Consider the following 72,089-nt stretch of genomic DNA (forward strand, 5'->3'; position numbering starts at 1 on the left):
GAATAAATATTTTGAAATATAAGCAGTGTGTCTGTGTTTTCGTGCTTTAGTATAGTTATTGCGCTGCACGTTGGCAACTAAGCGTTTGCGACTGGTCCAGACTTCCACTTAACAAATTAGATCAAAATATACACACGGGTCCATGAACGACGAATGAAACATATATGGCCACAAATTGCTGCGTCTACGTTTCTTTCACGACCGATGAGGTTTGCGTCCTTCGCGCAATAATGGCGACCATTGCATTGGCCATTCCAACTCTGTCAAATCACTATCACGGTACACTGCACTAGCCATGCTGAACGCCCAGTAATTAAGGCCTCGCAGACACGTTTATTATCTCGATATTTCGCGAGGCCGGGAATCGCAATATTTCGAAGGAAGAATTTTTGCGCGCAACGTGTTCACCAATGGCCGCCGCGCTCAGGGGTTCTTCTTCAGGTCTTGTCGTTGTGCCTGAGAAGGTGCTTCCTGACGGAATCCTTGCGGGCGAACTGCTTCCCGCATTCGGGGCACACGTGCGGTTTCGGACCGTCGCGGTGTTGCGCCTGGCGGTGGCGGTACATCGACGACGGCCAGGCGAACCGCTTGCCGCAGGCTGGACAGTCGAAGGTCTTCCCATTCGCGTGGCTCGCAGAGTGAGCGCGCAGGTCCCTAATCCGAGGAAAGTTCCTGTGGCAGACGTCGCAGGCGAACGGTCTCTCGCCCATGTGGAGCTTCTCGTGCTCGGTCATGTTGAACCTGTCAGTCGAAGGCACGAAAACTCTTGGTTTATTCGCTGCGCAAAGCGACGCGCATGTCTCGGGACGTCAGAAATGAACTTTCGCGGGGAATCGCGAGGGTGTTCGTCACCATCAGCTTGTTTTTATGTCCACTGCAGGACGAAGGCCTCTCCTTGCGATCTCCGATTACCCCTGCCCTGCGCCAACCGACTCCAACCCATAGCGCCGCGAATTTCTCAGTTTCATCGCCCCACCTACTCTTCTGCCGTCCTCGACTGCGCTTCCCTTCTCTTGGCACCCAATCTGTAACCCTAATGGTCCACCGGTTATCTAACCTATGCATTACATGACCTGTCCAGCTCCATTTCTTTCTCTTATTGTCTATTGTCTATTGTAATTGTTATTGTTAATGTCTTATCTCTTGTTTGCTATTTGATCCACACTACGCTTTTCCTGTCTCCTAACGTTACGCAACATTCTTCGTTCCATCGCTCTTTGCGCGTTATTCAACTTGTTATGGAGCTTCTTTGTCAGTGTCCAAGTATCTGTCTGTTAGAACCGGTAGAATGCACTGATTGTACACCTTTATTTTAATGATAATGTTAGGCTTCCAGTAGGGATGTGATAAGGTCTGCCGTACGCGCTTCAACCCACTTTTATTCTGCAAGTTTCCTTCTCATGATCAGGGTCCCCTGTGAGTAATTGACCTAGGTAAACGTACTTCTTCACAGACTCTAGAGTCTGACTGGAGATCCTGAACTCTTGTTCCCTTGCCAGGCTATTGATCATTATCTTTGTTTTCTTCATATTAATCTTCAACCCCATTCTTACATTCCCTCTGATATGGTCCTCAGTCATTTGTTGTAACACTTCCCCAGACTTGCTGAGCAGGACAATGTCATCTGCAGACCGAAGGTTGCTGAGATATTCGCATTTCATCCTTACTCCTGAGCCTTCCCAGTTTAATAGCGTGAGTACTTCTTCCAAGCATGCAGCAAATAGGATTGAAGAGATTGTTTCTCCTTGTCTGACCCTTTTCTATATAGGTATCTTTCTACTTTTCTTGTGGAGAATTAAGGTAGCTGTGGAAGATCTAGATATTTTCCAAGATATTCAAGTGTTCCTCCTGTACTCCTTGATTACGTAATTCCTCTGTGACTGTTGGTATCTCTACTGAATCAAGTGCCTTTTCGTAATCTATGAAATCTATATAGAGAGACTGATTGCATTCTGCAGATTTCTCGATTACCTGATTGATGGCATGGATGTGATCCATTGTACAGTATGCCTTCCTGAAGCCAGCCTGTTCTCTTGGTTCGCTGAAGTCAAGTGTTTCCATTATTCTATTGGAAATTACTTTGGTTAACATTTTGCACAATACTGGAAGTAAGCTAATGGGCCTATAATTTTCGATACTTTAACATTTCCATTTGTGCGGATTAGTATAATTTTGGCATTTTTCCAGTTCTCTGAGACCCTTGAAATTGTGGGACATTTCTTGTGAAGATCCACGAGGTTTTCAAGCATGATGTCTCTTCCATCTTTGATGAAATTGGCCGTTATTCCATCTTCTCCTGCCGATTTTCCTCGCTTCATGTTTTGCTAGGCCTTTCTAAGTTCCTCGCTAGTTATACAAGCTGCCTCTGTAATCTGTTCATTGCTACTTCGAATGGAGATATCGTGGCTGCTCTGGGTATTATACAGGTCACTACAAAATTCTTCCTGTGCTTCTACTATATCTTTGAAATTGCTGATTATAGTACCCTGCTTATCTTGCCGTGCATACGTCTTGGTTTGTCCTATGCCAAGTTTTCTTCTCACTGATTTCATGCTGCATCCATTATTTACTTCTTCCTCAGTCTTTCTGAGGTTATAATTTCGAATATCCCTTCCTTTGTCCTTGTTGACCAGTTTTGACAGTTCCGTGAATTCTATCTGATCATTTGAGTTGTACACTTTCATTCTTTGTCGTTTCTGTATTCACCCCTTGGTTACTTGGGAGGGCGTACCTACTGGTTGCCTTGGTTCCTTACCACACACTACAATTGCTGATTCTGAAGCTAGCCTAGTTACGGCTTCATTCATTACCACTATGTCATCTTCATCTCGCTGTTCTAAGGCTGCTCATTTGTGAGTACCAACCTGAATTGGTCTGCGTTTACCGTTACTACGTTTGTTGGCCTGTTTCTTTTCGACCAATTTTACTCTTTCTTTCTTCAAATAGAGGTGAATCCTATACCTCACTAACCTATGACCACTACACTTTACCCTACCTAACACTTCTACATTCTGCACTGTGCTGGGATTGGCAAGTATGAAATCAATTTCATTTCTTGTTTTAGCATTAGGGCTTTTACAAGTCCACTTTTTGTTGCTGTGCCTTCTGTAGAAGGTGCCCATTATTCGCAGCTTATTCCTTTCCGGGAATTCTACCAACATCTCTCTACTACAGTTTTATAATCGACGCCGTAGTGTCCATTGCTCATTAACCAGCCTGCTTTCTCCCTACTTTTGCTTTGTGGTGCCCATTACTACAGCTATAGTGAGTTTGCACTTATCTCATCGCTAATTCAGCATGTTCATAAAACTGATCTTCTTCATCATCATCATGAGTTGAGGTTGGTGCATAGGCTTGTACTCGGTCTAACGTATAGGTCATTTTAAGTTTTATTACGAGTTCTGCTACCCTCTCACTAATGCTGCAGAATTCGTCCATGTTACCCATTACGTCTTTATGAATTAAAGGGATACTTAAGGCAAATACGAAGTCCACGTAGACTGTTTGAATACCATTCCAGAAACCTCGCAACGCTTGTTTTCTGCCAAGAAACGACTTAGTTTACGAGAAAATTGCCTTTGAAGCGCCCGAATACCTATTTAATAATAATAATAATATCTGGGGTTTTACGTGCCAAAACCACTCTCTGATTATGAGGCACGCCGTAGTGGAGGACTCCGGAAATTTTGAACACCTGGGGTTCTTTAACGTGCACCTAAATCTAAGCACACGGGTGTTTTCGCATTTCGCCCCCATCGAAATGCGGCCGCCATGGCCGGGATACGAATACCTATTTGGAAATTCATATTTCCCGCCACCGAGCCGGCGGAGTGGTGACGTTGCATACGCCATCGCCACCCTTTGCTAAAACGCCTTAAGCTTCGTAATGTAGTGGCGCTCTCCTCCTCTTCCTTCACTCCTCGTTTCTCCTCTCTCTCACGCTCCCTCCTCCACCGTGCTGCCTCCTACACTGCTCGAGCGTAGCAACGGCGCCAACATGCGTTCCTCGTCACTCCGTAGACGCTTCTCGAGCAAAATGGGCGCTGATGCAAGGCGCAAGGGCCCACGTGATGCTATTTAGGCCAATAGCGACGCGGCGTCGGCCTCGGCCAGAGCGCGCGAGGAGGAGGCGGCATTCTTCAGAGCATGGCACTACTTTACGAAGTTTAAGGGGCTTTACCCTTTTCTGCCGTCGGTGAGCAAAACGGCACCCGACAGACGGCGGTACCGAGCAAAGACAGAGCGGGGGATTCGCCGCTGCAGCAGCTTTTTGGTCAAGTGGCGTAGACTGTTCGGGCATCCCACGTGATCACACCGAAGTTGAATTCTTCGCTACTCGCAGTTGGAGCGAGTTTCGGGAGCCAACAAAACCAGCACAGCACCACACGATAACTACTGAAACACAAAGGCGGGGGCGGCCTGGAGTCGAGCAAAACCGAAACCTTCCGACCGCCCGCATCTTGGCAGGGTTATTTCACTGAGTTCTTTTTTTTTCTAAAAGTAAAATAGAACTGGACAAGTAGCATTTTATTTTGTGTTATAATACAATGCAAGGATGTTTTGTGCAACGAGTGGTTGAGTAATAGTGACAGAATTTCACTGAGGAGTGCTTTCGTCATCGCGTAAGTACTTGAATGTTCCAGGGGAGTCTCTAATCACGTCCTGCATTTATCTCGAGTTCTCGATTATTAAGGCTCTGTTCGCGATAATATTGACGCCTTAGAGATTCTCAAGCACTAATCAATCACTTTAGCTTGACTTAATATTTTGCATTTATTGTCCCTCTAAGGCTACTACTCCGCAATGCTTCGTATGTGGAATTCCCATATAGCAGAGGACGTGGCCATTCAACTGGCCTAATCCAGGCCCTGTTGAATACAACAAGTAACAAACAAAACTTTTGGTAAGTTGAGGTATTTTCAATACACTGCCCTAATATAATACGAAACAGATTTGACACTGCGCACGACTCTGTATACGGAATATCCCCTTTAAATTTCACTGACGAACAGCTGCGGTGGTTACCTGAATGTGCTTTTGTCAACATTTGGAGCAGACTGATGGAGCGCGCCTCACCTACTGCATCTAGTTCAAATAACTGCTTTGCCGTAAAATAAGAAGCAACTCATTTTTTGCTTACTTCTTATTTGTCGAGAAGCGGCAGCTTGAACAGCGGTACTTCAGTTCCAGCTCTTCAATATGGTTCGCTCTGCGGTGTCTGTCTAAGTAGAGTTGCGAAGTGAAGCAGTACCCGCACGAGAAGCACCGGAACACTGCATTCTGCGTGATAGGAAGATTGAATGTATTCCAAATGATAACAGAAACGGGAACTAACTTGGTCGCGCGAAGACTTCACTGTTCCATCTTACTTAAGAGCATTCGGTAGAGAGAATGTACGCGCAACGAGGAGGATTTCCTGTTGTTCACATCAAAAGCACATCGTTTATATCGTCGAAATAAAAATGTTTTCACATTTGTTAACGTTTCAACGAGTAAGCGCGCCAGGAGCATTTTGATCAGCCATGCCTAGGCTGAGCCTCAAATAAATTTTATATTGTCGCGATGACAAAGCGTGAAGTCTGTGCCGTTGTGCAACCTATCGACGAAGTTTAACAGTGGCGTGCTAATGAAACAGTTGGAGAGGGAAAAAAAGGAAAATGTTTGGCATTTGGGTTCTGTGAGCTAATGGGCTCCGAACGTTGGCGCGGCGTTACGCCAGATCGCTAGTCTAGGGCCCTTGAGCCCATGCTGACAACGCACTTTATTGACACTTCACAGCGCACCCACCGTTTACATAACTGGCGCATTCCAAGAAATGTATTATGAGGAAACCATAGTATCAACCAATAGGGAAAAATACGTGTGCGCTGGTCAGATAACCTTTATTGATAGGTTGGAACGGTAGCCGAGAGATAGGTTTCGGGTGCTGCTATAGCCCAAGTAGAGATAACTGGGCGAATTCGAATATGTTGACGATCGGTCAGCGCGAGAACTAGACAAAGACGAAAAAAAAATGCCGGCGCTTACGTTAATCCCTAATGCGAAATTTGAGCGCACCTCTTCAGGTGTTTCGGCTTTTCGATATATAGAGGCAAAGAATTCGAGCAAGACATGTATATACAGTTACAGACAACTTTTTATTCTTCGCACATATTCCTTTAAAAAAACACTCCACTCCCAGTTCTCAATTGTCATGAAGGAAGCTTTGTGGTCGGAGAAATAGATGGATATATTCTTGACGTGCTGCACGAGTGTCTGGTTCGGCGTAGCGCACCTCTGGATTCTGGCGGCGACGGCGCTGGGCCTCTGCCTGGGCACCTTGTTTAGAATTAGCGGCGACGAAGACGAAGAACTTCACCGGTTGCTTCGCTCATGGCTCAGAAAGAAGTGGCTTAGAATAAACTATTTATATAGGCAGACGGATTACATTATAATATAAACCGTCTGTGAGCCTCGAACAATCCGTCTCGTTCGGAACATCTTGCACCAGCCGCCGCAAACGTAGCCTAGCTTGGCGCAACTGCCTCGGTTATTGGGAGGTCCAGGGAGGCAGTAGCAGGCAACGTTACTAGACTAGCTTCAGTTTTAAAACTCGGCGCCGTTGCGCGGAACCGCCACCCGCCCGCGCCTTCGTGGCGCTGCAGTCGCGCCCGGCTTCACTTCCTCACTAGCCGGCTACGCGGGCGGGCCGGACTAAGCGCGCGGTGCAGCGTATTGTGTGGTTCGTTGTTGAAGGCGAATTTCAGCAAGCATGTAATCCAGGAAACTGTAGCTTCCGCCGAGTTTGTTGAGAATATAAGCAGACGATGGCGAGGTGCTGCGCACCTGGCTGCATAGGCGGCTATCGGAACGATGTCGACAGTTCGGCGCGCTGCTTTTTCTGTGCCGCCAGCAATGCGACGCTTCGCTCGGCGGGGAACAGAGCGATTCTGTTGTTGTTGTTGTTGTTGTCCTGAGTGGCCGTGGCACACACCCACAGTGGGGGATTGGCCAAGAATCGGGCGGTTTAATTAGGTGCCTAAAATAATAATGATAACAAGGGAGTTAACAATTTGGGCGTGTGAGTTTAAAAGTAAACGTTTTGTGTTTGGAGAAAAAAAGAAATAATCAGATGAAAACCGGGTATAAGATAATAATAATAATAATAATAATAATAATAATAATAATAATAATAATAATAATAATAATAATAATTAATAAAAGATAAGAAATAAGAGAAAGCTATGGTTGGGAGGGAGAACGATCAATCTAACATGGAAATCGATTAGTTTCAATGAGGTAATTTTGGATCGCCAAGCAAACATTTCTGTTGCTGAACCCAACAATGGAGGCTCCAAAAGATAGAATCACAGGCACTGATAAAGTCAGACCAATAGAGCGAAGCGGGATTTCGAGTAGTCGTTTTCTTATAATAGAAAAACGTCTGCAAGACAACAAGAAATGGTCGATTGTCTCCGCTTCGCCACAGAATGAGCATAGTGGTGAGGGGACCAGACCAGACCTGTGGAGGTAGAAGTTCAATGCAGGTATACGGCAGCGCAGCTTCGTGATGGACACTTCAACTTTCCGTGTTCGGCAAAAATCTCTGTTCCAAGGGTGCAGGAGATGTCCGTACTCCACAGAGTTAGTAATTTCGGAGCCTGATACTGACTGTATAATGATACTCCTGCGAAATCTAGCTGCAGTTACATAAGCAGTCAAAGGGCAGCAAGGAAGAATCGGGCCACTTATCGATGCCAAAGGGCCACTTATCGAATCGGGCCACTAGAGAGTCTGCAATTTCATTAATGATTAGTCCTTTATGGCCGGGCACCCAAATCAAACGCGCGCTTCTCAAGTAACCAGGTGCCAATGATTGAAATGTCCTCATCACGCGAGAATCACTAGAAGCAGTAAGGGATGAGCACAATGATAAAGAATCAGTAACTATCACGGCTGACGTAATTGATGGTCCTAATTTGCGTAATGCTAGCACCACGGCCATGAATTCGGCTATTCCTTGTGCCGACCGGCACACGCGCTCGTGCCACTGCTCCTACGTTCATCGTCGTCTTCCACAGCTGGCTGCGTTGCCGTTCATCATTCCAGCGTAGAATTTCACTTCTGTCATCGTAATGGGGAGGCCGCGTTTACGGTGGGAGGGGCCATTGCTTAAGGCAGTATGAGCCACTCATTGTCTTACGTAACGGATAGATTTAATTTCTGAAGAAACTTAATTTTGAATAATCGCAAATCGGGCGAAAGCAGCTAATCACGCCTCCGAGCAAACTCGAGACATCGAACGCAAGCGACAACGGCGGACTACGGGCATATCGTCAGTGACGTCGTTCTCTCCGTCGCAGCCGATTGTGCGTGTTACCGCATAATTCAGAAATACTTTAATGAATCTTCTAGATTAACCCAGTGATAAACACGGGCCGCACGTTTCAGCTTCGCTGGTTAACCATCTTCACGGAGTGGAAGAGCAGATGATATTTTTGTGTGTGTGTGTGTGGCTTGTGTGTTCAAAGACTGACCTCATCTTTCTTTTTGTTGCGCTTCTTTGGCGTGGCGAGAAGCCTCGGTGGGGATGAAGATCATCCTAATCACACACTTTGGCCAAATGTTCAGGCTTCTGAGCCTAAACTGCGCGAAACGTTAAGACGGCAGGAAAGAACACAGCTTCCGCGCTTCGCTCTATGCGTTTCTTTCTTTCGTGCAGTTTACCCTTATTACAGTATGAACCAACTGGCCCGATAAATCTTATTGCTGTAGGTGGATACCGCTTTCTCATGGTATCACTAATTCGGACAAGGGAGAACGCCAGCGAGCGTGAAACACGCGCAAACTGCCCGTCCGCACGGGCTGAAGGCTGCGGCGAGGCGTCTGCAGTGGAGCCCGATGGAACGGCGCTGCCATCTGGCGGCTGTCCCAGAAGTGGCGACACCGGCTGTAAGCGCGCGGGCGAAGAGTTTTACAACTGAAGCTAGTCTAGTAACGTTGGTAGCAGGCGCATAGCAACGTTCCGCGGCGGAGAGATGGCAGCAACTGACTGACGCCACTCACGATGCTAGCGAGTTAACTGGAGGTGGCTCTGCGTTTCGGCTTGGGAAGCGCGCACCGTGATCTGCTGATACCGAGCCGGTGCATCGGCAACCGGAGAACACGGTGCGCCCTCGCGCGGTCGCAGCCAGGGAGTAGGGTAGGGGGTAGGTGCACAAGCAGTGGCGAACGACGGCGGCTATGCGTTTCGGCTTGGGCAGAAGCACATCATAGATATCAGCTGCCACCGAGCCGGCGCTCTGATTGCGGTCGCACAAGGGTGCTGTTGAAGGAGGAGCGAAGAGAGCAAGGCTCGCGCCGTGCGCGAGAGATGGCGCCAGGAGCGCGCGTAGCTAGAGCAGCGCGCTGGCCCCGGCTATGGAGCTGGTTACGGCGAGGGACGACGGCGTCGCGAAACGCCGCAACGGGCGCCAAGGAGATGCGCTCTAAAAGAAGAGACGAGCGCGGGCGCTGTCTATCAATGGAAGATTTAGTGCAATCACGCAGCCAACATATGTAATGCGGATTGCACTATAGCGAAAAAAAGAGAAAAGAACTAAAACCAACACCTTATACAACAGCGTCCCATACATCACACGCTATTAAACGTGACGTGAAAAGGTGAATTCCCCCTGTCTTAGAGTGATGCAGGGCTTACTTACGATTTCGTGCGCGTTCTTATGCACGTGAAAAGCGTCAGTCCTCTGGCGTGTCTGGTGGTACCATCAGCGATGGTGGCACCATCAGATAATATATAACAGGTTTAAAATTTGACACGGTATTAACGGCAGACAGAAAAAAAAAGTTCGGTAGCACTGTTAAACACCTGTAACACGGGAAGGCAAGAGCCTGCTGCACATATGGTAAGGCGCCGTCTTGCATCGTCGCAATGCTGCTTTCGCTGCTCGGATTTTTTTCGTCTGTGGCTTCGCGCGCTCGTATAGCGGGGTCAGATTCGTGCCAACGACGTTTCTCCCCGACTTTACGTTGCGGCCTCTCAGCGGGGGATTGAAACGTATGCTTTTCCGTGTGTTGTATGCGTAATTTCAATGAATATGTGCACTCTTCGCTTCACAGTGCTGATCGCTTACGGGGGTATGAGCCATTGCATTGTTTGTTTGCTTACGGAAGTATGAGCGATTGCTTACGGTGGTGACATTGTGAAGGTTGTGTGTTTTTTTTACCACTCGATTACACGCCGTGTTTCTGTACGTTGTATGCGTGACTACAATGAATGTATGCACTGTACTCATCGCTTTGCTGAGTGTTTGTAGCCTCTGCATTACGAGAGGGATGAGCCATTGCATCTTTAAGGCGATAGCCTTAAGTGGCTACACCCCCGCTGGCTTTCAGGAAAAGGTGTCGTCCGGTCCAATGGTACAAAACCATCAGCATCAGCAATAGCTCATATCCCCTAAGCAAGCAAGCAAGCAAGCAAGCAAGCAAGCTTTATATATATATTGTGCGTGCGTGCTTGCGTCCGTGAACCGTTGACGCGTTTAGGACAGTTCTAAGATGCAGAGGTAAATCAGGCTCCACCCACCGATGCGTCAACGACTTCAGTTTCTTCGCTCGCAGGGCACTCAAGGCTGTGTGTCTGGCAGCCATCAGTAACTGAAAGAAGGAGTGAAGAATTATAAAAAAATAATGCTTGTGAGCTTCGTAACTACACACCTCCATCTCTGTCATCTAGCATGAACGTTCGCAAGCGTTAGCGAGCGGCGTTGTTTGAGATATGAATTCTTTCGCAGTCGAATCTGAAATGATTGCACTCAAAATAAAAAGACAGAGAAGTCATAGGAAACATGTGCACAGCGTGCTTGTCCCGGTTCCTACTCTTTGTTCGGCCTTTAGGCGCGCTGAATTCAATGTTCTCCTAAATTCGCATCGTAAAGGCGCAAGCACATTCGCGCGATTTTCAAGCGACGGCGACGGGCGACAGGTTTTGCAGTCGCGCAGGGCAATCTGTCGGAGTCGCTTGGCGCGGCGCTGGTTCTTTGTCCGTCAAAAAAACTTCACTTGTAGCCCGGAAATCCTCGATGCGGCTTCCGCCGGTTACAGCGTGATTGCGCAACAACGCGATAATAGCAACCAGTACACCCGCTTCAATCTTGATTAGTGCTTCCTACTTGCCCTCCGCCGTAACATCAAGCACTAAATGGTAAATCCAGCCATCGATTCCAGTCATCGCTCGCTGAGGACAAAGTATCAGCGATTTTGTTGCGGCTAGTATTGAGATCAGTTATTTGTTTTGATGCTGTTAGGACTGAGGCCCCGCCGTAAGCGGCGTAAGTGTTTTGATTTTGACCGACCAGAAGGCGCCACAACAGCTCACGCTGGCGACCTGGAACGCATTTTTACTGGCGATGACGGCTTATTAGAACTAGATACGATCAAGTTTGGTTACTTTGGCTTGTGGCATTTTTTCGATTCTTTTACAGGCGAATAATTGTCTTTATTTTTGTGATAGCAATTACATAAACACTCCAGGCGAATTTTCGGTGTTGTCAGTGCCGTTGGCGTCGCCGTCATGTTCCATAAAAATGCAAGTGCTTAAATCGAAGCCGTGCGCCGGTGTGAGTGGTGGTTCTGAGCCTCAGGGGCGAGCGATAGCTTGCGCGGGGGAGCCGAGGATTGATGGTAGCTTGATGCGGCGATGTCTTCTCCCGCTCGCAAGGGAGGTGGGCGGAGAGGGATACGCGCATGGGGGCAGTGCAGATATGTGCGCGAGCTAGGAGGGGAGGGGGAGGTTGGTGCGCTTCTCCTCTCCTACTCCAGCTGCGGTGGCTGCGCGCGGTGGCGCGCGCTCTATCTTGCAGCCAATCTGCTGTTCGAAGGCTAGTCGACCTCACGTAGCTGATGGCTTCGTATGCGGTGTTGCACACCGCCGCGATTTCCGACCAGCCACCGCAAGCTAAGTAAGGAAAAGCGGACCAATCGCAGTAGTAGTAGTAGTAGTAAGTGATTTTGGAATGAGAAAAGAAGAGATAAGTGGAGTACCGTAACTGTCTCTCGCTTAGGAGGTCACCTCAATAGTACTGCACGGGAAAGGGGAAAGGGAATAAAAGAATGTCGAGAGATAAAGATGGAAGAAGCCGAGCGTAAGTCCGCGAAGGGGACAAAATAAAAGAAGAAGCGAAAAACGGGGCCTATGGCCGCGTGTATAGGTTGGAGGCCTCGAAGAACTCTACGAGAGCCGGAAAGGCTCTTTTGAGTAAGCCAGTGAAACCCCTGGGGAACAGGAAGTCCTCTGGACGGGCTGTGGGGAGACCAAGGCGTCGATAGGCGGTGATTAGGTCTTCACGAGCGGAGCTATATGCCGCGCAATCGAGAAGGATGTGGCTCAGAGTTTCGTTCACACCAGCAGTGCAGTTCTGGCAAACAGGACTAATTGTGCCTGAGTGGCGGGAGAACCGCTCTGCTGTGTTGAAACAACCAACGCGGAGGCGCAGCAAAAGGGCCCTATCGGCGCGAGGAAGTCCGAGTAAAGGTAGCGGCCGGGGAGGTTCACCGGCGGCTACGCGACTGTCTGGGTGCTTGATTCTAACTGCATTTGCTACCAGTTGGCGTGCAGTGTCAAACAGCGAGACGTAGTTGGAGACTGGCGTGACACGAGAGTGAGCCTCTTTGGCGAGGTGATCTGCCTGCTCGCTACCTTCGATTCCGACATGCGAGGGAACCCATTGGAAGATGAGATCACAGCCCATTTCTTGCACGTCATTAAACTTTAAAGAAAGTCATTGCAATCGCAGTAGCCGGCACCACTGTATTTATCCGGTCATCTATATTCAGCACCCTGAAACACTCTCCACATCAGGGTGCTCCTCGTCTCTTGGCAGCCAATCATAAACGAAAAACCACTCAATGTAGGCAATGTTATTTGTTTTGAAAGCAAAGAAAAGGGATCTCGTATACACTAAGGGAGCGTTTGATTGGGCAGTTGAGGCAACGCTGCGGGTCACCACCCGATGCTTGTGTCGGCGGTCACGCAAATTTGACGTCATGAGATGGGAATAAAAACATATTGGAATAGCTTGACGTTGTATAACCCTAAGTTTCTGCCTCAACAGCGGTCACTCGAAAACGATAAAGAAGCACATGCCTCGATATACTGAGTGCAGGAAGAAAAGATTCCATACGGAGCCCCTAATTTCTCGCAAAAGTTAACCAAAATCCAAGAGGTAAAAAAAAAACGAATAACAACGTTTTACAACTGCATAGCACTGTTGTAGTTCTGGAAACGGCATCTGGTAGCGCATATAAATAGAACAAAATTACATGTATTATCCCATAGCTTAAGCGAAGTTCTTACACTTGCACAGTGGTATTGCGAAATTCGAATGGGAAATGTGGGATATTCGAGAACGGCACATATTAATTACATGACTTTTCTATGCTTCATTCAAATCGATGTGTGCAGTTTACACAATTATGATGTCGCTTTCTACACCTATGTTACCGAGCAGTAAACTTGGTTCTCCTGCTTTCAGTTTTGGCGATATTAAATAATATTGTAAACTAATCAGGGAATATCAGAAACCTATACACCCTGCAATCAGTAGAATGTAACTCTGTCTTCTAGAACACCAAGAACTCCTCGAAAATTCTTTGATAAAGGCCGAACAAAACAATTGTCCCGTTTTTCAGGTTAAGGTGAGAGCTGCAGATGTATATTAGGCTCCTTGTTTAATTACTCCGCAAAAACGCAGCATAGGCAAAAGGGTGCAGATGTGCTTTTAGCGTAGTTTAGACGCTCAAAATTCCTGATTCGTCGGTGTAACACACAGTTCAACTTGTATGACTGCCTGGAGACAGAGAAACTGCGAAGTTGTATAAGAGGCGTTATATAGCGTTGCTAGTTGATCGGAAGCATCGGAACGTCACGTCTGAGGCAATTCCGCTGTGTTCTCTGTGTAAAATAATTTGAAAACAATTCCTGCTTCTTCTAAACTGTGGTGTTCTGATGCTTCGAATCTGCTGCTTGTTTTGTCCCCAACAGGGCCCTGAAGTTGCCTCTCGCGTGATAATTATGCTTGGCATGCTCCTGTGCGGAAGACAACCGTGAAGAAGAAAGGATCTGCATTTGTCGGTACATGAATAAAATTTTCATGAATGACGTCATAATGAGTGTCGATTGCCTGGTTTAAACCCAACGGAGTTACTCCGTCTGATCCATGTATTTTATTCCTATTATTCCATGTTCACATCGTCTCTGTGGCGCAGTCTCTGGAAAGTCCGACGGATTACACGACATTCCTTTTGTACGATTCGAAATATGTCATTAAACATGTGAAAATATATGAAGACAAGTGCTATTCCTCGAAGATGGTATGAGTATGAAGTTTGTTTTTTTTCTTTTTGGATCGTTATCAAAGCTTAAGACTTCCTGATCGCTATTTTTCTGTCGTCCATCACGTGGACGTATTTTTTTGTAATTTGAAGCTGTAATTTAAAATTAAATTGTGGGGTTTTACCTGCCAAAATCACTTGCTGGTTATAATGCACGCCGTAGTGGAGTTCTTTAACGTGCACCTAAATCTAAGTACACGGGTGTTTTCGCATTTCGCCACCATCGAAATGCGGCCGCCGTGACCGAGATTCGATCCGGTGACCTTGTGCTCAGTAGTCCAACACCATAGCCACTGAGCAACCACGGCGGGTATTGAAGTTGTAATGCGGAGCAGTGAATAGTGCAAGTTTGCATGAAGAATTCTAGATGAGCTTCTCTATGTCGAAGAGCTCTGATAACGAGAATTATGAGCGTGGTTTTGGGTCGCAGGCGTTCTAGTGCTTGTGCCTTCTTGATGCAAACCACCAAACGCAAGTCTAACGACACGAAAACCGGGACCGGAATTTGTGTTACTCAGTGGCGTTATGCTGAAAAGTATCAGCGCTTACATTAAGTAATCAAATTCGCTTCAAATTTATACTGCATTGGAGCGGAAACTGAGATGCGTATTGTGTCTTGTGCGTTCGCATACAAAGAAATGCAAAAACGAAAGCTCTGTGTAGTTACATTATTGTGCACGGCCTCATCCGCGGGTAATAATGCGACAAATTTACCGAGATAAATTTTATAGCTTTCTGTGCATGCCCGCATTGATACTCAGACTATTGTCTTTGAAGGAATTTAGTCTCTCATGCAGTAATGCAGGTAAAGCTAAGACGTCTAAGACAATAGCTCTGGTCCCTGTTCTGGCTGTTTCGTTTTCGAATTATCTGCCATTTGAGTGTTGTTAGATATGGCACCGTTTCCTGAGGCTACTTCGAGTTCCCCAAACCACTTCGAATCGCAGCACAGCTAATTGAGGAATGCAGAAGCAGGGGTGCCACATTCCTGAGGCAGGACACTTGCAAACAAGTTCGTACGCCGCCGGGATTAGAAGGGGCCCATGGAGAATAGAGCCCAATCGTCACCCCTCTTCGCCTTTGAAGAAGGCATTTGCCACCACTGCGGAGCCGTACCACCGGGAGCAGGTGGGCCCTCATACAATGGAGCATGAGCGCCCCCCCTCCTTCTCCTCCTTTGAAGAAGCGCATTGCAACTCTGCGAGGCAAGACCGCAGGGGAATCAAGTGATCAAGCAAGGGGGCCCAAGCGGCGACTCTCTTCGCCGGGTATGACACCATCGCACGGGCGCCTACCATTGGCTGAAAGTGGCGTCATCTGAGCGGACTCTCCCATTGGTCGAACATGACGCAACTTCCAGTGCTCGAAGGGTTTATAAGAAGCCTTCCAGAGAGACCTGAGCATTCTGGAGCATCCCCTGATTCCCTGATTCACCTCTCTCGAACTTCTTGCCGCGGGCCGCAGCGTCCGAGTTGCTGCCGGCCCGTAATGACTGTACGACAGTTACTTGTCTCTCACCTCCCTGTATATAATGTAAAATAAACCCTCCCAAGTTTGGTTTTCATCCCAAAGTCCGTCCTCCAACCCCTACATCTGGCGGCAGCGGTGGGATCGCCTCCGAATGCATCAGCTGGTGGCAGCGCTACGGATCAACCTTCGTCGAGAGAGATACTAAGGAACCGGGAAGAGCGAAGAAGAGAGAGCCTTCGTCGAAAGAGGTCCGAAGAAACTGGGAGTAGCGAAGAAGGAGCGAGCCTTCGACCCAGGGAGTCCGGAGGAACCGGGAACAGCGGACGAATTTACCGGATGGCAGGGTGCTGCAACCGTACGTGAGCGCGTGGTTTTTTTCCTTATGATTCGCCAGACTCAAATGTTGTGTGTTCATTTTGATAGTTCTGGGAATCGGGAGTTTGATGCATTGTGTGTTTGCACAAATTAATAAGGAAAACAGTTCTAACCACCTGTCGGGGCAGCTGCCATGGATCTTAGAAGGTTGACGAGGTTAGACTTGTTGTTGGTGTGCGACGATTTGGGAGTTTAGGCGGACGAACGGATGAAAACGCCAGCTATCATAAAGGCGATTAACGATAGTGGCAATGATGACAAAAGCATTGAGCTTGCTTGGCAAGTGATACAGCAGCCACGGGAGCGTGAGCGTCGTGAACGTTTGTGGGAGCGTCGTGAACTTAGGAGTGAGCGTAAGCGTGAAGAACGCAAGAATGAACGGAAGCATGAGCTTCAAGAACTTACTCTTAGGTGTGAGCGTCACGAACGTGAGAATGAACGCGAACGGGAGTATCAGGAACGTAAGCGAGAGCGTGAGCAAAAAGATGAGAGAGAGAAGGCAGCACTGATCGAAGAGATACAGTATTGTGATCAGTCATTGGCGCAGAGACAACGGCTGTCTGAGAATTCTATAGGTAGTACAGAGCAAAAAAATTAGGCAGCATCGAGCGGATTTTCGCCAAAAGCCGACGAGAAGAGTAGTGCCTGTGAGATTGGCTGCCGATTCATAAGTGAAGGGAAAAGGCTAGCTGCTAACGATGCCTTAGTGGCAACAGAGGCCGTTAAAGGCCGCAAGGAGAGCGACGACGTGCTGTGCGAACAGATGACTGTGGAGACAGCTAGGCCAGCTGCGAACAAATTGGCACAGTTACCGCGCGTGTGCGTCGCTGGTAGTGTTAGCGTGGTTGCTAGCGAAGAAAAGGGTACTGCTGACCCAACAGACGCGAGCACCCATGTAGAGCCAGATCTGCGTGCAGAAGTGAAGTGCGAGCTGAGCGATGCAGTAGATGGTAATTCTCAGGATTGCGAGCTGCGTAGCTCAAGAGAATACAACTGCATTGTTCAGGGATCGGTGCGGCTCTCCGCCAGTCTAGATAGCCTAGATAGGGATGATTCAGTTGTTAATCATTCGGACTGTGCGCGTGAGACAGCGATCCATACCGACGGGCTGTGTGGCGATGCCCAGCGTGAGCTGGGCAATGTAGTAGAGGGCAGTTCACAAGAGTGCGAGTTGTCTAACTCGAGTAAAGCCTGCTGCATTGTTCCAGAGTCGGTTGAGCTGTCCGCCAGTCGAGGCAGAGAGAGTGTTGATTTAAGTGAGAATCACTCTGACTGTGCGGGTAAGAAACCGATCCGGGCCGACGAAATGTGTACCGGCCAGCACGAGGCACGAGGCGACATGAAAGCGAGTGCAAAGAGAAAGCGCCGTAAAAAGAAGCGCGGTAAAGACCGAAAATCGGTAACTAATGTAGCGCCGCCAAAGACGAGAAACCCAAAAGGGCAGGGCGCGAGGAAGAAGATGCGGTCGTCACGGACGATGTTGACGCATCGAAAACGTTCGAGCCGCCGGTCAAAAGGGGACCGCGAAGCATGTTCTGCACGGACGTGGACAAAGGGCACGGGGCAGTTAAACTCCTCGTCGTTGCGTAGTTCTTTTCAAAGCTCAGCATGCAGTTCGAAGAAACGCAAGGTGGCAGGACGAGACCAGGTGGGGAGTAGCGACGCGGTCAATCGAGTTCGTGTTGAAAGCGGGGCGGGATGACGCAAATTGGCAGGGGACTGTAACGTCTTGAAGGAGCTGATAGTGAGTCAGCCCTTTTGTTGTTCCTCCGTAGCCAGAGTAGCTTTGAAACCACGACCACCCCGCGTTCGACTCAAAGTATGAGTCAGACGTGAGCGTTTGGAAAGGGAGGCCAAGAGCCCTTCCGTAGTAATGAAGTGTTTGTTTTTTATTTTTGAGCATCGGAAAGTTTTCGCGATTTCAGACTAGGATTTCTTTCAAGGTGTAAGGTTTGAGCTTTGTTTATGTTTTGGTTTGAGATAGCTCCGAGATTTGAAAGATGCGTTTTAAGTAAACATGTAGTCTCGCGAGATGCTCATTAATAAGTAGATAGGCTTTTTTTATTGTGTGCGTGTGTGAGTAACCTGGAGGGCAAGGTTATCGCCGAAAGGCCTATGGTAAAGCGCGTGTGTTATTTAACCTTCTTTCTTTTTAAGCGTTTTTGAATTAAGCGTTTTGAATTAGGTTAAGCGCGTAGATTTTCAGTAAGTGCGTGATTTGCACGGAGAAGCGTTTTCAGTTCCATTAGCGCATGTCCTGTGTGGACGGAAGGAAGGAGATTTATGACTGGTTTGCTCGTGTGTGTTGAGGGCAGCCGTATTCTGACTTCTCTGATAAGTATGCGTGGAACGAGTTATTAGAAGACGCATTATTTTAAGGGTTCTGCGGAGTGTGTAAGTCCGGCAAGTTTAATTGTTCGTTTATGTCACGTGTCCTGTAGGACTTTCAGGGAAGAAACGTGAGTAAGCGTAAATGAAAAGTTTGCCTACAACGCAAGTACGCGTTCTGTTTAGTGACCACAAGGCTAGTGCGCTTGTGATTACGTACTTGTGAGGTTGACCAGATTGTTCAGTGGCACCATTACGTGCGATAAGTACGCCACTGCGATAGATTGGAAACATGCTGTTCGTGTAGTTAGGCCAATTAAGTTATGTTCGGCTGTTTTCATTTGTTGTTTGCATCGTCGACGACACTTTGTTTTGCAACAACAATAGTACTCTGGTCTTGTCGGCATTCGAGGAGAAATGGATAGCTGTTTGGAAGGGTGGTTGGAACTGTTTTGTCGAAATTGGGGAAATAAAAGATCAGGGTTGATTTTGACTCAGTAATAGCCTGGCGAGTCAGGGGTGAAGAGCCTGCGCTTACACGCGGGGCAGCGCTGTGTTGTTTTGTTTGTTTGACGTATGTTCTCCAGGGCCCAGGATCCCGAAGTTCGTCAAACGAGGCTCGATACCAGTACCCTGCAGCTTCTTTCAGCGTTCCTCACGGGCAGCGAATTGAGTTCACCGGCCATTCAGAACAACCGGGGCGAGGACGAGCTGTTAGATATGGCACCGTTTCCTGAGGCTACTTCGAGTTCCCCAAACCACTTCGAATCGCAGCACAGCTAATTGAGGAATGCAGAAGCAGGGGTGCCACATTCCTGAGGCAGCACACTTGCAAAAAAGTTCGTACGCCGCCGGGATTAGAAGGGGCCCACGGACAATAGAGCCCAATCCTCACCCCTCTTCGCCTTTGAAGAAGGCATTTGCCACCACTGCGGAGCCGTACCACCGGGAGCAGGTGGGACCTCATACAATGGAGCATGAGCGCCCCCCTCCTTCTCCTCCTTTGAAGAAGCGCATTGCAACTCTGCGAGGCAAGACCGCAGGGGGATCAAGTGATCAAGCAAGGGGGCCCAAGCGGCGACTCTCTTCGCCGGGTATGACACCATCGCACGGGCGCCTACCATTGGCTAAAAGTGGCGTCATTTGAGCGGACTCTCCCATTGGTCGAACATGACGCGACTTCCAGTGCTCGAAGGGTTTATAAGAAGCCTTCCAGAGAGACCTGAGCATTCTGGGACATTCCTTGATTCCCTGATTCACCTCTCTCGAACTTCTTGCCGCGGGCCGCAGCGTCCGAGTTGCTGCCGGCCCGTAATGACTGTGCGACAGTTACTTGTCTCTCACCTCCCTGTATATAATGTAAAATAAACCCTCCCAAGTTTGGTTTTCATCCCGAAGTCCGTCCTCCAATCCCTACAGTGTGAACTGGAAACCGAGCTGACTTTTACTCACATATTCATTTCGACCTTACTTGTCCTCCTTGTGTCGTCAACAAGACCAATCCGATTTTATCTTACTGAGTCAAAATGTGCGCAAGCGTTGAGAAACAAGGAAGTTTGCGATATGAATTTTTTCGTATGTGATCAAGAACATATTCCATGCTTTAGGCAAATACACAGAAATCACGGGCCCTACATCCTCGACTTCGCCCAGGCGCCGGGTGAGCTACAAAGAACGCTTTCGTAAGCTCACTTCTTAAGCGCCATGCAACACACATCATATGCACGTAAAAAAAAAGAAATTGACGCTTACGTGATTTTAACCACGAAGTTACCAAGGAAACGCGTGCATGCTGCTCCGAAAAAATGCTTCGTAGTTGAAGAAAATTTTGTCATGGTCCAGAAGATCTTCAACAGTGAACTTTTCTTTATGAGAAACCCGTATACGTTTCCTTAGGCGCATAGTTCTATAAGTAACGTGGATGTAAATTTTCCCTTTCGTGAGCTTGCCTCCACCTTACGACCTTACGGGTTTCCGCAGAACTAAGTGGCGACATCCGCAATTGTATGCACTTTTGCTTTCATCTTATTTCAAGAGCACAACTATTCTAATTTGTCTCTGCAGCACACATTCTTGGTCCTACAACCTTCTGTGACAGAGGAACTAAGACGCTATGCAAGCAAAATATAGCCTCGTTTCTTAGGCGTTATAGCATCACACAAGTGCTTGAGAGTATCACAGCATTACGTTAGAAGTGATTCTAGAGAGTTCATCAGTGGCTTCATTTGAGACCACATTCCTCCGCATTTAAGTGCGTTAACAGAATCACGCACTCACGCACAGGGGTTGTGGGGCCAATCGAGTTGCAGTAACACAGGTTTTCCCCTGCCGCTATCTTAACCAATCACATACAATTTTGGCACTCACCGATGCTGTAAAAGAAATAATATCCAATGTTCAAACTTTCACTTTGAAATGTTGGTTGGCATACACCCCCGCTCCGTACAGTTGTGAATAATATCGAAGGTGTATTTGTCTGTCGGTCAGTAAACGTATTATGAGCCACGTGATAACGCGTGCGGAGTGCGTAGTCTACATACCAACGGGGCTGCTGCCCGAAGCATCCAAACAGTCCATGATGACATCTTCGCTTTGGTTCAGGCTCGGATACTCGGAAGGATTGGACGACATTCTTCCGGATTCTTCTATACACGAAGCAAAAAGATTGCAATAGAGTTTTATTCCAAGAAGGAATTATGAACACGCCATTTTTATAATTTTGTGTTATTGTTGTGCAAACTTAAGTCTCGGTTATCTTTCTTTTTATAATGTACATAAATTTACCTGCTAATTGTTTCTTTTTACTAGCGGTTAAAGCAGATGAGCGAAAATTTGGTGCGCCTGGTAAATCCAGGCAACGGTCTAAAGTGAGAAAGTTTTGAGCAGGTAGAAGACGGGTTCCCCAAGACCAGCGTGTGGCAGTCTTGCGGTCTAGCATCCCAGATATTTGCTAGTTTCGCCCTAAGAAAGAAGCACTGACACCGACATATTGGCGTGATTCAGCACGCAAGGCAACTCCTGATAGGCATAAGAGAAGTGCGCATGGGGAATGGTCGTATGCAATATACAATGGTCCCGTGGAAAGAGTTCTATAGGTTACGAGCGCACACCTTGAACGTAAGAAAGAATAAATACACGCATCTAGCCTAACCCGTGAACTGCTGCGGCTGGGAGGTCAACGCGTTTTCGGAAACAATCTAGGCAAAAGAGGCCGTGAGCAAGTCTGCTCGTTTCTGGAAGGATTTCACATAAAAAAGGGGGAAGGGCTGCATTAGTGAGCCTTCTCTTTCTTTGGACACTAAAGAAATTGATTACTAGACGCGTATATCAATATGTGACATTTCTGTGTTTTTTTCTCGTGAACGCATATGCGCGTGCGCATATCTTGTATATATAATTAATGACGGAGTTCTCCAATAAAGTTGGGAATAGTGTTTGTCCAGTCAACGGTCCAGCGTCCACCTCCTTTTTCTTTTGTGCTGTACGTGTTTTTTTTCCGCTCATTATTGGTGTCAGGTAGAAGAAACAACCCTGAGGCAGCTTCCAGGCGTCTCACGACTGGGCGTGATAAGCATCGCTCCCAATGGCGTTGCAAGCGACACACTTCGGCGATGCATGAAACGAGCCCGACTGGAAACTGTTGGTATTATGAATCAGCACCGAGTGAACTATTAGATAACGTGAGTTTGACGCTTAACTGCATGTTGCGCCGCTCATAGCAAGTGCATGCTCACAGCAGCTGCGCGGCACAACTCTCTTGCCAGCAGTTGCTAAGCAGCCGCGGAAGGCCGAGCGGTGCCTAGCGTGTAAGCGTACGCTTACACTGAGCACACGCTTACACGCATGAGCATACGCTTACACGCCTCAGTGTAAGCATACGCTCACGCTGAAACGTGTAAGCGTATGCTGCTGCTGGTGAGTACACTAAACACCTGCTGCACACTGCGCTTCGGGTGTTTCTGGATGCCCTATGACGTCACGCCCACGCGGCGTGCATGCGCCATCTAGCGGGAATGCACGGCAATGGCGGCGACGATGACGGTAGTGCCAGTGGTGTTGTTGTGCCTCGGCAGCATCTATTTAATTACAGTCACAATCAAATGAAATGTGTGCTATTCAATCCGGAGAGCCTAGTAATAGCATAGCGACAATTCAGGTGTAACAGGCTACACAAATTCTCAGAATTCTCTATTACAGCCATAGCATTGTTTGGCTCGGTTGTGACTTTTGCTTACTTTCGCTTACTTTCATTTCCTAGCTAATGCGCGTCTACCCATGGCCTTTCCGGTGGCAAAGAGTGCTTAGGCTTTAGCAGACAATTGTCAGATATTCTCGCCGAATCCGACTCCTCCAATGCAATTGTACCGACTGAGCCGGAAGGCCAGGCACGAGCGTACCGCAGTGGCACGTGAGGCGTTACGTGAGGGGACAGTGCAATACGGCGATGCCATGTCACGCTGTGTCGCTCTCATAAGCCTAGTTTATGCGCGTGTTCCTTGTCCACGCAAACTCTCGCTTGCGTTATGACTGTGCGTCGGTAAGACCCAATGAAAACGCGCCAAGCGTCTCAAAGCGCTTGCTTGCCTGCGAGGTTTTCATAACTCGAAGGACGCTCAGCAGCGTTCAGTTGGGCATTGGGCCACCCCAAAAGTTCAAGAAGGCCCACACCGAAATTTCAAGTTGGCCCATCCCGAAAATAAAAGTCGGCCTACCCTAAAATTTGAATTTGGTCCACCCGCAAACTTATGTTGCCCCACACCCAAATTTATGTTGGCTTACCCCCGAACTTCAGTTGGCCCAGGTTCAACTTTCCCCTTGGCGCACCTCTAAATGGAAGTTGGGCCACCCTCAAATTTCAAGTTGACACACTCCCTTATTTGGCCCACCCTCAAATTTCAGTTGCCCCCGCCCCTAGATTTCAACTTCGCCCACCCCCAAAAATATATTTGGCCCGTGCCCAAATTACAGGTTGACCCACCACCAAAGTTTAACTTGGCCCACCCTTTAAGTTAAGTACGGCCACCTTACATTTAAAGTTGGGGCTCCCCCAAAGTTCAAGCGGGCCCACCCACAAATTTCAAGTTGGCTCAGATCGAAATTTAAGTTAGTACACACCCAAATTTAGGTTGCCCCACCTCCAAATTTCACGTTGACACAACCCCAAATTTCAGTTAGCCGACCCCTACTGTCAGCTTCCGCATGCATTTTCTAAGGAGCTGTATGTATCCATATGTGTATTCTCTTAATATTTTCTTGCTTTAAATTGTTCCTTATCGCTTAAAAAAGCCACCAATCACCTACATTTACACGATCATAGCGATTAAGTGTCTCATCTTTAAAATGATGCATTTTTGCGCAGATACAAGGCAATACACATTTCGCGTGATAGAGCTAGCGAGCTCGCCAAAGAAAGCACAAATCCCCATTGCTTTGTGACTCTATGTGAAAGACAGTTCCCTTAGCTCACTTATTTATATCGTTTCATAATGGTTTGGCTTAAAAAGAAAGTTACTAAGCACGCTAGGGTTTTGGAGTTTGCCTCCCCAAAACCACGGAAAAATGAAGGAAGGAAAGAAATACATCGTAGTCTTGTCAAGCCGCAGCCTCCAACTCACGTGCAATCATACATCTAACATAAAGAAATCGGCTGTGCAACACCGACTGTGAGAAGCGCGAGAAAAAGCTGCTTGACTTGCGCACTCTAACCTGTTTTGTAATTTGCTGGCGGAATAAGTGCCCTTGAATGGCACTTCAAAATGCTTATATGTGAGCTAAACTGCAGGCGACGAAGTTGACACATTTCTGATACCATCTTCGAGGAGAGGCACAACGAGATAGTGGACGCCGACTTCACCGAAGAATATGTCCCGCACTTTATTCCAAGCCGCAATACGTAGCCATTTTTATGTTTCTATCTCAGATGGAAGGAGGGAGGCGGGAGCCGGGAGGTGAGGGATGGGAGCGCCACTGCGAGATTCGCAAGTTCAAGTGTTCAAGTGCAAGGATCACTACAGATGACACTCTCGATTTTACTTCGAGTTCAAAAGTTGGAAAAATTCACCTTTTAGTCGTGGCTATGATGTTGGAGGCACGTTCCGAAGGCTTTAAAAGCTTAAGATGGAGACGCTGCGGGACCCAACGTTGACCTTGGCTGTCGCCCTTGGGCGTTCACAGGACGTAGACGAAAACCATGCTCACAGGTGGGACCATGGCGTCCGTTCCTCCCGGGAAGGCGTCTACGGGCCGTTGACCAGGACTCTGGAACTCCGTGGCCCTTTGGGCGGACGCCAATTCAAGCGCGAAGCTCGACAAGTCGCCGCACCGTTTCCGTCGCCTTCTTTTTCTTCTGCGGACCGCCTGCAACGTCATTTGGTGAAATTGTCCCACTACATAAAAGAAGAGAAAAAGTCGGTAGTTTCGCCCGAAAGGTGAAGCATTGGCAGCAATGGCAAGGTCTAAGATTACGCGTGCACTCCTCAGATGGTGCTGCAAGTATATGCGGGTGCGACATGGCTCGAATCAGCATGCAGGGAAACTTCTGCTGGGCAGAAGAAACAGTGCCCTGGCAGTTACCAGGTGCCTCAGAACGCTAGCGTCATGAGCGCCGCTCGTGGCGTTACATGCATCGCACGACGACGGTGTACGAGATGAGGCTTAATGAGCACGACGGGAAACTGTTGGTATTAGTGAGCGTTCAGTGAAATATTAGATATACAGAAACACTGTCGTCGGTGCCGGTGCCGGTACTTTGAGTATGCGAGCCTAAGTATCCTTCGTTTAAGATAAAAGGCACACTGCGAATGGAACGCACTCGAGCAAATATTCTGACGAATAAATCAAGCAAGGCCATTACAAGCGGTCAAAGCAACTACGGTGTTTCAATGATATCGCATCTCTCCAGCACGTCAAAGAATCCACATGTCCCACCACAGCAATGCCGCCGGCAAGACTTTCACCAAGAGTTTCCATATAATTTTTATCGCAGAAGAAAAAAAAAATATGCTGCACGCAATAATGAACAGCAGCATCATGCAGGAAACTGTAGATGCTATACGCGACGAGACATAATTAATGCAAACTTCAACACCACGAAAATTAGCGCGTATCCTTCAACCACGGTAACCAAATGTAAAATGTCGGAATGAAAAACAAGGTAAAACCACGAAAGCGAAATTTGCCACCGACGAAGAACGGAGCAAGAAGCTATAGGTATGTTTAGTTTGCATTCTTACCCAAAACAAAATATCGCTTGTCTTGCAGCAGCTTGATGATGATCGAAATTGTACATTTTCTGCGCGATATCTTTCGTGTCTACCGATTATGCGGTGGTGAAACCAACGCTACACCCTAAAGTCTACTGCGCCGTACGTCTGATATTTGTAGCAGGAGTTGCCACATGTTACGTTTTTGCGAGAGGGGTGATGCAGGAAGAGCAGCGTATAGAGCAGATTGTGAATACTAAATTGCTTAGCGTCTGACGGAATATGTACAGAAACAGAGCATTTGCAGGTACTCGCGAAGGACGTTGCCTTGCATTATGAGCCAGCCGTTGCGGTTCACGTTACAGCGCGTGACCCAGTTTTAAATAGTCCACGAAGTGAGTAAAATGCACTAGAAAAGCAACAATTTGGAAAGCAAAACAGCGCTGCCTCATTGGGTTGTGGGCGCATCTATCTTTGTCACAGGGACAGGGTGTGGTGAGAAAAAAAAGGACAAGTGGAGGTAGAGACTGAAAGAGTGCAGAACTGCGTCACCAGGTCCGCCGCAATAGAAAGCACGGACTTGGCCGCCCTCTGTAGGCCATCAGCACATTTTCGCAGGGATCTTGGCTGCACTTAGACGTACACTTGTGCGGATAAATCAGTGTCCTTCGCGGAGTCTATGAGAGCGTGGAAACTCAGTGCAATGCTGCGCATTGCAGTTCGCGGTATCGGCCGCGGTTGCGTAGTGGTTATAGTCTTGGAATTCTAAGCACGAGGTCGCGGGACTGAATCCTCGTCACGGCGGCCACATTTTAATTGGGGGCGAAATGTGAACACACCCGTGTACTTAGATGGCGGCGCATGTTGAAAAACCCTAGGTAGTCCAAATTTCCGGAGTTCCACACTATGGCGTGCCTGATAATCAGTTCGTGGTTTTGGCACGTAAAACAGAATAATTTTTTTTTTCATTCGTCGTCTTCACGTGAACATTATGCCTTGGAGAAAGCCCCTCTTGAAGTGAACGCGCCAGAAAGTTCACCCCATGCACGCGGCACTATTCAGCCTTTTTTTTGAAGACTAGAAACGACGCACAAAGGATGACAGGCGCTAAAAGGCCAAATGCGTATACTGTTTCTAGTTTACCTAAAGCTGTACTCACTCAAATATGTTTCTTATTATTCTGCTGTTCCCTCGTTACCATTGTGGCTTGGGCACTAAAAAAAATATCGACTTGAATCTGAACTTTCGGGTTGCAGAACCACAACTGGTGGAGTTCACGTACATCAAGGAGCGGTGACGCTGACCCTTTAGCGTCACGGTTCAATGGGCTGGGTTTCTCAAACGGTAGGCACTCCTCTGACACGATCAAATACACCAGGATCACCGGAAGCCTTCCTCCACATTGGGTGCCGGACAAAAGCTTTTGGTGCAAGCAGCGTGCGCGCTTCTTCTCCACGTTGTGGATCGGGTGGGTGCACACCACTGAGAAGTTCTGTTTGTAAATGGATGCCTAAAATAACACATGAGAAGGTAAAAAAAGCCAGAGAATCCCGTATCGCGAAAGGCAACGAAGCTAGTGAAAAAGAAAAAGTCATCATCAAATGAGACAGAAAGAGAAGGGATCTAATGAGATGCAAGTAATTATGCTGGCATTTCTGCATCCACTTTTATGCTGCTCTGGGCGAAGAAACATATTAGGCATATATGGACCCCAAAAGAAGGGGGGCCGGCAAATAAGAAAATAAAAAAGGGGAAAATATATATGATTGCTGTCTTTACAGTTGAGACAAAGGCGTTGGTGCTAATGTAAATAGGCCAGAGCTTGTCAGTTAAGCCACTCTCTAGAAGGGATGGTGAGAAGAAAATTTAAATCTTAAAAATACATTGATGGAGAATGTACAGGACCTTGTGTAGTTGCTAGTTGCTCGAATTTTGGAAGCAGAACTCGTTAGGCAGAAATAACCAGTCAGGAGGTATCAACGAATCAATTTCGTGGGAGTGTTCCATGTTTTGTAGGGATCAGCATAAACAAGAATAGATAGGAATACTGCATCGGAAACTTCAGCTTTGTTGGAACAACCACAATATTGTAAGACTGTGGAAAATAATAGAACGGCGTGTTAAATTAATACTAGTTGCATTTTCGATGCATTGTGTACCTGCGCGGGGGCTCCTTGCTGTAAAATGGTTTTTCGCGTTTGTTACGTTCAAGGATGGAGAGTACCGGTTGGTGATGATGATAGTGATTATTCCGTGCACAGTGGCACAAACTCACTGTGGGGAATAGGCAACAAACTTAGTGGTAAAATACTAGGCGAAATGCGCATGCATATTTCGATTACCCTTATGGATATAAATATGAAAAAAACGAAGATGTGAAAATATTGCTAGTGATTTCAATTTTACTTGTGTGGGCAGTCTTCCTCGGCGGCGTGCGTCACAGTGGAAACAATCCACATCGCCAATGCCGCCACGTCTGAAAAGAAGAAGAGCAGCAAGATGGATGACGACCCCGCGGACTTTCGTCGCGCCTACGTAGCGCCGGAGGACGACGACCCCGCAGACGTTCGTCGTGCCTCCGTAGCGCCGCTGGACGCTGCCGCGCGGGTGGCCGCCGTTGCGCCAGCGCACATTCCACCACCGTACATTCCACCGGCCAAGGTGTACGTGGAAGACGAGGGCGAGGTCGAGGAGCTCTTCCGACCACCGCCTCTAGCACAGGTAAGTCAATCCACGGCTGTGGCTCACACGGAGTGAATCAGGGACGTCTGAAATCAAGTGAATTCCTTGTACATGAGTGTAATGTTTCACTTCTGAAACCCGCCGCGGTTGCTCAGTGGCTATGGTGTTAGGCTGCTGAGCACGAGGTCGCGGGATCGAATCCCGGCTACGGCGGCCGCATTTCGATGGGGGCGAAATGCGAAAACACCCGTGTACTTAGATTTAGGTGCACGTTAAAGAACCCCAGGTGGTCAAAATTTCCGGAGTCCCCCACTACGGCGTGCCTCATAATCAGAAAGTGGTTTTGGCACGTAAAACCCCATATATTCTTATTTCACTTCTGAAATCTAAAAAGAAAAAAAATCTGCCAGAACAGATCTTACGATGAATTGCGACGTTAACGCGAGCGGCATTCATGCAACGTATCGACGGGCATCATTGCCAACGCCGAGACGTGTATGCAGCCGGGCTGCTCCGTCACGCTTGCGCCTGCACACCTGGCGCCATCTGGAGGTGCTGCCGTAAGGATGACGCGGGGCACTGGTTCGACTACGATGAGAATCGGAAAGATTTAAAGGATCATTTTAGAGCGCAGCTCTTTGGCGTCCGTTCCTGGGTTTCGCGTCGTCGTCGGCGTCGTCGTCGACGGCGTCGGCCTCGTAACCAGCTCGCCTCCGCCGCCGCGCTCCGCCGCCGCGCATGCGCCGCTGCTCCGCCGCCGCGCATGCGCGCTGTCGGCTCTCCGGGCGAGGGAGGATGATGGAAGGGAGGAGGAGAGACTGTGGAGGAGGGCTGGCTACACAAATGGCTCTTTGGCGTCCGTTCCTGGGTTTCGCGTTGTCGTCGGCCTCATAACCAGCTCCGCCCCCCTTTCATCCCCCCAGCGCTAGCAGCGACCGACTGATACCGCTTTCGTGAGTCCGCTACCGCACTCACGAAAGACGTCGTGCACTTCCTGCAACTCGCATTAACCGTCCATCGATCCACACCGATGTTAGTAGTGGGGGACTTTAATGTTGACATAAAGACAAACAGCAATTTCCTAACACCTATGCGGGAGAACATCCCGTTCCTCTCGCTCGTAACGCGTCCCACGGCTGTGACAACCTCGCGAGGCACTTGTATAGATCTCGTCTTTGAGAATCAAGCATTGGTGTACCAAGTCGAACATATATCAGTCTATTTCTCCGACCACAAAGCTTCCTTCATGACTGTCAAGAACTGTTAATGGAGTCTTTGTTAAAGGAATACGTGTGAAAAATAAAAAAAAATTCTGTGATAGCGCATACATGTGTTGCTCGATTTCTTTGCCTCAATCTATCGAAAAGGTGAAACAGCTTATTTGCTGCGCTCAAATTTCGCATTAGGAAGTAACGTAATCGTCGGTAATTTTTTTGTCACTGTAGATACGTTTTTGTCCTGTTATCCAAGTTGGCGCCACAGAGCGTTCATTGAAGGGCCGCGCATAGGTACACAGTGCCACACACTCGGTGCCCGAAACTAGTTCCAGAGAATGGTTTGGAACCACCTTCCCTCAGTGAAAATGTTTAAACCCTTAAGGGTGTTTTATTGACGCATTGGTAGCGCCCTTACCGTTAGGGCCTTACAGAAACTTGCTGAGGCCGACAACAAAGCTCTAACTAGACGTCCCATGGCACAAGAAGTCGTTGAAAGCTATGCAATTATACTGAAAGCCTTGGGTGCACAGAAATATCCGACAAGATAATTTCACAGGGAGAGATACGAAACTCTCCTCTGGGATATTTCTGTGCGCCCAAGGCTGTCAGAATGATTACATGGCTTTGAACTGCGTGTTTTTTGTCATCGCACGTCTAGTTAGAGCGCCATTCTCATCGTCTATAAATTTTTGTAAGGCGCTAACGGTAAGGGTGCTATGAGTGCGACAAGTAAACACTCCTAAAAGGAAGCTTTAGCTCAGGCCCAACTCCGACGCGGCCTGCTCAAATACATGTAAAACGCAAGTACGCTTTCCTGAGATAATCCCGGACCGATCTAAACGACATTTGTTGCATTTGAGAGAGGAAGTTAAATTCTAGTGACTGTTGGAAGCGGAATTTCGATTTAGGGCCTGAATTTTGTTGAAAGCGTTTTCAACAGATCGAAAAGTTCGAGAAATATAGGAGCACGAGGTTTACACATTAATACCTCTGTATCAAAATAGATATCTCGGTTCTGTAAACGGCATCCATTAGATCATTCAAGAAGAACGAATTTGATATGTCAGTTTTCATCTTACATGAATTTGTTACGTTGTGTACAAGGGTTCGGTAGAAGCTGTATTTCCATATTACAAATGTTTTTCGAGAATCATGTGTGACATATTAGTTTTGTCCGCTTTAGATGTACTAATATATGCAACTCACGGACTTGTGATAGCATTTGTCAATGCTATGTCACGCAGTTGTAAACTTGATAGATTCGTTTTCTAAAAATTTGCACTTATTGCTAATTTCTCAAACAATTGATGGTGTAACTGAAAAATTCCAAACCAACAGTCACTAGATGCTAAGGTTTTCTTTTAAATGCAGCAAACCTCGTCAAATATGGCGCAGGGGTTGCCAAGTAAAACGAGTTCTCCTTTTGCATGTATTTAGATAGGAGCACTCAAGCTAAAGCTTCCTCTTAGGGGCGTAAAACTTTTTGCAGTGCAGCAGCCCGATGCACTATACCCATTAGACCACGGACTAGCCGTGACCCTGCTTGGCAGAAAAAAACTGTAGCAGGCATAGGCAGTCTCTGAAAAGTGCGTGAACTACCAAAAACAAAGCTAATTGCAATAAAATAACAATACGGAAGAACGCATATCACGATGAATGTCAGCTAGAATGCGATGATTTAAGGAATGTAGCGAAACAGCGTGCTGCCTCTACAGAAAGGCGTCACGTACGGCTGTTTCCTTTCTCGGACTTCCCACCCCAACTGCTGCGTCATCTATTAATGCCACCGGAAAATCCACGCGTGCCGCTTTTGTCAATATGCATTCAGACGAGACCGTATCAATGAGGTTCATTTCCGCCGAGCACAGAATAAATTTTAAGGGATTTTTTTATCTCACTCAGGGGCCGCACATGCTCAGTATCACGCACCCAGTGGCCTAATTTGCTGTGACGGTTGGGTTTGAACACCGTTCCCGCAGCACAGCAACACGATGGTGTACATTAAATCATGGACCACACAGTGAGCCATGTTTGCGACAAAATGGTCAGAGACAATCGCGCGTAGGCAGAAAGTCCCATAAAAGTGCGTGGAGCTACCAAAAAGTGCTAACAGCATTAGGAAAGAACCCTTCATACCCCCTCACAGATAAATGCAAATTTGACAAGCGATGCATCAAAGCGAGCGACACCCTTTGGAAGTGCTGCTATTGCAGCATCAGGTGCCGCTCCTGGTTGGGCGCTTTCGCGGTTGGCTCTTCAGAGCTGACGGCAACCACGCAGGATGTGTTGCAGCACGACCTCGTCAGCTTTCACAGTGGCAGTTGTACAAAGAGAGATCAAGGCGACAAAGAAGCATTGCGGATACGACAGGTAAACGAATTGCGACCGAAACAATAATCGATGATTATATAAGGCAATGCGAAGCACTTGTCCCACGCACGGGGCTTCAAACCCGAACGATCTCGCGCCATCTCGGGGAAACGCACGCTCGAGGACCGCGACGTCGACATCGCCTGGGCCGCGACACCCTGACTAAAGTGTGATCGGAACCCGGGGCGGTTGCAGACGCTACGTGCCACACCAAACTGGTCTTCCACATTGTTCTTTTGAACGTACGCGTATGTGTCCCACAAATGGCGACCCTCCGATCGGCGCCGCTTCCTCTCGGCGGACATTTCAGCGCCTGTTCTGTTTGCGTGACGCTGTTCTTCGGCCCAGCGTCGCGTTTGTTCTTGCTCGCGCTCGGTAGCCGCGAGTATCCCGTCGGCCAGTCACTTCACATCCGGCATTGCCACTTCGGTACGCAAGGCAAACCTCGGCAGTCCCTGCAGAACGTTTGCTCTGTTACGCTCCTCTACCGCTTAATAATTGCGATAATCTGACTCAGGTAGCGCTGCCGAGCAATGTCTATTTGTGGCGCGCACAGCCGTACTGCCGAGTGCAGCAAGGATAGGAGGCGCCAAACGAATAGCGGACACTGGTTTACTATATATGGCTCCCGCAGGGAGTCATATATGGGTGCTATACACAGTAACTCTAAGCGGCCAGCGAGCATTGGAGCGTATGGGGGTGCCCGCCTATCGGTGACAAACTCTGTGACCTTGGGCTGTGTCGCGTTTGAACTTGGCTCCGATTATGCAAAGATATGGTTTGCATATTCTTTTCGTTGATAAATGTTCGTGCAAGCCGTTTCAGAAGTTTGAGATGGTTGGCACGTATATGTCGCACCGCATAGAAAGACATCTACGTCCTCTGTGTGTTTATTATATTAAACGAAACATATAGTAGCCTAATGGTTAGAGGATAGACCTTCGGGGCTGTCGAGTTGGTACATCGAGGTTCGATCTCACCATAGGTCGCAAGTGGGCTTATTCATTTAAAACGCCAGAATTGAGGCGACACTGGAAATAAACATTCAGTACTGTGCCCGGAATAAAGCAAGTAACGCTTAATCATAACACGCGATATAGTATTGTTATAAATACACATCATTGCGATACACAGTTAAACCACCATCTAGTGAAGCCCTATTTTACGCATTTCCCGATCCAACGAAGAAATTTACATTCCCCAGCAGGTATACATATGGTTCAGTGTTATCACCCACTTAAAAAACACAACAAGAAATTTCAGTCTCGTATTTTGGGACGTTGTTTCTGTAGTTCTGTTGCTTGTCGTTCTGTTGTCTGTAGCTTGACGTCCTGTAGTCGGAAGTTCTGTAGTTCTTGCTGAATATTTTATTAAGAATTGACAGAGACCTCTTTAAGGCTATGTAAATTTGTTAGTACAAGAAAGAAAAGTATAAAAATAAAGAAATAAAAACGTCCCTCCTGGGCATTCCAACTTGCGACCTCACGATTCCGAGCCCAGCATGTTACCACCGCACTACTCCGAACATGCTTTCTGTAGTACAGTTTTTCCATGTCAATAGTAAGAATTTCTGTCTGCGTTCATGTTTACATTTGCATTTTAAGAGCCAAGATCCGCTATCACTCCACGGCGTCAAGTGCCGCATTTCTAGAAGAGCAAGAGTGTTCGTACCATCGACAGGTACATCGTGCAGTGCTAGAACATCGATTTTGATGTACGATATCCATATTAAATAAGGAATTCAGAAATAGACAACGTTGACGTTTAGGGTTATTACTGCTAGTTTCGACAGTTGTCTCTCGTTCTTTACACTTTTGAGCGCGCATATAATTCGTGTGTTCAATGCAAAATAGCTCCATAAACATTCGTGGATGAGAGTTCTTTCTGACAGCATACTGGCTTCTCACGGCAGCGCTGTACCAGAATAATGAGACCCGAGCGAGACAGCTTTTCACGCAACTTTGTGGAACAACCCAAAACTTCCTCTTCGCTTCGCAAAAGCTTATGCTACATTTCTGGAAAATTAACTAATGTGTCAGTGTAACAGGACATGTAAGTCCACAGGCCTGTGCCACATCTTCCCAAATAAGACAAAACGGATACGCAGCAATTCCCGCAGATGGTATGATTTTGATGAGGCCGGTATGGCGTTGCTGTGCCTCGTCGTCACGGTACAATTATAACAATTGGCCACGTGGACTTTAATACCGGTGTCGGTGCTATCAGCATTGCCGGCTTCAGGGGAAGCACGATTGAATACCGTGCAAGAGAAAAGTACAGTGTACACCACCGATGCGAAAGTGACATACAATTTTAAAGCGTCGCGATGGAAAGCACTTCTGTAGCGGCGTCAGAAGCTATGTCGCTGCGACAGAAAGTGGTACATTTCTAACGCCACGACAGAAAATGTGTAGTCCCGACAGAGAGTTCCTGTTGCGACATCAGAAGTGCTGTTGCGATAAAAAGTTGTTGTTGTGACTGCATACACTCTTGTTGTCGCGACAGAACGTTCCTGTGGCGACTTCAGAACTCTTGGCCGTCGCGACGGAATGTTTCTGTTGCGACGTCAGAATTGCTGTCGTAACGTCAGAGTCGCTGTCACGATAGAAAGCTATTGTTGTGACTACAGAACTCTTGTCGTCACGACAGAATCTTTCTGTTGCGACGACAGAATTTCTGTCGTATCGTTGGAATCGCTTTCACGATAGAAAGCTGTTGTTGCGACTACAGAACTTTTGTTGTCGTGACCGAACGTTTCTGTTGCGACTTCAGAACTCTTTGTCGTCGCGACAGAATGTTTCTGTTACGACATCCGAGTTTGTGTCGTAACGTCATAAATGTCTGTCGCAACTAGAGAAAAGTCAGGAACGTCTGTCGTACAACAGAAATTTCTGTAGTCGCGACAGAAATTTCTGTAGTTGCGACAGGAATTCATGTTGTCTTTTTCAACTGGACATCAACCTGAGTTAACGAAACAAGCTTGGCCGAACTCAATATAAAGAAGTTTTTCCTGAAATAAATGAGTGAAGAAAGTAGTGATTTATTTCTACTTGTGAGACAGACGGGTTCTTCGTCGAGCGTGCGCCCTAAAGCTATCGCGTTCGAACTTCTAGGCCGCATGGTCACATCTCTAGCTTTATTTTGACGAGGCTGCACGCCACTTACATGCATGGAACGGAACACCGCCTCGTTAGGGGCGGTGGTTGCTTTCGTTATTTCATGGTTTATGCGACAGATATGCCTGGATTAGCGGCAAATATAATTCCGTGGTAGCATTTGCGTGTTGTTACGTTACAATTTTAGATTTGGAAGGACCAAAAGATTCCTTTCCGGATTTTGCGAACTTCCCGATTTCACGAAATAATTCGAGCGTTGTCATCACTTCGTTATGTCGAGTTTCAACTGTAAAATAATAGGAATAATCGTGTAAGAATAATAAATACAAAACCGCAACCTTGTTTCCGCTTGTTTTTTGCAGCGTCGTCAGGGCGTCCACCCACTGGTGATACTGTGCATCGCATTGCTGTCCATCGTTGGCACGCTAGCGCTGATTATATACACGCTCAACCAAAAGTTCGAAGTAACCGAGTCACCGTCGAGAGCGACTCAGCTGACCCCGAAAGAGACAGCTGTGTATGTGGAGCACAACGACTCAATTTCGCAAGGGCAACTGCACAGCGATTACGGTGGCGCGGGGATCGACACACCGGATGCCGGCGACCAGAACAGTGGGGGCTCTGCCAGCACCGACGGCTACAGCAGCTGAAACCAATTGAATCCAACTTGGGTTCCACATGCCCTCACCTACTTGATGACGCCCATTTGTGTTACGGAGGCTGGCTAGTGTAACCGAGCTATTCGCGTGCGGCCGCACTGTAGAGCAGCATTACGTGCGTACCAATAATCGTTGTTCTTTCTTCATTCCTTGCTTGCAGGTTTTTTTTTGGCATTTCGTTGAATACTGCGAATAGCCCCCCATGCCCTTATCACTTAACACACTCTTATAAAAAATCATGCGTGACTCTGCAATCGCAAGCACCAGAGACTAGTGGAGCTGGCGGAAGACCAGTAAAGTATTGCCAAACCGCACACAAGACACAAGAGCGCAGGTAACGCGTCCCTTCCGCACCCGCCAAGGGCGTCTACTACGGCGTGCGCGATTCGCATGGCCAGTGCCGTAGTGGACACCGCGCTGATGTCCTGTCTGCGGAGCGGTGGGCGAGGAGGACATCGAGGCACCCTAGCAGCCGCCGGAAAAGAACGCCCCTCCTCCCTCTCATGACCTCTCTGCCCCGCGCTCCGCAGGAGACGGGACGCATCATCCCGGCGCGTACTTACAATGGCTATTAGTTATAGCGGAGCGTGGCACTTGCGGAGATGCCAGACATTTGCGCGCATGCGTGAGTAAGAGCGGGCGCGAGAGAGGAAATGTGGCGACTTTTGTTCCTTGAATATATGACTCTGCCTAGGCAGTACGGAGGAGTTTCTTAGCGCGTGTTGTAAGAGTATGTGCCTAGGCGTGCCGGCAGAAGTCGCGGGGCGCGGTATTGCTAAACCTAGCATCACAAGTTCGTGGCTGGACGTAATTCAATCGTATTTTCTACTAATTGAAAGTACGTGTAATTATTTCGCATTAATAGCGGAGCCTCCAGGACAGCAAAGCGGCAACGGGGACACGAAAGCTAGAACTCGGACTGGTCCGTCGGTTGGTGCTCGCGGAGGCCTGCGCGTGCCAGGGCTGTATAAGATCGGCTGTCCACTATCGCGGATAGTCAATTTTTTATGCGGACACCGCGACCTGAACCTACGGGTCGCCCTGTTTCCAGCTCTGATCGCCCCGCTATCCTTTGAGCACCCTGGAGATCCTGCGCTGCCTTCTTTATTAAAACCTCAGGTGCTCTCATAAGGCCTCCGTTTGCCGGTTATGTGTGCCCTGCTGGAGCAGTGGTTGTAAAAAATGCAACTAACGTCGCGACGAACAAAGCTACCCGGGACTTATACAACCCCAGTCAGAACCTTGCCCCTTCAGACACAGCGATTACCAAATGGGGCGTCCGTGTCTATTGCCTCACCGCGCGGGCAGCCAGCGATGGAGCGAACTCGACCGCACTCAGCAACGCGGGCATGTCTAGGGGACAAACGCATACAACACGCGCTAAGAAACCTCCGTAGTGCCTAGCCAGAGTCACATATTGAAGGAGCAAAGGCCCCCACATTTTTCTCTCTCGCACCCGCTCTTACTCGCGCGTGCGCAGAAACGTCCAGCGCCGCGAGAAACGCAAAGCCCCGCTGTACCTACTAGCAATTGTAGAAATGCCACCCGGGCCGCTTGCCTTGCTCGTGTGCGCGCGGTTCCTTCTCTCCCGCCAGGCTCCGCTCACCCTCGCCGCGTCGCTATGCTGCGCGATGCTATGTTTATACTCTGCTTTCATTCTCGCTCAGCTCTCTCTCCCTCAGCTCGGGGAAGCTCCGGACGTAGAGAGAAACCCAGCGAAGCTCTAACAGCTCCGCTGTGAAAGGGTTGCGCCAGTTACTATACTCGCGGGCACTTTTCAGTGGCAATGAAAGGAAATCTAGGGATGCAAAGTGGAATACCCGAAGTCGTGTACCCTGCCACTCTGCGCATGCGAATTAGGAAGAGCATGGCCGGGGTCACTGGATGCGAGGGATAGGAGACGTGAGGGAGGAAAGAAAGGCGTGCGTTGCTACCAAGCAGGCTCTAAAATAAGACCTCCTTTTTCGTGACTGGTCAAAGAAAGCATATCAAGGAACATGATGGTGGATAAAATGAATGAACTTTATAAGGCCACTCAGCTTATCATAAAATATAACAATATTTGGAGCATTTTGACAGGTCCAATACCATAGCACATGCCTCGTTGCCTACATGCCTCGTTGAATTCGCCGCTGCCACTACCAAATGTTCTAGTCGGTATGCCTATTCTGATCTACTAGGGCGCTTAATTGTGTCTTTAAGTGCTGGGGCGCCTTTGCATCAGTCTCCATTTTAGAGTGTGAGCTGCATTTCATCCCGCAAAGAGCAGCCAAGGATAACGAGCCACTGAGCGGTGGTAATCAGAGTGATCCGCAACTGTGGGCGTCGACCGTCTCTAGTTTCTCACGTGAACGAGCTTCCTGTTTCAACGGCGTTTTAGCTGAGTACCGCCAACTTTGTGCTTCAGAACGGTATGTCACCGTCCCCGCTGCTCACTCTTGTATCTTCGTTGGTGCGTCGGTGATGCTTGTGTTACATACCGGCGTAGTCAAGTGCGCTGGCAAAAGTTTTTTTTCTAAAGTCGAAATTTTCGCAAGTAAAAACACAACATGCAAAATATAGGCAAGTGTCGCTAGATGCATGAACCACCGTGTCAAGCCAGCCAACGTGAAAGCTAACCCCGAAATGTAGCCTTGTAGAAACAGCAGTTACGTGTGATTATTGCCTTGTTTTGAAAGCGCGTAAACCTATCAGAATGCAGTTGTGGCGTAGAGGTAGAGCATCCGCCTCGCGTGCATGAGGACCGTGGTTCAAATCCCGGTGCCGCGTAATTTTCCACTGGATTAAAAAAAAAGGATTCGCGTGTTGATAAAATTGCATAAACAGGCCTGGAGTGTGGCCTGATCTCGGTGACCAGAACCGGTAACGTACTCCCTCACCAGCACAGTATTGGCCACCCTGGTGCAGTACTTGGCGACAACCTCCTATAAGAATACAACAATCAAACCCCGGCCCCTCAGTCCCCAGCAGCTGCGAAGCAACAGGTCGCGGCGGTGGTCAAACCTGCGACGCAGCAGAGGGTGCTAAGAATCTCTGGTTCCGGACAGGCCGCCATTGGAATCTTAACCTGGCAAGTTTAACGCTAGAATGTTAGCTAATGAGGCGAGTCTAGCAGTGCTATTGGAGGAATTAGTAGGCATTAAATGGGATATAATACAGCTCAGTGAAGTTAGGAGGGCAAGTGAAGCATATATAGTGCTAAAAAGCGGGCACGTCCTGTGCTACTAGGGCTTAGCTGAGAGACGAGAACTAGGAGTCGGATTACTGATTAATAAGGATATAGCTGGTAACATACAGAAATTATGTAGCATTAACGAGAGCGTGGTAGGTCTTGTTGTGAAACTTAATAAGAGGTACAAATTGAAGGTCTTACTGGCCTACGCTCCTACATCCAGTCATGATGACCAGGAAGTCGAAAGCCTCTATGAAGACGTGCAATCAGCGTATCAGCGTAGAGCATATGATGGCATGTGCTCTAGGAATAACAGGGGAGATATATTAGAAGAGTTCGCAGAACAGAATAATATGCAGAATAATAATATATTATTATAACAATAATATACTATGAATAATAATACCTTCTTCCGCAAGCGGGATAGCCGAAAGTGGACGTGGAGGAGCCCGAAAAACTAGAAATGAAATAGACCTTATACTCTGCGCTAACCCTGGCATCATACAAGATGTAGACGTGCTCGGCAAGGTGCGCTGCAGAGACCATAGGATGGTAAGGACCCGAATTAGCCTATACTTGAGGAGGGAACGAAAGAAACTGGTACCTAAGAAGCCGATCAATGAGTTAGCGGTGAGAGAAAAAGTAGAGGTATTCCGGAACAGGTATTCGGCTTTAACTCAGGAAGAGGACTCAAGTGTTGAAGATACGAGCGACAATCTTATGGGCATCATTAAGGAGTATGCAATAGAAGCCGGTGGTAACTCCTTTAGACTGGATGCCAGTAAGCTAACGCAGGAGACGAAAGATCTGATCAAGAACACCAATGTATGAAAGCCTCTAACCATACAGCTAGATGGAACTGGCAGATTTTTCCAAGTTGATCAACAAGCGTAAAAAAGCTGACATAGGGAAGTATAATATGGATAGAATGGAACATGCTCGAAGTCTAAAAGCAGTGAAGACACTAGGAACAGGCAAGAATCAGATGTACGCATTAAGAGACAAAGCCAGCAATATCATTACTAATATGAATGAGATAGTTCAAGTGGCTGAGGAATTCTATAGAGATTGATAAAGTACCAGTGGCACCCACGATGATAATGGAAAAGAGAATAGTCTAGGTGAATTTGACATCCCACAAGTAACGCCAATAGAAGTAAAAAAAAAGCCTTGGAAGCTATGCAAATGAGAAAGGCAGCTGAGGAGGATCAGGTAACAGTAAATTTGTTGAAGGATGGTGGGCAGATTGTTCTAGAAAATCTGGCCACCTTGTATACGCAATGCGTCATGACTTCGAGCGTACCGGAATCTTGGGAGAACGCTAGCATAATCCTAATCCAAAAGAAAGGGGACGTCAAAGACTTCAAAAATTATAGACCGCGCTTACTGTCCGTTGCCTACAAAGTATTTACTACAGTAATCGCAAATAGAATCAGGAACGCCTTAGACTTCTGTTAACTAAAGGACCAGGCAGGATTTTGTAAAAGCTACTCAACAATATACCATATTCACACTATGAATCAGGTGATAGAGAAATGTGCGGAATATAACCAACCCTTATATCTAGCTTTCATTGATTACGAGAAACTGTTTGATTCAGTCGAAACCTCAGCAGTCATGGAGACATTACGGAGTCAGGGTGTAAACGAGCCGTATGTAAAAATACTGAAAGATATCTATAGTGGCTCCACAGCCACCGTAGTCCTCCATAAAGAAAGCAACAAAGTCCCAATGAAGAAAGGTGTCAGGCAGGGAGATACAATGTCTCCAATGCTATTCACAGCGTGTTTACAGGAGGTATTCAGAGACCGAGATTGGCAAGAAATGGGGGTAAGAGTTAAAGGAGAATACCTTAGTAACTTGCGATTCGCTGATGATATTGCCTTGCTTAGTAACTCAAGGGAACAATTGTAATGCATGTTTACTGACCTGGAGAGGCAAAGCGAAAGCGTGGGTCTAAAATTTAATCTGCAGGAAACTAAAGTAATGTTCAACAGTCTAGGAAGAGAACAGCAGTTTACGATAGGTAGCGAGGCACTGGAAGTGGTAAGGGCATACATCTACTTAGGACAGGTAGTGACCGTGAATCCGGATCATGAGACTGGGATAATCAGAAGAATAAGAATGGGCTGAGATGCGTTTGGCAGGCGTTCTCAGATCACGAAAAGGGCTCTACTTAAATTGAGAACGACGCAACGAGCTATGGAAGGAAGAATGATGAGTGTAACGTTAAGGGATAAGAAAAGAGCAGATTGGGTGAGGGAACGAACTCGCCTTAATGCCATCTTAGTTGAAGTCTAGAAAGAGAAATGGGCATGGGCAGGACACGTAATGAGGAGGGAAGGTAACCGATGGTCATTAAGTGTTACGGAATGGATTGCAATGGAAGGGAAGCGTAGCAGGGGGCCGCAGAATGTTAGGTGGGTGGATGAGATTAAGAAGTTTGCATGGACAACATGTACACAATTAGTACATGACCGGGGTAGTTGGAGAAGTATGGGAGATGCCTTTGCCCTGCAGTGGGCGTAACCAGGCTGATGATGATGAAACCTATCAATGAATTGCTCATCCACGCATACCGACACGACCTGCTTCGGCAGCTTGCTGGGATGGTAAGTTAAGTTTTGTTTTTTTCCGCCAGCAAATACAGAGTTATCTTAAGCATTCAAAGAAACGGAACCCCACGACTGACTAATGGAGAAATCCACCCCCTCTAGGTGACAAAACGCACACAATTAGCGTGGTAAGAAAAATGGGGATCGATAGCCGTTATTGGAGCATATGTGTCAAACGAACCTGTTGAGAAGCTGCTAATGAAATCACACGCAAATTAATGCACTGCTGTTTTCTTTTTTTAGTTACTTTGTTACTTACTTTGTTTGGTAACTTGTTGGTTTGTCTTCAGCTTTTGCGAGTTTCAGGGCTTAAAAATGTTGTATTTTCTGATGTATTCTTTTAATGTTGCTGAATATTTTCCATTGTGACCACCTATATTTTAACCCCTTTACGATAACACTGTGTGGGCGATGTAGGTCTACGAAATAAATAAATAAATAAATAAATAAATAAATAAATAAATAAATACATTCGATGCTAACACTTAGCTTTAGTTTCTTGTCATGTGACGCCTAATCTCGCGAAAAGATTAGGAACCGCACATCTCAATAGGCTTTCACTGGGGCTATTTGGCAGTTTCTTTGTCTCTGGTTGTCGTGGAAAGTTTGACAGAAGTCGCAAAGAAATAAAAAAAAATTAATGGTGTTCTACGTGCCAAAACCACTTCCTGATTATGAGACACCAAGTAGTGGAAAACTCCAGAAATTTATACCACCTGGGGTTCTTTAAGGTGCACCTAAACCTAAGTAAACGGGTGTTTTCGCCCCCATTGAAAGGCGGCCGCCGTGGCCGGGATTCGATCCCGCGACTCCGTGCTAAGCAGCCCAAGACCATATCCACTGAGCAACCATGGCGCGTATCGCAAAGAAATAATGCCTATCATTAGCGTGCCTGAACACTACGCAACGGCATATATGCTGACAGTAACTTGTCGACGCAGCTCTGGCAACCTGGAGAGCGCCTTTCGACCTCGTCGTGCCGTTAAAAAAGTAAGTAATCCTGCTTGCTAACTACATGAATGTTGTGCGCGTTCGTCGTGTGTGCATAGACCGCGGCACACAGTGCCTTGCGAACGTAGAAAATAGAACACCCACGAGATGAGTGAAACCTGTGCTCATGCTTGCTGCGTGCTGGTTGTTAGAATTTAGTTACGAAAACTTATATCGACTATGAGGAGTTGATAAACATTATGTTCGGAAATAATCGTGTTCATCGTGTGCACGTGTGTGTGGGCTCCCGCTTTTCTGATGAAGCTGCATAATAACGACCTATCTGCCTCCTCCCCGATTTTTTCTTCAAGGACATTTCTTCGCTTATAGATGCTTCTACAAAATGGGGTTAATCTCTTCTTACGGGGTTTTGGGTTAGAAGCGCTTCTAGGGACAAAAACTCACACAGCTTGGTACTGGTACCAAGTTACACAGCTTGGTACTAGTACAGCTTTCTTTTGAAGAGAAGGCATGTTAACATAACTTTGACGCAATTAAACATGAGAAGGGGATCCTGTTTAAACTAAATAATGAAAAAAATATTACATTCTAATATAGTGCTGTGGCGTGTCTAAAATATTTCTTTGGGGAAGAGGTCCCTGCTATGATATTCAATAATTTCTACCTTTTGTACTCTGCACTGGTGCAGAGATCGTTTTCGTGACTATATTTAGGTACTCCTTGCATGTGTTCATGATATGACAGCTTTATTGTGCCACTGCTATAAGCTAACACAGAACTCATTTTCTATTGGTGAGGCCGTGGCCCTCAACGCTATCGACAAAATGAAGGAGCCGCCAGAAATGCAGACATCGTGGCTATGGCTGCTTCAGCACGGCATATGATCGGGATGGTCATCCCAAATGTGTATGAAGTGCACGTGTTCCGAAAAGTAGGATCTTGGTATCATTCAGGGTTAAGTTTATCTGGACATTGCTCAACACGGCTTACTAAGGAGCATGCATATTTCTGCAATTCTATTGAACATTCTGCATATTTGTGTGCATAGACAGTATTCACACATTATCGTGTTCTGTAAAAAAAAACTATATGTAACATGTACTGATCGCTAGTATTTCTGCTTGCATAAATCTCTTGGCCACAAGTTAATGTTTAATATGGCTTAGTAGATAGTATATTGATCAATTTTTCTGTTGATTTAATTTTTAAAGCTTTCCTAGGTTGTAGCTTTTATATCCATATTTTTTGTTTGGGCTACAAGTTCCTGCTGTTTTCTGTGCATGTAAGAATTGAAAGTGTGGTGTGCCAAATATGTCACAGGTCTAAGCATGCAGCCTGCGTTCCATTGTTCATCACTGCTACCTTCACAGTTATTTCTATGTTGTTTCCAGAAGAACAACCTCTGGCAAATACACATTTGATGAGCTTGAATTTTTTGAAAATAACTATGAAGGTAAATAAATATTCACTATTGTGTAGTTAACTCAGCGGTAAATAGGCACAGATTGATCTCAATCCCTTGTAATATAGAAAGGATGCCTTTTTTCATGCAATAGTAGTGAGGGCTCGTTCATCCGTATCTCCCTATTTATGTGGTATGCCTCACTGATGTCACTGGCCAATTTTTCATTGGGAACTAAAACAAATGAGTAATCTTAATCCAACATGAAGCCCCGTCTTGGCAATGCACTGAAAGTTGGACGAGCGTACTGGTTTTTTGAGCGAAATATGGTGGTGTCTTATGCACATTTTCAGGCACCGATGAGTCTTCCCTACGTGTGCTCGATCACATGGTAAAGGAATACAGCACGCTGCCTGTGACAAACACTGGACAAATCTGGTGGCATTTCACCGGGAAAGCCTCCCATGCCTGATTGACTTTCTCAACTCGCTTCTGGACTGCCGTGCATACCCTGCCTACTTTATTTTCGCTGGATATAAATGTGCGTAGAAGTCTACATATTGCCACTACCTTGACACAAATGACAGCCACTTGGTGCAAATCGGCGCCACATGCTAGGCAGATTGGCTGGCTCCCAGAAGACAACGACGGAGGCGCCAGGACAGCTTTATAAAAGATCTATAGCGTCGACCGAAGTCTTTTGTAGCTTTGTCTGTAACAAACTGGTGGATTTGCTGAGTACGCGTCTATCTTCTCTGGGACCCACGATTTGAAAGCGGACAGCCTACGCAAAAGCTGACGGCTTCAAAGACTGCCTCCGGAATACGGCCTGCAAGATCTGCCGACGATGTGCACCACAACGACAAGCCAGACACAGGAGACATACGGTACGGGGCAGCCTCCTTCGTCACTGGTTCTCCACACGCCACGCTGGCAATGGCCTTTCCATGGTGAGCCTTTTGAGGACGTGGACGACTGGCTCGATCGTGTGGGTGACGTCAATTATTGGGATGAGCAGACATAGCTAAGGAACGTGTATCTCGCCCTAGAGGACTCTACCCAAACATGGTTCGCTTACCACGAGCCATCCGTCACCACCTGGCAAGAATTTCAACTGCAGATACGCGATAAGTACAGCAGTCCTGCAAGAAAAGAGCGAGCAGAGCAAGCCCTTCAGAGAAGGGTTCAAAAACCGACCGATAGCGTAGCCATGTTCGTAGAGGACATGTCGTGGCTTTTCAAGCGTGCTGACCCTGGCATGACACAAGCGAAGAAGGTCCGCCTGCTGATGCGTGCAGTGAAAGAGCAGCTGTTTGCTGGACTGATGCGAAGGCCTTCAGCTACAGTAGCTGAGTTCGTCAGTGAGGCGAAAACAATGGGCAATGGGGTGAGCCCTTCAGCAAGGCTTCTCGGTTTACGATCGCCAAATCAGCCTGGGATCAACATCTTCTCTCTCGTTGCCCTGTGACACCGATGCGCTTCGAGAGCTTGTGCGTAGTGTTGTTCGTGAGGAGCTCGATCGACTACAGGAAGTCCGACCGTAACGTCCCTCACGGATATCGTCCGCGAAGAAGTCCGCCAGGTGGCACAACCATTCCTGCAAACCAGACCTGAAGCCGCCCCCGTACTGACTTATGCGCAAGCAGTGAGGCTGCCTGCGCAACCCGTGATCCACCGTAGCCCGCCTTCTTCTGAAGAACCACTGTGCCACTTCCAGAGCCAATATTCACATACAAATATGCACGGGTCCACGAGCCCCCGAATCAATACGCGAAAGTCAGACGTGTGGCGCACACCTGACTATCAGCCACTCTGCTTCCACTGTGGCGAAGCGGGCCACTTGTACCGTGTCTGCTACTACCGAATAATAGGACTCCAGGGCTATCACCCCGGTGCTCGTCGCCCACGTGAGAGTGAGCGCCCGAGAGAAATACAGCAATATCTGGCCAGCCAACTTTCGTCGCCGTACGCGCAGTTCCCACCGGTTGAAGAGTCCCTGCCAGTGACCCGGTTTCCATCTCCGCAGAGGCGCCAGTCACGATCACCACCTCCTCGACGATCGGCGTCACCTAGCCGCTATACTACGTTCTCCGCGTCCGTGGGCATCCGGCCCACGAGCAAAAGTCGGGGAAACTAATAACAGTGACCTCCGGGGGTGGGGCCGCTGTCCAACGCACTTCGAAAGATCCTCCGCTGCGACACGCCGACGACGACGACGTCGACGACGGCCACAACGACGACTGCGTACCTTCGGCACCTTCCTTCGAAAACCGTTAACTTGTTTCAGCCGACATGCTCGTTTCTGTAGATAACCGCCCGGTAACCGCTCTTGTCGATACTGATGCCGAATATTCTTTCGTTAGCGGACAACTGGAGACTGTGCTTCGCAAGGTGACGACACCGTGGCCAGGACCTGAGCTCCGTACAACCGGCGGTCATGCTCTCACGCCGATCGGCAAATGCACTGCGAGGGTACAAATTCGTGAGTCCATATTTGTCGGTTCATTTATTATACTGGCAGAATGCTCTAGGCAGGTCATACTCGGCATAGACTTTGTTCGAGAGTACTGTGCAATCATAAACGTTCACGAGTTGATTGTTACTTTTTCCAGCGAACACGCAACTCATTCAGTCGACTATCACCCACAGTCCACGGTGTTACGCGTTTCGGGTGACTGCGCTACTTTACCACCCCGGAGTACTGCGCTGATCACCGTAGAAACAGACGATGATCCTCCCCATCTCCGAATCGCTGAAGGGAATCTGTCAGTCTTGTTGGCTCGACTGGTTTGCGTAGCCCGCGGCATCTTGCTGCTGCCATCACGGACTGCTCAGATTTTAGTGACCAGTTTCAGTCGTGAATAGCAGCACTTCACCCCACGAACTGCCATCGCCTATTTGGAGCCAGTCAGTGACTCTCCTGCTTGTTTAACTGTAGGGCACAATGATGGAGACTGTGACTGTGACGTAGCAACCAACAGCAAAATTGATGTGAATTATAAATCATCAGGTGAACAACAAGCTAGCATTCAAAGCATTTTACAGTCTTTTGCGGACTGTTTCGCTTCAGCATCGAAGGTCAACCAAGTGCCTATTGCGAAACACAGAATTATTACAAATCCCAATGAAAGACCCGTGCGCCAATGTACCTACCGTGTTTCTCGTAAAAAACAAGACGCCATCCGAAATCAAGTCCAACAAATGCTTACCGATGACATCGTACAGCCCTCCACCTGTCCATAGGCGTCACCTGTGGTTCTCGTGAAAAAGAAAGACGGTGCACTGCGTTTTGACGTTGACTATCGCAAGCTTAACAACGTTACGGAGAAGGAAGTTTATCCCCTTCCCCGCATCGACGACTCTTTGGACCGCCTTCGACATGCTCGATACTTCTCATCGATGAACCTTCGCAGCGGCTACTGGCAAATATAGGTTTAAGATTGTGACCCTGAGAAAACCACATTTATTACGCCTGATGGACTCTACGGATTCGAGGTCCTTCCTTTCGGATTGTGCTCTGCGCCTGCTTCTTTTCAGCGCATGATGGACGCGGTTCTATCTGGTCTCAAATGGCAGTCATGCCTTGTCTATTTAGATGATATCGTTGTGTTTTCAGAAACTTTTGAGCAGCACCTCCAGCGCTTACAAGCAGTTGACGCAATTCGTACTGCTGGCCTGTCTAAAGCCTGAAAAATGCCATTTCTGGTAGGACGAGCTCAAATTTTTAGGCCATCTCGTCAGATACGAAGGCATTCGACCAGACCGAGACAAAATCATTGCTGTTGATTCGTTTCCAATACCTTCGAACAAACACGGACTCCGTCGTTTTCTAGGGCTTTGCGCATATTATCGACGCTTCGTGGCTAACTTTTCACGGATAGCCGAACTGTTGCGACGGTTAACGAAGGATAATATTCCGTTTGTCTGGGAGGAGGACCAACAAGAGGCCTTCTGTGAACTCCAGAAACGTCTGCACACACCTCCAGTTCTAGGACACTTTGACGAAGACAGTGACACCGAGTTGCACATGTATGCCAGCAACGTTGGCCTTGGCGCCGTCCTTGTACAGTGGCAAGATGGAGCCGAGCACGTCATTGCGTACGCAAGCCGCACTTTGTCTCCAGATGAAAGATCTATTCCACTGCGGAGAAGGAAGGCTTGGCCGTTATGTGGGAAATTGCTACATTCCGAACATATCTGTACGGCCGATCGTTTCGAGTTATGACAGTAACTATTCATTGTGCTGGCTCGCCAATCTGAAGGATCGATCTGGCCGTCTTGCATGCTGGAGTCTTGGCTTGCAAAAATCCGATATGACGATAGTGTTCAAGTCCTGGCGTAAACACACTGACGCCGACTGCCTGTCATGTGCTCCACTTCAACCGTTGCCATGGGACGTTGATGAAGAAGACGCATTTCTTTCCATCATCACAGTATCAGACATCAGCAAGCAAGAGCGTGATGATTCATGACTCCGGCCTGTCATCGACTACCTTGAGAACCGATTACCAGACCCACCTCGTATGTTCGTCCGCAAGTTATCATCGTTTTTTCTACACCATAGTGTCATTTACAAATTGGGTTTTCACTCGACCGCAACCGCCTGCCTCCTTATAGTGCTGTCTTGACTACGTGACGACATACCGCGGGCTTCTCACAACGAGCCATCTTCGGGCCACATGGGATTCGCACGGAAGTTTTCACGCATACGCCAAAAGTACTTCTGGCCTAACCTTCGCCATGACGTAAAGTAATAGGCGAAGAAATGCCGCGACTGTCAGAGACGCAAGGCACCATCTGTACGTCCGGCGGGACTTCTCCATCCCGTGGATCCACCGTGGATCCCTTTTCAGCAGGTTGGCACAGATGTGCTTGGGCCATTCCCCACATCGAGGGCTGGTAACCGTTGGATTGCCGTTGCCACAGTCCACCTTACATTTTACATTGAAAGCCGAGCTACCTCACGATCCACTGCTAATGATAGTGCGAGCTTCTTTGTATATGGTATCCTACTCCGCCACGGTGCTCCAACAGTGATTATAACCGACCGGGGCGCACCATTTACAGCACAGCTCACACAAGATATCAGGCTTCTCAGTCGTATAGTTCACCGCAAAGCCACTGCTTACCATCCCCAGATGAATGGGCTTACAGAAATGCTAAAGAAAACGATGACTGATATGATTTCCATGTATGTTAACGTCGACCACAAAAGACTGGGACGTCGTTCTCCCATATGTTACGTTTGCATATATTACTGCCGTTCAAGAAACTACTGGCTCCACCCGTTTTCGTTTTGTGCATGGCCGGGAAGCGGTCACAACGTTGGACGCAATGTTTTACCCACCTACCTACCTTTTCCTAATGCTGTCACTGATGCTGTCGAATTCGCTCGATGCGCCAAAGAGGCGCGCCAGCTCGCACGAATGCGTATCCGCTACCAATGACACAACGACGCCGACCGGTACAATGTTCATCACCGCGGCGTCACTTATCAACCCGGTGACAAAGTATGGGTGTGGACACCGATCCGCCAGCGTGGTCGGTCGGAGAAACTTTTGCGCCGCTACTTTGGACCTCATAGGATCGTTCAACGACTCGGCGACGTCACATACGAAGTCATTCCTGAAGGAGAAGGCACCTCTAGCCGTCTCCGACGCCCACGTCTGCCCGATGTCGTTTACGTCTCTAAGCTGAAGCTATACCACTCCCGCTGACCGCCAAGCTCTGCACCTCTATCACCAGCTACGTCTTCCTTAACTGTATCACCGTGGCACTCTCCAGTGCATCAATGTTCCGCATCGAGACGATGCTTCTAGGGAGGGGGTAATGCCACGATCTTGACACAACTGACAGCCACTCGGTGCGATTCGGCGCCACATGCTAGGCGTGTTGGGTGGCTCCCAGAAGGAGACAATGACGAAGGTGCCAGGACCGCTTTATAAAAGATCTATAGCGTCGACTGAAGTTCTTTGTGGCTTTGTCCGTGACAATATGAATTGAAGGCACCCTGGCAAGGAAGGCTTGCTTATTTAAAGATGCCACTAAATTTGTTTTATGCCTCTCAGGGGTATTGTACGCTATTCCTGTACCCGCCATGGTTGCTCAGTGACTTTGGTACTGTGCTGCTAAGCATGAGGTCGTGCGATCAAATCCTAGCCACGGCGGCTCTATTTGATGCAGGCAAAATGGAAAAACACCCATGCTCTTAGATTTAGTTGCACGTTAAAGAACCCTCGCTGGTCAAAATTAATCTAGCACTGCGGCGTGCCTATTCATAGCACTGCGGTGTGCTTCATAATCAAGTCCTGGTTTTTCCACGTAAAATCACATAATGTAATTCAGTCTATTCCTGTGACCATGTCTATATATGGTGAAATGCACGTAGGCAAGACTGACCGGTTCCTCAGCATGCGCCTAGGAGAGCACAATAATTCATTCAGGATACTAGTATGTCGGCCCCACTAGACCGTAAATTGAAGTGACTGGGGCTTTGTACCGGATTTGTACCGGTTCATCTGTTTTGTTTACCTACGGCAAACAACTGACCAACAAAATCAGTGAGAAATACCACACAAAAAATGGGCCACAATATGTTTGCTGAATTCTCCGCTACCTCCTGCAATAAGAAATTTGCCAGTTCCAACTAGCTTCAGGCAACTGAAGAGTCAGGCCAAAAATAGGTGTATTCATAGGGAGATGACGCCTGTTTGATGCGTTCCCTGTACCATAACCACCGCCGAGACGGATGCTGCCAGTATTGGCATCACCATTGCAGTCACTACTATGGCCAAGTGCGTGCTTAATAACCAGTCATGGTCAAATTATCCGGCGAGCGCTAATTTCACGAACAATATAACGAAAGTTTGCTGCCACTAATGTACCGGCTTCATTGGGATCGAATTAACTGAAATATCAAAATTAAGAGGAGTGGAATTGATGGAAGGCAACTGTAACAAGCTACGGACTATTTCAATACCAGGGGAGTCTGACAGCACGTGATTCACTGTGCCATTAGGGTGTAGAAAACTGTGTTGCACATATCGCACTGGTTTTATCAAAAAGTGCACACTTAGGAAGGGAAAGGGGCATGGTCAAAAACCTAGCCAAATAACTCTTAAATATTCATGCTTACCTATTTTTCGTAAATATAGTGTGCTGACCACATTTTGCTACGACACCTTCTGTGTAGCAAAATGTCTCCATTTTCATTGCATTTCGTGAGTGTGAAATTGTAAGACTTCTTAGTAACCTCTGCTACCGGGCTAGTTGGTGCATGGCTTTTAGAAATGGTTTAAAAATAAAGAGACGGACAACATAATCAAAGACACGCGCCTCTCCGGGTATCTTATTCTGGTGTCCGTTTCTTATCTTTTGCGCCTAAAACAATGTCTAAAAGCCGAGAAACTGTAAGTCAACAATATTGCGCATTTTCATTTGTGTAATAATTTGTTTTCATATCTGTCACGTCAGCAACTTTCACATCAGCAGCTGCACGTTCCCATTTCTCAACCAATGGCTTTGCAGGCTAGGTCGACAACAAAGCGTCAGAAGTGCCAGGAGCAGACTGACTGCGAAAGATGAACCGATTTATCGCAGAGACGCTGAATGATTTAAATAAAAAGTGCTTAGGGGAAACAACTTAGGCCTCGTTTTTCGTCTGTATGGTGCACAGTTCTCTTCGCACAAACCTACGCGATATTCTGTACTCATGAAACACATATATATTTAGAACACACATTGCTCCATTCGCCTTGAAGAAGACAAATCCAGAGATAGCAGGAGACACATCCCCCCACAACGAGAAGAAAGGGGTTAAGCGATGGATCCGAATTCATTAATAATATCATAGGACAATGACAATGACACCAAGGGAAACATAGGGGAAATTACTTGTACTTACTTAATTAAGCGAATGATAGATTAATGGAAACGGAAGTGGATACAAATACTCTCCGCAGGTGGGGAACGATCCCACATCTTCGCATTACGCGTGCGATGCTCTACCCATTGCGCTACCCAGGCGCCGTTTCCCCATCCACTTTCCGGGGTAGTTATGTGTTTCTACTAGAAGTAACCTGGGAGGCTTAGCCAGCGTCATCACTCGCAAACGTTGGCGGTGGATGTGGAACCTCCCATAAATGCATAATTCCCTTAACGGAGGAGGTGCCGTGGCGTGGCGACGGCTTCAAACTAATTCATCTCCATGTCTCTTTTAGCTTTCACCTCTTATACGCCACACGATATCTCTTATACTGCCCTTACTGTGGATCAAAGGCCACAGCATATCATTGCACCGGGGAATGTCCCCAGCCTCCGGATTACTACCCTATTCCTTCACCTTCGTCCTGGGAGACTGTGCTAACCAGCTTAGCCGCGCAAGAGCAGCGACGGCAGATGTGACGGGCACAGTGATTAGCAGGATCCAATGGAGCCCTGAACTAAGCGCTCTAACCTACGAGGGAGCACACCACCTTAATAGAAATTAATGTTTTCTCTCTCTCTCTCACAGCCCCCGAGTAGCCCAAGACACTGTATTTCCTCGATTTCAACTATAGAGAGGTGTCATCCCTTTGCAGGTTTGTTTTTATTTTCTTTGCAATATGCCACCTCAATGAACTACAGCGCGTGTAACCCGCATAATTTTTCAACGCGCTATAACGATTTGGCACCTTTATGGGAGTATCAAGGGTGCTCTTTTAGTGCAGTGGGTGGTACCCTCAGGAATAAAACGTAAGCCAAATGTTCGATGGAAACAAATGAGCTTTTCTTTCTATCCCTTATTTTTACAACGGAAACTTTCCAAATAATTAGGCTGGCATAGCTAACTGTTGTGACTACCGGCGTTACAGAAGCGGCACATAACTCGCGCAGGCGTACGCCGCTTGCTTTATTCCTAGGCTGCGACGGACGAATACACGAAGCAGATCTGTGTTGGCTAGCACTGTGTGAAGCTTCGCGCATAGGCCTTTGGCAACACAATAAGGTGGCAGGCTTTGTAGAACAAGGAAGGCATAATTACGGGGCTTTCATCTCATTCTGTACGACGTATTGCTAAAGTGTTATTGCAAGGTACATCACATTGTTTAAACGTTAAATATGCAAAAAAAACATTGAATGCTTGTAATGATGTGCGACAATAAACTTTTAAGTGACGAGAAAGGTACGAAGCTCGTTCCGTTTGAAGTTTCAAAGTCGGCCCTCGAAACTTGAAAACACATCACTCTTTCAGACCTGACAACAAACCGTGGCAGTTGCAGTGTACTTTCCAGAGACCGTTTTTCATCGCACGCCCCGCACCTACACAAAAAAAGTCGTATACGCATTGATTACCAGTTTTTAGAGTTGAAATTGTGTGTGTACGCTGCTAGACATGAGTTTTAAATGAGATGTAAATTTGCCTCCGTTTAGCGCACGTGGCCTAGTGCTTCTTCATTGTAATTAAAGCTCAAAGCAGCTACGCTTTGCTGCCACTCGCTCAACTGCTCTTGTAGATTAGCTTATGCGAAAAAGAAGGTGCGTCCAACGCGTTAAGTTTCGGAGCCTGACAACGTTTCCACTTTCATTTTACGGCATCGACATCCTGGACAGTTGTTTAGGCAGGCGCTATAATTCCTCTGAGCAGGGCGAATATAAATAAGAGCGTCGGGGCACTGCTCGCGATGCTGACGTCTCCGGTGCCTTTCTCGCCACTGCGGAACATTCACAACCCTTAAGATCGTAATCATAGTAAATTTCATCCACCTATGGTGAACGTGATTCCAGCATCAAGGCCTTGTGGGGAGAAACTGAACAGGTGTTTACTTGCCCGTCAATTAGCGAAAGAAACCGTTCCCGAAGTGGTACTTCTGTGCCCGTTCGCTGAAGAGTCCGGGGGTGACTTCAATTTATTGTTAATCCTGGAAGACTCGCTGCTGTTTTCGTGTCACTCAACGTAAATGACTGCTATTGTGAGACAGTTTGACAAACCAGCCTTCACATTGTTAGTGACAGTGCTTGGCTGCATCTTACCCTTTGTATAATAGCATTCCTAGAGTACATGTAGCGGTTCCGCCGTATTTGGCCTTCTCTACATCATTTCATGGCGCATGGTAAATTTGATACTGCATGAAACGCTTACCTACTTGTTCGTTTGGAAGTGCTTGTGCTTTTTCAACGGCAGGTAAGCCATGTGTTCAGTGTAGGACGTTAAAGTGAAGATGTAGAATACTTACGAATACTTTCAGCACGGACTTTGCTCTATAAAGAAAAAGCTTTTTCATAAGCTATAACTGTTTCTGTTCCTTGTTTTGTCACCACCGTGCTCAAGTAAGCAAGAAGCGAAGCTAATCGCCGCAGATCAACGGACGGATAGTCTAGGCTTGTTTCGGCTCTGAAATTCTATATATCGCTGTTCTAAAGTTTAACAAGTTAGAACTAACCGTAATAAAGTCAAATTCTAGTGAGCTTAGCATATTAATGCACGGACGCTACTGTAGCCAAGAAGTTTTGAGAAATTCGCCCAAAAAGTATCCTAATTTTGCTTGTATCCTATAAAGTATCCTAATTTTGCTTGCTACGTAGTCGCTGCTTAAGTAAAGAGACATTCTTGGAACTGATATTCTCACTTCATGGAAGGAATGACTAACTACCATAGAGTTAATGGCCCTGCATTACTGCTCCTTTTATCTCCCTCGTCTGTTTCTGCGTGCATAATAACAGTGTCGATGAGGATGTTTCACCAATACATTCCTAACTTGCCTGCAACAGTAGTAATTGTAATACAACTACTGAGCGTTATCACGGCGGGCGTGACCCAGCGGGAAGAAAACACTTTCCACGTCACAAATAGCTTGCGTTCCCACATAAGGCGACATGACCATGTTGTGCTAGCGACATGCAAGTGGCACTGGGATGCCAATGACCATTTCTGGCTGAAACGGCTGCCGTGGGCGGTGACAACGTGGAAGCTGCTCGAGAACGCAAAGTTCAGAAGATTTGTAGCGAATAACATACATAACACTATCAAGACAAATGTCCTGGTACCGAGCCTCAGCGACAACGCGTCAATGTGCCTAGGACGGGTATTTAAATCTCAGCTCCTTGTTTACACAGTGGACTGGATTCTATTGGAGGCCAACGCGAAATCCAGCGAAACGCTCAGTCGATATGTTTCACAGACTCCTTCGCGAAATTTCACCTGTCAGTTAAGTTTAAGCAGGCATTACATAAGCAATGTGTCGGCATTGCCAACATTTGTGACTCCGTCACTGTTCTCGAGAGGTTGTGCTAATCGGGATAAGAAGCCGATGGTCGGGAAACATTCTGAGCTAAGAAATACGGTTATTCACGCCGGGTGCATCGATATACCTCATTTCAGACCTGCCAACAAAAAGCCAAACTGCAACTCTTGGCAGACTGATGTCATATTTAATGCAATGGAATTTTACAACGCTACAGTAGTTCAGACGTTTTACAACCACGGGTCAATCCTCGCTGTAGACATGTTTGATGGCTTCATTGACGTCCACCGAAATTTAGCCGCAGCTCATCCGGCGGGTGTGAAAGATGTCAGCATTCCGGGGCTCATAGCCTACTGGCATGAAAGCTTTTACGCCAAACGGCAAGGTTCCACGATGCTCTCTATCGGCGACATCTTGGACGAATCGAAGCTTTGTCTAACACTGGTCCTAATAGCTCTCGCTGTATCTCTACTATTCTTGGTGTTCGCTGACGTAAAGCACGTAAGGCACTACAGCATGAATGTCGTGGCCAATTCGTTAATGTTTCTCCTGGCGTCTTTCTACTCCACATCTTATTCAATTCCCAGGATAGGCCTCAGGACTGGCTTGGGCGCGTTCATATGCGGCTTGTGGCTCGTGGCAATGCTTCCGTTTTCTAACTACTTTCGAGGGGAGCTCACATCTCGAGTGACCCTGCGGGCATTTCCCGAGCACATGGACACTCTCGAAGAACTCGAACGTGCGCTGGACGACAAGCTAGTGGCTCCCTGCGTAGTCAAGGACACGTTCCTTCACGAGCGTTTAATGGGAAAGATTTCGGCCGACAGCATTCAGAAAAAGCTTCGCTTGGCATTTCAAGCTGAGAAGGACCGAGGCAATCTCGTGAAGCAATCGTGGTCGCAATGCCTAAAGTGCGCTCTCAAAGAAGACCGTATCTGCTATGCCTATTCGCTGCCTTGGTGGTTCCGTAATCCCTACAAGCGGAGACTCGTGGAATCTCAGGAGCATCTCAGTCCCGTTTTTCTGACTTTCGCTGTTCGCAAGAACTACCCGCATCAAGCTGGAATGCGCGATCTGGTCAGAAGAATTATCGAAGGGGGGCTGATGCGGCCACCAACAGAAAAAATCATAAAACCAGGTGTCCTTGGAAATTATGATGAGCAAATTTTGTTTGAATTGAGTCCACTCCATTTCGAAGAGCTGGCATCTTTTTTCTTTCTGTTCATGGCGTTATTGGCTATCGCTGCAGCTGCTTGTGTTTTGGAAATTGCCATAAAGAAAATTGAGAATACTACGAATTGATAGCTGCAGTGGCTGATGAGTAATAAAGCGGCCTGTCATTGGCGTATCGTCTCGGAAGCGTCTTCATGGCATGGCGGGCCTTCCTTATGATAACAAATAACAGATTTAACGGAAGTAGCAAACTAACGAAAATTTTTCTCGTTAGCACACACAATCTTCTGTGACGACCGGAAATCACCATTGGATAGTGCTTGCATACATGAGGAACTAGAGAAACGGCGTGCTCTCTTGTAGGTGATTTGCAGTATTATTTAGTATCAATTGAATGAAGCGTGGCGTAATATAATTTAATGGAATCAATATGGTACATTAAGAGCTGTACAGAGTTACACTTAATGTCTGCTACAGCAGTTTTTACGGAGTTGCGTTAGACTGCCACTGCGTGCTTCTAAATAAGCCTATCTGCAACATCCACGAATCCACAAGTACCCGTTATTTTTTCTTTTTTTCGGCATCCTGACCCTTTGGACAGGCAATTTTGGTGAAGCTATAACAAAGTCCGAGTTGCTTCTAAGATATTATAGCGGTATGTTCTGGATAACATGAAAACATTGGAAGTTTGCTATTTAGGATGTGCATGTTAAATCGATTCCAAAAAACCAAAGACAAGTGTCTTCAAACTAAGGTCTTTAGTAAGTTAACTGTAAAAATTATTTTTATGGCTGCCGATGCCGCCGGTATGCGTCAGTGTAATGTGAATGTGCTTTGCAAACCTTTTATAACACAAAATATCGCCGCTCCCTGGGAGTGTTCCAAAGCCGCATCCAGAGATTACTTGAAGAAGATTCTACCTCACAACTATTCATCCATGTTTCGGCAATGCGAATAATTTGTTAGAAGAACTTGGCGTCAGGCCTCCTGACCACTGGCTAAATTGATTGTTCAAGCGATGCTCCACCGTTTAAGGATAGCCAAGGACCGAGTCCGAGTAATATGCACGAAGGAAGCATATTACTCTCCATATCGATACAACCATGGAATGTCACCACCACGAACAAACGTGAATCTTACTATAGTCGACACTGAATAAAGTTTTCGTTTGCTTCTTCTCCAGAGGAGAGTGTTCTCGCCCATCTGAAAATATTTTCTTCAACCGACACCACACATACCAAAGACGTCTTGCGCCTAATGCTGTTCCAGCTTGCTCGTAAGGTGAAAATGCAATTATATGTGAAACGGCAACATTTGTTTCTGTCTGCCCAACATGTTAGCATTTATAACTGAATTGACGCTACTCTCACGGTTTACAAATATCAAGTCCCCGCGAGATTACGTATTTAGGTGGTTATAGATATTCAGATCTCTGGGGAGTTTTTCACGCTTTAGTTACTTCATGAATGATGTGTAAAGCGTGTGACAAGAAAATACAGTTTTCTTGTGGCAGACAAATTCAGAAGCTCCATCTGTGGGTGCTGTGATTGTGCACTTAGAATGCTCATACTGCGCACAGTTTTTTGAAGCAAGGATTCCCGTGTTTAGGCTTTCTAACGCACTTGTTCCGTGTATTTCTATATGTATCGTAGATTCTTGGCGTCCTGTGTCGTGATCCCGTGAACATAACTATCAAATGCTTTATGTGCACATTGCTGTGGTGGTGACTTCTGCAATAAAATGTTTTCACCCTCCTCTAACACTCGTCGCTGTTCATTATTTATACTGGCCTGATGCTTGCGGCCATCGCCACTGATGACAGGTGTCAAGCAAGAAACTCCGCCATTTGAAATCCGTATTTTAGGCGTTTGCATCGGAGGAGGGGATCCCAAATATTTATGTTGCCGAGGACCGAAAGGCCATCTTCGCCCCGTGCCCGACCAAAAGGAGCAGCATAGTCGGCTTCTAGAACTACGCACTGCGCGTGCCCTCCTTGGGCCTCCAATGTCGGGTTTGTAGGTCAGAGCTGTCGCCAGAAGGGTTCGACGGCAAGTCGGCCGGAGCAGGTTCTCGACAATGTCAACCCGTCAAATGGCCCATTGAGCGAAATAACCGGCGGAATCTATATCAGCGATACTTCCCATTAGGTGCGACGCCACGTCACCAGGGCGCGATTCGAGGCTGGCTTGTGCTTGGTGGCTCGAGCCTGGAGGGAGAAGAGCGGGCGAAATCTGCAGTCGGCGAAATTGCGTGAGGGGAAAGGGCATGGCCGCGGGGCCTCGTGACATACGATCTCGCTCTCGGAATCCTGTGTTATCCGCGCCTTCCTTGCCCACGCAAGCTGTCGTCTACGTCGCAAGTGCACCGATGCCAGGTAAAATAAACACGAGGACCTCATAATTCGAAGAATCACTCGGCTGCAGTCAATTTGGGATTAACGCTTAAGCCATAGGAAGTGCGTACACGTCCTCAGACTCTTTCTGGCAAGAGGGCAGAATTAACCAGAATAACCATGCAATAGGCAATGTGTTATTAGGCGACAGTATCGCCTGTACTTGTGAGACTTTCGACTACATAAGTTTGGAGACATTTGCCATGTATATTGTATGTACCCGCTGACCCACTGAATAGAAAATGTGGTATTAGGTGACAGTATCGTTTGTACTTTTGAGACTTTCGACTACATAGGCATGGAGACATTTGCCATAGTCTTCCAGTGGAAACGTTGCTTTATAAGTCCTGGTGCTTGTGTGAAACGTTTATTTGATATGTAACCGTGATCCCTGAACGATGTATGACGGAACCACCCAAGAGATGAGGAGTAGCCGTCGCCTTAAATTGCGCGCCAACATCTCCTTATATCATATCAATAAAAAAAACAACGAATAAAAATTTCTGTTCGTACGTTCCTGAACATATGAACAGTACTGGGCACCGACTAAAACATTTACTTCAATTCTTCGACGTGCTTTATTCTTATAATCTTGCTATGTTGTAATGTAGAATTTTTCATCTGGAATAACGTCGCGAAAACGAGCGAAGTTACTGTGTCAGGATTAGAATTTGTTTTTTACCGCCAATATTACTCGATGCCAAAACCCTTTTTTCTGCAGCACAAAGAGAGTGGATTTCTTTTTACCCGCTTTCTACACTTTGATTACCCGACAGAACTGCTACGCTGTGCAGGGTTACCCCGACTACAAAGTCGAGCTACAAGTTCACTGTCTGAAGTTCTTATTCATGCTACTGCGCAACCACTTTAAGATTGACCACACAAGGTATGTCGAACCTAAGAAAACAAAGTACCTGCGTCACAAACACGATCTCACACTCCAAGAATATTGGTGCAACAAGAATACCTTCTATTATTATTTTTTTCCCCTACGTGAATTGGAGAATACAGTGCTCTTGAGCGACTTGTATCGAACAGCGAAGAATTGATGATTTCCCCGAAGCGCTGCATGCCTCACTTAATACATACTCATCAGCCTTATGTCATAGCATTCGATTGTATGCCCCATATGATTATTTTCTGCTTTTATTGGAAAGCTTGTCGATATCCGTATTTATGCCTACTGTTGCCCCTATATTTCTTTCATCTTATTTTGTACTTCCTTAGCAAATTTGCCCCTGTGAATTACTATTACTGTAACTGATTCAGTGTAACCTTTTCTTCTTTCTGTTTTAGTACCCCAATCCTGAGGTAACCCTGTCAAAGGGTTGACAGTATGTTGAAATGAATAAACAAATAAATAAATTTGCATTTCCCTACCGATTGCCGCTGTCCTAAATTTTATTTTCTTAAGACTCATTCTATCTACACCAATATATCTATCTAGTCATTCTATCTGACATTATAATTATTCTTTTTACACTGAGTAGAAATAATCATTAGAACGTGACATAGAATAAATAGACGGATAGAATGTCCGTAGTTATAACAGTAGGCGCTGTTTTTTTTTGTTCAGCGTTTCCGTCACTATTGTATATCTATGCATTTCTATTGACTTTTCTGCATAGTGATTTTTTGCAATTTCTATTGACCCCGTTTTCTATTGCTCTCCTTTTGCGAGTATTTTTGCGTGTTTCCGGGAGGCGCCACTCCCGTGACCTTCGGCGGTGGAAGCGGAGTCAGCTATTCGTCCGCAGGAGACCGACGTCACAGCGTCAAGCGCTCCGAGGAAGCGCAATCACCTGATGAGCGACACAGGCAGCGAGGACACCTTGCTGTACTACTCTGCTTCAAAAGATGATCTGTTGGATGATGGCGACTACTTGACAGTTGTGAGGCAAAAAGGAAAGAGGAGAATCGTCACTGGTTCCTCGCTATCGAGGACGACGGCGGCCGCAAAGGCCAATGACACGGCTCCTACCATCCTCTTCTTGCCAGAGACACCGACTGACAACCAGAATCGGCTAAACAGGCAAGCCATATCTGTCACACTGGAGGCTTTTGTTCGAGATGAGATTACGGATATGAGAGTTAACACCCGTAAGAACATTCTCGCGGTTGATATCAAGAACAGAGCAGCATTGGAGATCTTGTGTATAGTGAAAAGGCTGGGCAAGATAAATGTTCGCACCATAATACCACAGGGCAGCAATACTATATCAGGCGTGATTTATGATGTCGATGAGTCAATCGACGAGAACGATCTGCCTATTTTGGTGAAACCCTCCACAGCAGAGGTAACTACTATTGACATCCGTCGCCTAGGAGATTCACGCTGTGTGAAGATAACTATCAAGGCAGGTAGGTTGCTGTCCTACGTGAAAGTTGGATTTTTTTGTCATCCAGTGCGGCCGTTCATTCAAAAACTATTTCGGTGCCGTACTTCTCTGAAGATCGGGCATGTCAGTGGCATATGCGAAAATTCGACCGTGAGCGCAAGATGTTCTGAGCAGCACAGCGCTGATGCTTGCCGTGCGACTCACTTCAAGTTTGTCAATTGCTCTGGTACTCATGAAGCATCGTCGAAAGACCGCCCGAGACACAAGACAGAGGGGAAAGTCCTAAAACAAATGGTGAGAGACAACTAGACTCACAGACAGGACGCCGCCAAAGTGCGACGGCGCCATGTCCCCCCTCGCAATGCGCGTGAGAATGCAAAACGCAGTGGTTTCCTTGTGATGGACATTGTAGTCCATATGCGCAACAGTATAGTCAAATTAACCAGCTAACAAACCTCCTCTATCATGTTTTGCAATGGAGACGACGGACTCGAAATGCGATCAGGCCAAACGATCGCGATGAGCGGCATCGGCTAGGAAGCAGAGGAAAGACCGATCCAGCAGCAAAAACTGCTGGAGCGGCTGCAGAAGAAGTGCGAGGTGGTCCTCTATGGGGAAATGCTTGGGCATAACGGGCCACCGGTGGACGTCGTGCTTCACCCGGCGCTACAGGAAAGTTTGTGAATGTCAGAAATATACTGTTTGCCCTGGAACCTGCCTACGAGAGGGAGCTCGACAAACTGGAAGAACCGGGTATCATTGAGCCTACGGAGCATTCTGGCTGGGCCACACCACTGGTCGTAGTGAGGAAGAAAAACGGAAGCCTATGTCTTTGCGGCGAGTAACGGTTCACCGTAAACTTGCCGCCAAAATCGTCCTCATACCCACTGCCAACACTACACGAAGTCTCCAGTACACTGCGTGGAGGAATGATTTTGAGCACCATGGACATAACCCAAGCCTACAAGCAGCTTCATAGTAAGGTTCGTTACAGCGCAAGAGAAGACAAGGACAAAAGAATGAAGGTATAAAACGACGACACGGCGCTGACTCTCAACGGATATTTTATTGAAGAAATGTCGAACACATATATCGGTGACAGCTGATAACCATGACATGCGCGAGACACAGAGATGCGTCGAAGCAACTTCTACAAACAGACGCATAATCTAAATTGAGATAGGTAACGCAGTTCCTTGTCATTAAGAGTGATAGACGGTTCACTGGTACATGTCTTGACCCTAATCTTTGTATTGTAAGCCTCGGAGATTTCTCTTGTCAGTTGGCTCGCGCACGCGCTCCACCCAACAAGCAGGAACTGCAATCCTTTCTTGAGCTCCTAATGTTCAATGACCGGTTCCTAGAACACCGAGCAATGGTGGCCAACGACCTTTACAACCTGCTGAGAAACTACGTTGTCTTGAATTGGTCGCGACGCCATGAGAAAATATTTAATGTCTTGAAGGGAGCTGCTCTGTAACAGTGTAATGCTCAGGCACTCCAACGAGTCATTGCCCTTACTCTTGGCGTGTGATGTGTAGCCCGACGGCGTGGTTGCAGTTCTCTCACAGAGACGATAAAGGCAGAGAAGCAGCGATCGCCTTCGCTTCCCACACGCTATCACCTGCAGAGCGCAATTGTCCCCAACTGAATCGTGAAGGACTGGTGATCGGCGTTCGTTCGACAAAATTTGACCTGTATATCGCGGGCAGACATGTGACCATTCTAACAGATCACAGGGCGCATTTGGCCATCCCGGTGCCGCAGAAGCAGATTACGCAGACGCTGTCGCACTGAATGACTCGATGGTGCATTAAGATGTCGACGTATGACTACCATCTCGTGAACCGCAATGGAAGCAAGCACCAAAGCGCCGACGCACTGCGCCACCTACCTCACAGCGAAACCCTTGAGGACCCGCATAAATTGGCTGCGTGTTGATGTTCGAAGCGTTCCAAACCCGCCAATAACAGCCGACACGGTAGCAGTGGCCACACAAGAGTACCCTATTTTGTCCGAGCTGTACAAAGCTCTACAGGAAGGCAGCGTTCAAAAACGCAAAGGAGGGAACTTCAACGATTTTCGCCAGAGAGGTACGGAGTTGAGCTGCCACCGTGGCTGCATCACGCTAGTATCACGACTTGTCAGTCCAGGCTGCTAAGAATGGCGAGCTGCAAGGCAAAATTGCCACCCAATTACGACTGGGGGACAAGACGCGCATCCCCCACTCTCCCTAGCTGCAGGTAGGAGGCGTTCGAAGAAGCGGGCTTTGTGCTGAAAACCACCTCCATCCACCAGCCCCATCGCCGTTGTGACGAAACGAGTTCGGTGGGCGAACTATGGTGCCGGAGCTCTCCAGCGCGGTCCTGATCTGCTACGCATGAGCCAGCTGCCGCGGGAAAGCCGTTTTTTTTGTTGCTTCCCATGCCCCGATTGGGACGCAAGACAACGAGCTACCCACCATTGGCTCCGATGCTTCCCGGAACGGCAGCCCTCCGACGCCGGCGCCGGGCATCGGAATGTGTGTGCCTATGTGTACGTAAACTGTTCTGCGGGGCGGCGGCAAGTTGACAATGAGAAAACGAACATTCGCCGCCTTGTATCGCCGGCGGACCGAGTGTATAAAATCTGCTGTGGTGCGAATGCTCCACACACTTCTCGTGAGCACTCATGTTAGACTGATACACTTCTCTTGTGCAGTCATGTTGCACTGACACTCTTTTCTCAAGCAGTCATGTTAGACCGATTTAAATACTGTAAATAAACCCATATTCCTCGTTCACGATGAGAAGCAGTTCTTCCCTTCATCAACGTCCTCAGCGTGTATAAGTTGGACGACGGCGTGGGCCAGCTACCTTCGAATTCATGCCGGACTCCAATCTTGGCAATGGATCTCAAGCGATGGGATTGAGCCCCGAATCCTGACAAGGCTGACTTTGCCAACGAGCCATGGCTCTGATCCACATCGGACACAGAGGTGTGGTCGCAAGGAAGAAGTGCGCCCGCGGCTACATCTGGTGGCCCGGCATAAACAAGGATATCGAGGCACTCACGGCAGAGTGCACAGCTTGCCAGACCAATGAAGCGCTCGGTCACACGCTCCAGTTACGGTGTGGGATAGACTGAACACACCTTGGCACACCCTGCACCTCGATTTCGCAGGCCCAATTGACAGATTGACATTTCTGCTGGTTGTGACCGCCTGCAGTAAGTTGGTTGAAGTTCGCCACATGAACAATATAACAACGACAGCTATCGTCCAAGCCCGGCGTTCAGTGTTTGCAACGTTTGGACTGCCCCAGGAAGTCGTATCAGTTCACGGAACCGCATTCGTGTAGGCAGAAATCAAGAAATTCTATAGTGACAATGGCATCACGTAGGCAAAACCTGCTCCGTATCACCCAGCCACTAACGGACAGGCTCAATGCTACGTTGGAGATGGAAAACACGCTCTCGCAAGAGATTTATGGGTGTAAGATTGATGGGTGTAACCATAAGGGATCAGAAATGATGGATGATACGGTTGATGGGTGATCGCAAGACTGATGGGTGTAACCGTAAGGGATCAGAAAAGAGCACAGTGGGTGAGGCAACAAACGCGAGTTAATGATATCTTAGTTGCAATCAAGAAAAAGAAATGGGCATGGGGAGGGCATGTAATGAGGAGTTAAGATAACCGATGGTCATTAAGGGTTACGGACTGGATTCCAAAGGAAGGGAAGCGTAGCAGGGGGCGGCAGAAAGTTAGGTGGGCCGATAAGATTAAGAAGTTTGCAGAGACAGCATTGCCACAATCAGTGCATGAGCGGGGTAGTCGGAGAAGTATGGGAGAGGCCTTTGCCCTGCAGTGGGCGTAACCAGGTTGATGATGATGATGCTGATGAAACACAGGATAAACACAATCTGTATAGAGTGCTTGGCCAGCGAAACCTTTTTCAATATCCCACCTTATTGTTTCTACAACGCGTGGAACCCGCATACACACACACACACACACACACACACACACACACACACACACACACACACACACACACACACACACACACACACACATATATATATATATATATGTATATATATTTATGTATATCCATATATACATATAGGGCTTTAGCACCTTCATGGGAGTACAAAGGGTTGTCTCTTTTGTCCCATGCTCTTTTTAAAAAATTGCACCCTTTTTGGCTCATCTTGTCCCTCAACGATTATCTTGCCCGTGTTTGCGGTCTTTAATGATACAAGCCTGTTACTTCCAAGTCACGAACGGCTTGCGCGTTATGAACGGGGCACAGCATTGTCGACTGGAAAGAAGCGAACACTGAATTTTCAAAAACGGAAACTCAAGCAAGTCAGATAGCCAATTATTGTTGCGGGACAGACATACAACCCAAAGGGAGCAACTCATTTAAGAGCGTGGCTGACACCCTCAGCAATGAAAGGTAAGCCCCAGTATTCAATAGGAACCAACCAAGATTTTTTTTATGACCTATTTCGGTTCGCAAGCGTTCAATGAAATGCAGATTTTGTGGCTAACTGCTACGACTACCACCGCTACAGGAGCGACACATAGCAACTCTCGAAAGCGCATGCAGCTTCATTTATTCCTAGGATGCCAGGGACAAATATGCGAAGAAGCCCTGTGGTAACTGGAACTGTGCAAAACTTTCCACAGAAGTCTCTGGGAACACAATAAGGAATATGCTTTGTAGAAAAGGAAAGTGGTAATTACAGAACGTATCTTTTAAGTTTATCCAGTGTGAGTCTTGTTGCAGTTTGAATGCATGGGACATCGTATTGTTTTAATTCTGCACATCTAAAACAACGTTGGCAGCTTCCAATGGTGTGCGACAATAAACTTCAATGCGACAAGGAAAGCATGCAGCTCGTTCTGTTTCGAATGTCAACTTCGGCAAGGACACAAATGATAAATTCGAAACTGAGGAAGGCTTTTAAGCCTGGGTGAACTCGAAAACACATCACTCTTCCACACATGGCAACAAAACATGGTTGTTACAGTGGACTCCTTTTCATCACATGCCCCGCAACAACATGAAAACAAATTTCGTACATGGATTCGTTGCCACTTTTATGCGTTGCATATTGCAATCACTCAGTTCAGCCCTTGGGCGCGGCCGGGCAGCCACCATTGAGGGTATGAGCCATTGTTCATTGCTGCGCGTCTGATATGTGTGTCTATTCTCTTTTAAGTTTTCTATGTTTGTTATTAAGTTGCTTCTATTTTTATGCTTTGCATATTGCAATCACTCAGTTCAGCCCTTGGGCGCGGCCGGGCAGCCACCATTGACCTTTAGCGCAACCACGTTACGTGACGTCACGACAGCCGGAGGAAAAGCTGGGCGCCAACTCGCGCAATATGCAACGCATTCTTGGCTTAACCAAGCTAAGCCTGGCCGTTTTTTATTGCTGAAATAGTTTGTGTCTGCTGCTGGATGTGAGTTATAAACGAGACGTATATTTACGGCTGTTTGGTGCATGCAGCCTCGTGCTCCTGCATTATAATTACCGCTTAACGCACCTACGCTTTGGCGCCACTCGCTCAACTGCTATTGGAAATAAGTTTGAGCGAAAAACAAAATTCGTATAACGAGTTATGAGTTTCACAGCCCGACAATGTTTCCCAATTCATTTTATGACTTCGGCATCCTGGACAGTCGTTTAGAAAGACGCTATAATTTCTCCAAGCAGGGTGAGTATAAATTAGAGCGCCATGGGGGGCAATGATAAGTTCGCGATGCTGAGGTCTGCAGGGTGTTTGACGCCACTGCGGAACATGCGCGACCCTTAAAACCTCAAACATAGCAAGTTTAATCCACCTGTGGGAGAAGGTGATTCCAGCAGGAAGATCTTGTGTGGAGACGCTGAACAGCAGAGAAAGAAACAGTTCACGAAGTGATATTCTGTGACTGTTCACTGAAAAGCCCGGGGGGGGGGGTCTTCAATTTATTGTTAATACGGGACGACACTCTGGTGCTTTCGTTTCACCCAACGCAAGCGACTGGTGCTGTGAGACACCAAGACATCCCAGCCTTCACATTGCAAGGGGCAGTGCTTCGCTGCGTCTTACGCTTTTTGAATTGTATTTGAAGAGTACGTTTAGCTACCCCGCCATATTTGACCTTTGTTAAGTCACTTCTTAGTGAATGCTAAAATATGATACAGCATGTAATGTTTACGTACTTGTTTGCTTTGAAGAACGTGTGCTTATTTGACTGCAGGTAAGCTATGTATTCAGTGTACGTTGTTAAGGTGTAGGTTTACAATACGTATGAATACGCTCAGCATGGACTTTGCTCTATATAGAAAAACATTTTCCGTACGCAATAATCCTTTCTGTACGTGTTTCGTGACCACCGTGCTCAAGTAAATTACAAGAAGTGCACCTAACAGCCGCAGGTCGACTGGGACATAGCACAGTGAAGGCGTGTTCCGCCTCCGAGATTCTACATTTCTGCTCTAAAATACTAGAATTTAGAACGAACGGAATAAAGAAATCAAACTTCTATGGAGCTTTGAATAATATTGTGCAGGCGATACTGCAGCCAAATACTTTCGTGAAATTCGCCTCTAGAGCGGCCTGAGAAGCAGAGGAGCTTTAAGTTTCATTGATAAGCAGTCGCTTCTTAAGTAAGAGGACGTTGCTGAACTCAATCTCAGCTTGTGGTACAAATGACAAACTACTACTGAGTTAACCGCCCTGCTTTACTACTCTTTTTCATCTGCCTTGTATGTTTTTGCGTAAAGAATAACAGCACCGATGAAAACGTACCGCCATTACGTATCCAACTTGTCTGTAATAGTATTCATTGTACTCCAGGTATTTAACGTTATAATGGTGGTCGTGACCCAGCGGGGAAAACCGCTTTCCACATCCCAAGCAGCTTGCGTTACCACATAAGCCAACACGACCGAGTTGTGCTAGCGACGTGCAAAAAGCACTGGGATGCCACTGACCATTTCTGGTCGACACGGCTGCCGTGGGCGATCACTACGTGGAAATTGCATGAGAATTTAAAGTTCAGAAGCTATGTAGTGCGTAACATTCATACCACTGTCAAGAGGAATGTCCTGGCACCTAGCCTCAGCGACAAAATATCAACGTGTCTAGGAGGGTTATTTAAATCTCCTCTCTTTGTTTACACAGTTGACTGGATTCTAGTGGAGGCCAACGCTAAATCCAGCGAAGCACTCAGGCGATATGTTTCACAGACTCCTTTGCGAAATTTCACCTGCGACTTCAATGGAAACAGGCGTCATCTAAACGCTATGGCGACTTCGTCAGCATTTGTGACACCGTCACTGTTCTCGAGAGGTTGTGACAATCAGGCAAAGATGCCGATATTCGGCAAACATTCGGAGCTGAGGAATACTGTTATCCGTGCCAGCTGCATCGACATACCACATTTCAGACCTGCCGGGAACACACCGAACTGCAATTCTTGGAAGACTGATCTCATATTTAATTCCATCAAATATTACACCTCCACAGTAGTTCAGACGTTTTACGACAACCCGACACTCCTTGCAACAGACATGTTTGATGGTGTCGTTGACGTTCACCGAAATTGAGCCGCAGCTGATACGGTGGGTGTTAAACATTTCAACATTCCGGCACTCATAGCGTACTGGCATGAAAGCTTTTACGCCAAACGGCAAGGCACGACGATGCTGTCTTTCAGTGACATCTTGGACGAATCCAAACTTTGTCTCACACTGGTCGCCATAGCTTTCGGTTTATCTCTACTGCTCTTGGTGTTTGCAGATGTCAACAACGTCAGATACTCCAGCATAAATGCGGTCGCGAATTCGTTCATGTTCCTCCTGGCTTCTTTCTACTCCACGTCTAATTTGATTCCTAAGATAGGCCGCAGGACTGCCTTGGGCCTGTTCATGTGTGCTTTGAGCCTCATGGCAATGCATCCTTTTTCTACTTACTTCCGAGGGGAGCTCACATCGCGAGTGACCGCACGGGCATTTCCCGAGCACATGGACACTGTCGAAGAACTCGAACGCGCTCTGGACGACAAGCTAGTGGCTCCCTGCGTAGTCAAAGACACGTTCCTTCACCAGCGTTTAACGAGAAAGGTTTCAGTGTACGGCATTTAGAAAAAGCTTAGCTTAGCATTTCAAACGCATGAAGACCGACACAATCTCGTGAAACCAACGTGGTTGCTATGCCTAAGGTGCGCTCTCAAAGGAGACCGGATTTGCTACGCATATTCGCTCCCTTTGTGGTTCTATAATCCCTACAAGCGGAAACTTGTGGAATCTCGAGAGCATCTCAGTCCCGTTTTTTTTTTTTACCTTCGCGGTTCGCAAGAACTACCCGCACCAAGCTGGTCTGCGCGAGCTGGTCAGAAGGGTTATCGAAGGAGGGCTGTTGCGGCCACCAGAAAGGATACTAAAAGAAGCTGTCCTTCTTAATTAAGATGAGGAAATTTTGCCTGAATTGAGTTCACTCCGTTTTGAAGAGCTGGCCTCTTTTTTGTTCTGTTCTTGGCGTTATTAGCTATCGCTGTAGTTGTTTGTGTTTTGGAAATTGTCATAAAAATGATAATAGTACGAACTGACAGCTTTAGTGACCGAGGAGTCATAAGGCAGCCTGTCATCAGAGTATTGTCTCCATGTCATGGCTGACCTTCTTCATGCTAACAAGTAAAAAGTTAACGCAGTCAACAATGTAATGGAACCTTCGCCCGCTAAGACAAAAAGCATTCTTTGACTACGCGAACTCTGTATTGCATAGTGCTTGAATATATGAGGCACTAGAGATAAGATATGCTCTCTTGTGGTTTATCTACCATCTTCTAGTGTTAATTGTGTGAAACCTGCCGTGATATATTGTAGTGACATCAATATCATGCATATATTTGCACCTAATGTTTGCTATAGCAATATCTACTGCAGTAGTATTAGACTGCCACTGCGTGCGTCTATATGACCGCTTAGGCAAGATCCACGAATTCACAAGTACACCTTATGCTTTGTTTTGTGATCCTGACCCATTTTGTATGCACGCTCGGGGGAGCTCTAATTAATAACAAAGTGTTTCTAAAGTTTTGTAGTGGCTATATTATGGATAACTGGAAAACAAAGCAATTTTGCTGTTTCTGCTGGGCAGGTTAAATAGAGCCTAAAAGCCAAGGGATGTGTTTTCAAACTAACGTCTTTCAGAAGTTAACAATCAAACTTATTTCGACGGCTGCTGAGGTTGCCAGCATGCGTCAGTGTTATCCAAATCTGCTTTGCAAACGTTTAATGGCAGAAGATATCGCAGATTCCCATGAGTATTTCAACAGCGCATTCAGAGAGTGCGTGTAGAAGATGCTCAATCTTAGCTGTGCATCCGTATTGAAGTAATACGAACAGTTTCTTAGAAGAACGTGGCGCAAGACCCCATTACTACTCGCAAAAAAGATGGTTCAAGTAACGCTCTGCCCCTTCAGCCTAAACTTGGACCGACTTTGTGTAATTTCAACGAAACAAGTCACACCCGCCACGGTGGCTTTGTGGCTCGGGTGTTGAGCTGCTAAGCACGAGGTCGCGGGGTCAAATTCAAAATGTGTGTAGTTTACACTGGCCTGCCTCTTACGGCGATCACCTTTCGACGATGTCCGTTTGCATCAAGGTGTCAAGGCAGAAACTCCCCTATAATAAATCCGCGGCTTCGACGACGATCAGTGCGCTTGCACAGGAGCATGGGATTCCAAGTACTTGGTTTTGTCGGAAACCGACGGGTTCCCGTCTCACAGTGCCCGACCGAGAAGACCAGCGTAGCCGGCTTCTAGAACAACTTACGGCACGTACCCTACTTTGTGTCCCTTGTGAGACCTCTTGAGACGCTGGAACACATTCTGTGCAGCTGTCCTGAATATAATGTTCAGAGACAGTCCATGGCGTCCATTCTAGCGCACCTGGACAATAGACCATTGTCACTTGCAACCATTTTCACATATCGCCGACAGAAGAAATAGCAGCTGAAGGCGACGAATGGACTACTTCGGTTTACGAAGGATACGGGCTCGGACAAGCGGCTGTGACAGTGATGTCGCGTACCGCGCAAGACTGACGGACTGTAACTGACGATGTGTTTGCTGTGTTATGTGCTCTCTCTCTCTCTCCTCCCATCTTTCATCCCCCCCATTGCGCTCCCATGTGTAGGGTAGCAAACCGGTTAGGCTAAACTGGTGTACCTCCCTGCCTTCCTTCTCCACTTTTTCCTTCCTTCCTTCTTTGTGAGAGCTCTCGCCAGAAGGGTTTGACCTAAGTCGGCCTAAGAATGTTCTCGAGAATGTAAGGGCGTCACGTGGCCCATCGAGAGAAAAAGCCGGCGGCGTCTTTCGCAGCAAAACTTCCCATAACCTGCGACCTGCTCGCACACTCGTGACGCTTGCTCACGCTTCCAGGCTCGAGTCTCGACGGAGCTGAGCTGGTGGATAGGGAATAGGGGCCTTGGCCCGGCGCCAATCTTCCCTCTCTCTCGCTCTCGGAATCCTGTGTTGTGCGCGAGTTCCTTGTCCGCGCAGGCTCTCGCCCACGACCTCACCGTGCCTCAGCAAGGCCAAGTCAACACACGTCAAGCCTGTTTTGATTTCAATGCAGAGGTATACGAACACTCACCAAAGTGAAGCGTACGGCGTATACATTCATTGGAATCACGCATACAACGTATACAGAAACGCGGCGTCTGGTCGAGTGGTAGGAAAAGAAAGAAAATACCACGCGGCCTTCTCAATGGCTCATACCCTCGTAAGCAAGCAAAAAATGCTATGACCCCCGTACGGCTGAGGCTACAAAGCGCTCAGCAATGAGAAGCGAATAGTGCATACATTCGTTGAAATAACCCACACAGCACACAGAGCAGCATACGCTGTAAAACCTCGGTGAGAGAATAGGACGTAAAGCGGAGGAAAAACGCCGTTGCCGCCAGTCAGACATCGTATACGAGTGCACAGAGCCTCGGCTCAGCGTGGAAAACGAATCGAAGCGGATCTGCGAAAGAAGCAAAGCGAC

At 47.3% G+C, this 72,089-nt stretch overlaps 2 protein-coding genes across 5 annotated transcripts; one reads left to right on the plus strand and one right to left on the minus strand.

Annotated features, from left to right (window-relative positions):
* Positions 1-310: 310 nt before the first annotated feature.
* On the minus strand, positions 311-24,900 carry LOC135904166 (oocyte zinc finger protein XlCOF15-like). 4 transcript variants are annotated; one of them, XM_065434777.2, is made up of 5 exons: positions 24,605-24,900; positions 21,084-21,185; positions 10,565-10,635; positions 5,141-5,280; positions 311-741 (listed from the first exon to the last, which is right to left on the minus strand). In XM_065434777.2, exons 2-5 carry the CDS (start codon positions 21,172-21,174, stop codon positions 438-440), a joined length of 606 nt encoding a protein of 201 aa, XP_065290849.1. In that variant the 5' UTR covers positions 21,175-21,185; positions 24,605-24,900; the 3' UTR covers positions 311-437. The 4 variants fall into 4 exon arrangements, with proteins under 4 accessions (XP_065290849.1, XP_065290848.1, XP_070384037.1 ...); XM_065434776.2 differs by having other exon boundaries at positions 21,084-21,188; XM_070527936.1 differs by lacking the exon at positions 10,565-10,635.
* A 784-nt stretch (positions 24,901-25,684) lies between these two features.
* Positions 25,685-35,935, plus strand: LOC135904206 (uncharacterized). The gene is made up of 3 exons (XM_065434845.1): positions 25,685-25,696; positions 28,164-28,466; positions 35,493-35,935. The coding sequence occupies exons 1-3, from the start codon at positions 25,685-25,687 to the stop codon at positions 35,778-35,780; spliced, it is 603 nt and encodes a 200-aa protein (XP_065290917.1). The 3' UTR covers positions 35,781-35,935.
* The last annotated feature ends 36,154 nt before the right edge of the window (positions 35,936-72,089 follow it).

The sequence above is a fragment of the Dermacentor albipictus genome, chromosome 10 (genome assembly GCF_038994185.2).
Source record: "Dermacentor albipictus isolate Rhodes 1998 colony chromosome 10, USDA_Dalb.pri_finalv2, whole genome shotgun sequence".
In the NCBI taxonomy this organism is placed as follows: Eukaryota; Metazoa; Arthropoda; class Arachnida; order Ixodida; family Ixodidae; genus Dermacentor; species Dermacentor albipictus.

Coding starts and splice junctions, on each gene's coding strand:
- LOC135904206 (XM_065434845.1), top strand. Junction 28,467..35,492: donor GACCACCGCCTCTAGCACAG/GTAAGTCAATCC, acceptor TGTTTTTTGCAG/CGTCGTCAGGGCGTCCACCC.
- LOC135904166 (XM_065434777.2), bottom strand. CDS start 21,174: ATGTCGTCCAATCCTTCCGAGTATCCGAGCCTGAACCAAAGCGAAGAT. Junction 10,636..21,083: donor TTCGGGCAGCAGCCCCGTTG/GTATGTAGACTA, acceptor TCCTTCTTTCAG/TTACTGATGGCTGCCAGACA. Junction 742..5,140: donor CGCTTCTCGACAAATAAGAA/GTAAGCAAAAAA, acceptor TTCGACTGACAG/GTTCAACATGACCGAGCACG.